We start from the raw sequence: 72,089 nt of genomic DNA on the forward strand, positions 1-72,089 counted from the left end.
TTTGCTACAAAATAAGTCTATTTGATTAGTAAACACATACTACTGCTTTAATTGAAAGTTAAAAACCTTTTAGATTGATTTAAATTAACCTTCATAATGTTTGTAGAAAACATAGGGGTTGTTTTGCTTATGTGAAAATCCTAAAATCCAAACACTGTAAGTTAAATACAACGTTCAAATAAACCTTGAACGAAGTGAACTGTTTTTTTTTTTTTGTCTGTGTGTATCATAAGGGCCATTCTCAATTTTTACAATTCCTATGAAATTTCTTAACCATTGTTTCTGTAACCTTTAAATGTTGTGGAAGGAGCAACCTAAGCATAAAACCTGCCCTCTTCCCAACCATTTGGTTGTTCCTCTGGGACGTCCCCAACGAGTAAAGTATAGTTCCTCCAGCATGTTCTGGGTTTCCCTTCGGGTTTTGCCGCTCATAAGATCCTCATAGAGATGTGACATGGGTCAAACATTGGGTGACTGAAATGCTGGAAAGTAGTGGAGAATTGTGATGTAGGAAATAAGGAAGAAATGCAGGTTAATTACACTTCTGACATTGGAATTTAAACACCTATGTTGCTCATTTAAGTGTTAGATGTGCCAATTTAAGAGTCAAACTTATTGGCAGTAAGAGTTTCCCTGTTCATACCAAAATGTGAAAAAAGTGTCATTACTGCTGACATCTCAGTTAGAAAACCTGGAGGAATTGCCTCAAATTTTTAATGAAAATATTCATGAGAGCAGATAATGAAAATTAGAAATTAGGCAAAATGTGATGGTTTTTGATGTCTGCTAATAGAAAATTGTAATTTTGCTCCAGTGCTTTCCAAGACTAGTTAATTAGACAAAGCACCTCAAGCCTTACTACTTCAATTCCACCAAGCCCGTTGTCAGAGTAAGGAGACACACTCCCTTCTCCACCCGCAGGAGGGAGCTCACTGCTCATTCCTCCCCTGCTGTACTGGAGGACTGATAGGACTTGGATTGGGGATTAGGGTTACAGTTTACAATGTACAACAGCTGCTCTGTTTCTATTTGAAAGAGAATCCTACTTGTTCTGGATCTGGGAAAAATATGACTTTGAAGGGGTTTTCTTTTCTTCCAAAAGAAATACATTTTGTGTTCTAAAGTTGTAATTGCTTGGTGTTGATTTTTTTTTTTCCTTTTTTCAGTTCAAAGTGCTAAAGTTAGCTCAAAGGTAAAATAAAATTGTCTGAGCTTTTTCAAGCAGCCTGATTTGGAACAGGTAGCCTATGATTTCAGATCAATGGGTTTGAATATACATTTTTCAAGGTATGTTTTTATGTTTACTTCTGTCAGACTCAGTCTTGTAGCATTATAGTGTCTTTATTTGAAATGTTGCTTTTCTTCAGGGTTTTTTTTGTTTGTTTTGTTTTTTTATTGAAACTTAAAGATTTAACCTAGCTTATCAGTGTCAGTCTCCAGACTTTCTCCTGGTTATAAAGTTTACATATATATCCCACACAGGGTCACAAAATACCACCAAGATCTCTGTGATTACAGGTACCAAAATATTATAAAATATATATATAAGATTCTAAATCCACACATTGTACTGCTTACTGAATTTATTTACTGCTGCAATAACAGAAATAATGAAAACACACATTTTTGGCAGATAATGTTACAATCTCCTCAGAGTATTCTCAGTGGCACCTGTACCACAGTTTGAAAACTGTGAAGCTACAGAAAATGTAATTCTTTCCATCAATCTGGAGATATGACCGTTTTAGACCCAGTGCCTATGGCAGGGGAAATATGAAGAAGTGTTATATGAAGAAACTGGGTTGATGGAAAAAACCCTGAAGTCAGACAGTTCAAAAACTTTAACGACTCAACAAGTGCTAACAGCACCTGTGCAAACACCTTTTACTTTCATAGTTTCCTGGATTATAATAATGACATCACCTGTTATATAATAAAAGCATAGTTTTTAAACCACAAATTTGAAAGTGGTAATGTTTCATTTATAAATCTTGAAGGATAAAAAGTGCCTGTTTGAGGTGATCTTGCAATCATTGGTCAAAAGAAGAGAGAACAACAAATGAACATTAATCTAGTTTGTCAAAATACTGCTCCTTGCATAACAGTTTGGTCAGAGTTCACATGAGAACACGTATTAATGTGGATCATTTGAAACTAATCCATTAATTGCTTTTGTTGCATAGACAGACTTTTGCATTCATTGTCAAAGCTTCAAAGGCTTATCAAACCTGATCTGTTGTCCTTAAGCATTAGCCTAGTTAGTCATATTCTGGTTGGTAGCAAAGGGCAAGAAAGAACAAGTGTGAAAGGAGAAAGGGCCCTTATAAGTGCAAGTCAAAGTACCAAAAAAACAGAAATAGCAAATGTTAAAGATCAATTATAAGTGTAAAAGAAAAAGAAGTCTAAAAGACAGATTTGATGCTGAAAAAGTTTTACTTTTCTTTTACAGCATCTTGTATTATTGCTAATTTTGAATTTTTTCATACCCACATTTTTGAAAACAAAATGGCAATGCTTCCTTGTTGAAGTGATGACTGCATTTTTTTTATAACATATCCTGAAGAAAAACCCAGACATATCTCTCATCGGCGATACCGAGTAGTTCATTTTGGGTGATTCTAAGACTTTCCCATAATTCCCTCCATAATCCTTCTAGCATGTTCTGTGTTTGCTTTAGGGTCTCCTCCAAATGGGGAGACACACCATGTGTTACACAGATTTCAGTAGTGAACAGCCATTACATCACCAAAGAAAAACCAGACAGAGAGGAGATGTGTGCTGACAAATTCAGTGAAAGCCGACATATGTGGTATTCTGTCTGACTGAACTGATCCAATATGCAGAAGACACCACTCTATTGGTATGTGAATCATGTTTTCCAGTATCAGTGAGGGATGGGTGCTGTCGATGACTTAAGAAGCAAAACATTTGAATAGCATGTTAAAAAGAAGTGTGACGTGTATGTCAGGCTTTGCATCGCTTACATAATTTCAGACATTATTTCAGATGTCTGAAATTAGGGGTTATGTCCACTGTTCAATTGATCTTCCCAAAATGGAGAGTCAGACCTAAAAAAATCAAGCTGTAGACATGATATTAGCTCTACAATCCAAAAAAACCATGTCTTCATGGAGAGTGGGCCAGGAATAACTTATTAGTGAAGAAAAATGGCAGTGGGTTCAGTTCATAGTTTGTCACCAGTACTGCAAAGAACATATGCTTGAAAATGTCCATAAAGTGACATTTCACTGCTACCATTCAGACAAACTTGCATTTTCATTTGTTAACTTTTTGGAAGCTTCCTCACATTTCACCATAAGGAAGTATACATATTAATATGTAGAAAACCTGTTAAGACCTGTGTAGTAGTACAACCCAGCCTCAGGTATCGCTATGAACATGAGAGACAAGGAAATGCTGCATCAGTTACAACTTACACGTAGCTTGGTTTTCCGCCAAAAGCGGATAGAGGAGAGTACTGGGAAAAGTGAGCGGCAGGGATTTAAGTGCCTCCTGTAAAATGATACACTTAATGGATAAATTGGCTGATCACAAAGTGCAACTAAAAAATAAATAAAAATCAAGATGCTGGTTGAGACAGGTTGGTTGACTGCACCTTAACACAAATCTAGTTCTTTCAGCTAAAGGTTTGGCAGTGTTAGTGTGTATCCACCCTGTTTTGGATGCGAAAGAGCACGCAATTGTCATTTGCAGTTGAAATGCTGCAGGCTAAAGAAGAGTAAAGCTTGATCAAAGCATTCTTCTAACACATTGCACTCAATTAAACAATGCTAAAAGAAAAGTACTGGAGCAAGAATACTTTCACAAACTTTGATCACCTGTTGGAGCAGTATCTTCGCTGAGCTTTTTAAGTGGCATCACTTAAAAAGCTGATGCCACTTGATGATGCTGATGCATCATCAATACCAAACTCTTGGTTTTGATGATGCATTTTTAGACAAACTGATAGGAGAGAGGATGCAATTGACAGAAGGCAAATATGTCAGCACACCACATTTAATCCAGTACATAAATGGACTGGATTAAAATGTGAGAAAACTTTAGGTGGAGTTAATGGCTTGATAAGTCAAAACTGGTTTCCTCAACAAGAACCTGTTCAGGACAAGTTTTTCGTGATCTCTACAAAATGACGACAGCAAACCTTGCAAAAGGACTATGGTCGGTGTGTCCAAGGTAACCAACTCTGGCTCTGTTTTATGTTATTGTCCTACTGAAAGGCAAACTTGGGGTGGCTAAAAGCTTAGGTCTTGGTTCAGTCTAAGTGAACTCTGATGTGAATAGAATCCATACGTGGATGGAAGCAGATTGGAGGCCGCTCCAAATCTCAGACAGGTGCAGCTGCTCCAAACCTGCTGCTTGTGTTCTCTTTAAAACCAAGAAGATAGAGTACATCACCCTAGATCTCAAATTCACTGGTTCCCTGAAGCTCAGAGAATAGACTAAAATACGTTTGTTAGTTTAATAATGACTGAACAGCTTAGCACCAGAATACATAAAAGAGCTGGTCATTCTATCAACTCAAGTCTTCTCGTTCTAGTTTACTCTGCATCCTCAGAACCAGAATCACACAGGCAGAAGCAGTATTCAGTTTTAATGCTGCACAAATCTGGAGCAAACTTCCTGAACATTGCAAAACACCAATAACTCGGAGTTCCTTTAAATCAAGCCTTAAGCGTTATTGGGATGCACTTTTATTATGTAAAGCACTTCCTTGTTCCTGAAATCTGCGATACACACACTCTTGACTCGGTTTAGGTTCTGATCAAGTGTTTTCACTCTGACAATTTCCTTGTCCACTAATCTTCAATTTATCTTGCTGTTATTTGAACAGTTAATTTTATGTTTTCTCCCAGTTTTTTGCCACATTTGCTCTGTCTTTGAGTTCAGCTGTGATAAGTTTCCTGCATGAGGGGGAGGATGCCTAATAGTCTGTTACCAACAGCATTCCAGTGGGTTCAATTCAGTTCAGTAAGGATCATATGAAACTAAATGTCTAAAGTTTAAACAGGGCTAACTTCTTTTAAAACGCTGTGCAATGATTTTCTTTTCATGTGTAACCAACTGTGTAGCTATTTCAAGCAAACTGGAGGTATCACAATTAATCCTCTACAGAAATTACTTTTTAAAATGCATCTCCTTCAGATTTGTAATGTTTATGAACATTCTCTTTCTTCTGGTAAACGTCAGATATGCTTCATTTTGTGTATCTGCTCTGTCTTCTGAAATTCCCATTCAATTGTGGTAGATGGTCGCTTGAATGGCACCAGGTTCTTCTGGAGGCCTATTTCTTTTTTTCTCTCTACTGTTGCTACATAAATGCTCAGGATGAGGAATTTGTCCAAAGTATGAAACCCAGACAATGCTCGTAATTGTTCATCGACGTTCCACGCTTGCCCAGAAGCAGTGAGTGCTGCAAGTCCATGATTTGATCCAATCTGCTGGGTTTTCCTTAGAAATATTTTTGACTTATTTTTCTGTTTTTTGTTTTTATGATAGGTTACAACATAATTGTAGATTTAGAAGTCCAAGTGAAATTCTACTGCAGAGACAGCAAAACAAGTTGGAAAAAAAAAAAAAAATGATTACAAAGTCACAACTAACCAGTTCAGGACCACGTTGTGCTTTGCTTTGAACACATTCTTGCATGTTTACCTTTAGACCTATACAAAGTCAAATTTGACAGCTTATTTCAAATCAGGTTATCTAAATAGTGCCAATTCACAACACATGCTGTCTCTGGGTTCTTTACACAAAAAGAACCCCCATTTGGTTTGAAAACTGAGTTGAAAATATTTTGAACCGTTTTTTTTCCCCCCAAAACCATGTCGTCATCAAAGAAGGATCCCATAAAAGGAAAGTTCTCAGTATAAACTAATGGGCTGCCTTCACAGGGCCCATTAGACGGCCCTGTGAAGGCGGGACACAAAATCTGCAGTTGATTGGTGGAACTATAGCTTCAGGCAGGTGTGATGTCACACAGCACGCTCCTTTTTAATCCCAAAACTCAAAACACAGGCCCCAGACACAACAGAGACTGCCTGACTGCACTCTTGTCTTTATTTGTACTATTTCACTCACCTGAGAAACTACATGTTACTCTATAGTATGTGAGTATATCATTATATGCTAAAAAAAATGCAATCGCATTGTTGGGAAAATGCTTGTCTTTCCTTGCATGAATAGAATATGTTCTTACTTTATTTGTTTTTTCAGTTGCAGATCAAGCCATCTTAGCTCAAAGCCTTCTACCTTAAGAACAGAAAAAAATTGTGTAAATCTGCAGTGGGACAATGAGTAGCTTAAGGTAAGTTACTATTTTCAATTTCAGAGATCAGGCATAATATTAAGACCACCAGAAGTGAGAGTAATTTTGTCATAGTGGTATACAGACGTACATAAAAAAAAGTGACTATTTTGACTGACAGTTAATGAAGACAAATGTAGGACTTTGAGCAAGTTTTACTAAAAACAAATAGCGACTGCTGGGTAAATAGGTCAGGACATTGGCAAACTGTAACTGTTGTGGTGTGCTGCCAGGCTGCAGTGCACTGTATCTATCAAAAGGGGCCCAGGGAAAGAACAGCAGTGAACCTGCGATAGGGTCATGGCCAAGGCATGTTGATGGATGTGAAGTGAAAAATGTGATCAATCACATTTCCGCCTGCATTATGTTGATATCTGGGTGTGTATGCATGTGCTTGTGTCTTGCCTGGGGATAAATGGCACAAGAATTCGCTTTGGCAAGAAGGCAAGTGTGCAGAGGTTGTGAGGCGTTGAGTAAAGTTTCGCTGGGAAAATGTAGGTCCTGATATAACTGTGCATGCTACTTTGTAGTCTACCTAAATACCTACATGTTCATACCCCCTGTTTTCTTAAAGCAAAATATTCCACCTTGCAGCACAGCTAAATATTTTAAAGAGGATAATAATGAGCTTGAGGCGTTTACTTGGACCCCAAATTTTAATCCAGTCAAGTAATTGCTGTACTTACAATTTCACTTCATGAATCCCCCCATGCTAATTTCCTGCTAACATGTTGGTGGAACAGCACAACATCGGGGCTCTAGTGCTGCCCATGCCCTCTTGAGCTTCGGGATCAGCACATTATTAGACATTAATGTGGTCATGTAGTATGCCTGATCATGATTATTTTTGGTGGCATTCACACAAATATGATTATGTTGAATATCATACTTCCATATTTATAACAATGTTTTTTTTTAACCTTCTCAGAGTTCTTCACCCACATCCTGTGGCAAAACCAGACAAACTGTCAATGAACTTGGGTCAGCACCAGCCTCTTCATCAACCAACAATGATGGCTCCTCTGAAACTAACGCAGCGATTTTATCCACCAAACGACTATCCACGAAGAAACAGCCTTCGCTTTGCATATCTGTCCTCCTCTCCACCCTCGTCATATGTCCCTACAATGCACCGGAGCCGTTTCAGCAAGTACAGCTTCAGCACGCACAAGAAACGTGTGGTATTTGCAGATGAGGTGGGGCGGGCGCTGACTGTTGAGCATGTATTTACCCCCGATCCCCCATCCCCACCTCCTGCTCCAGCAACAAATCCCTGTTCACGCCATTTGGAAGGCCAACAAAATCCTGCAAACAGAAATGGATCACTTACGCCCAAGTTTGGCCTGGGTTTCCCTCAGCCTACAAAGGACTCTGACGCATTTATTGCTTGCCTGCAAGAGAAATGTGTACAAATGAAGAGCTGCAGCATTTCAGACAACACCTTGATAGGTGAAGTGTGTGTTTTCCATAGTTGCCCAAAAAACACCGTAAATATGAAAATGACTTTTGATTCATGGGTCACCAGCAAAGAGATTCCCTGTAAATTCCTTGAGCAGAGGCAAGTCAATGGCCTTGATGTGGATGTGTTTTTCTTTGAAGCATGCCTGCCCCAAATTACAGACAAAATAGAGCAGATTGAGTTCTGCTTCACATCCAGCCCAGGGCTCAGCTCTGTGCTTCACTGGGATGACAACATGGGACAGAATTACAAAGTACTGAGGGAAAAAGTTGAATCATGTCCAGGCAAAGACTATACAAAGCAGTTTTACCCCTCTCTTTCAAATTACCAGCTACCTGTTTATCCACAGTTTTCTTATTTCCAAAAGTGTGAGAATCTGACTTACCTCCACAGCCATCTGCTAACCAGTGGTTTTAGGTCTGCACACTGCAAACCACTGTGTTGGCTGGCATGAAACATCCAATATAGTGGTATGTTAGCACAAATATTACTCTGCACAGAGAATACCCTGCTGTAATGTGACTAATGTATTATTAAATTATTATTTTATTTTTTTTCAACTGAAAATGAATGTGTGTGTACAATCTTATTAACAAATACAGTAAAGAAATTAGTGTATGCTACCTACATTGGGTCAGATTCTTGCTGTGTATCCATTTGTGGACTAAGGCATGCCAGACAGAAACGGGTCAACGAAGCAAAAATAATCTTCTGGAAAAACAGTTTAGTTTGAAGAGTATGTCCCAGACGCTCCCTTGGCTTCAACATTCTTGGAATTGTTACATCTTGTTCTATAGATAACTGGTTTGACAAATTTGAGACGGTATGTACTTTCCTTTTGTATGGACTTGTGTTTTCGAGAAAGGGTGGAGTCATTACAAAGCATCTTAGCAACTGCAGTGAGAAAGTTCTTGTTTCTTCAGTTTCATTTCCACCCAGGTAACACTTTTTTTTTTCTTGACTTTCAATTCCTTCAGGCTATCGCTGTCCTGTTTCAACCTAAGTGAATGTTTTCAAGCTTGTGGTCTCAACTGGAATGTTGTATTAGATCTGCTTACAATTATCTGATCCTTTTCACATTTTGTCATTTCAAAGAAATGATGTATTGTCTTTCTATTTTTTCCTAATAAACATTTGAAAAGGGAGGCATGTCTTTTTTATTCAGCACAACTGAGACAATACTTCAAATACAGCAGCAAGGCTGTTGGTATGTTTCTCTCAGCTTTGCACATCTAAATAAAGTGCCTATTCTCATGCAAAATAGCTACAGCTCATATGTAACAGAGAGTGTGAACATCTTTTCCATAATCTTTTATAACATCTCAGTTTTTCTTCTGCAATTGCTCTGCTAAGCTTACGCCACCTTCCCATCAACTCTGACCAGCTTCACTGTTACTATAGAAAAACATGCATTCCCACACCATCATTTATCACCTCTAGGTGAGGACAATCCTCACACCTAAGGACAATTTAGAGAAACCAATTAACCTGTCAGTCACGTTTTTGGACAGTGGGAGGAAGCCAGAGTACCCAGAGAGAACCCTCACATGCACAGGGAGAGCATGAAACCTCCATACAGAAAGACTCCAGGCCAGGACTGAAACCCAAAGACAAATCTTGCTGTAAGGCAACAGTGCTACCAACCATGCCACTGTGCAGTTGGTAAGACTTCTGGCCAAACGTTTAGGCCAGAAGTTAGACAGCAGGTGCAGCTGATCCAGAACGCTGCAGCTTGCATTCTCACTAAAACCAGGAAGATGAAGCACATCACCTCAGTTCTAAATTTCTTCCTCTGACTCCCTGTATATCAGAAAATAGACTATTATAGACTAAGAACACCAGTTTATTCACTGAACTGCTTAGCACCATAATACATTAAAGATCTGCTGTTGTTGCATCAACCTTCCAGACCTCTCAGAACATAAAAGCAAGTAAAGAATTTTAAAAATCACATTATTTTCATTAACATTCCACGATGAGGTACTTATTTGAGTTATCTTTAACATACGAGTCTAATAAAATACATAGAATTTTGTGGATACAAATGAGACAAAAGGAGAAAAAGATCAAGGTTTATTGTATGGCATTCCACTTGCACCCTACCTAACCCAACCCTAATACTTTATTGCCAAAGGAGAATGTGTGAAATGCATTCCTGTAGCCATTCCCATGCAGTTGGTTTCATTTAACATTAAGGTTTCATAAAATGTGTATTTCAAAACAAATCCAAATAGAACAGGTTGGATATAGGTTGCTGGGTGTTATGAAAGGGAGTGTCCTCAGAAGTTATCTTTTTTTTTTTAAACAAATTAATTCAAGAAATAAGTTAAAGCCCATTTAAGAATCAGAAAACATTGCTATTACAAACTCTTACACGCAAACTGAAAACAAAAACAGATAAGGAAGAGAAACCTTCTGCACTGTCCCAAGGGAACCCCCAAGCAACAAATCCAGGAACATTAGCCAGCATCAGTGAACACAAGCACTCTGGAGTGTTTACTGTATTGCTGTCAAGCAATTTAAACTGGTGATTAATCACCACGATTTTTGTAGATAACCATGATTAATTGCAGATTTTGGTGCAAGCTGATTTATTTGGTAGACTCATTACATTTTACTCACATCAGTGATTTTTCAATTATGCTCCCTACAACTGCACATCAAAAATATTTCAAAAATATCAGAAAATAGTCCTCTGAATTTTTGTTGTGGTGTACAGTAAAGAGTAAATCTTGTGCAGATGCAAAATGGGAATTAGTACCTCTTGCCTTTGAGAGTAAAACATGAGATTGCATCCAGTGTAGGCGTCTGGCTACAAAGATATTCACTGCAACGAGTTGTGAAGCATTGAAACATACATGCACTCTCACATTTTATTTGTATCTATCAAGCTGGAACAAGCTTGATCTTTTATATCTATGAGCTCAATTAGGTCTGTTTAGTAGCATGTGGTATTGCTAATTGAATTCATGTGCTCAAACATCACAGTAGAGTGAAATTAAAATATCTAATCTGACATAGGTACAGCTGTAAGACCAGAAGTGTACGTGAGAAGTTGATGTTGATTTTAATCTGGGAATTTATATGGAATCTTGTTTAGGTATAAGCAAAAGGTGTCGGTGCTGACAGGTTCTAACCAAGGCCTCTGGGTGTTATATAACAACAATTAAGAGTGTTACAAAACAAAGAAAAATTACTAACATAACCAAACAGAAACTACACCAGTCATAAAATGTGTCTAAATTAAGCATATCGATTCACATACAAAGCTATTTTTTATTTTGTGGTTGTGTGGCGTTGTGCAAACACTGCTCTGCTGAAACTCTAACTTTTAGGGAGTGTAGATCATTAAATCCTTTTATAACAGAAAGCCAACTATACATGTCAAGGACTGAGGAAATGTAGAGTCAGAGGAAAAGCTAATTAGAGGAAAGTAAAAAGTGTTTCAATGTAAATTGTGAGGGAGTAGTCAAATATGATAAGCATGTGCTTCTCATTCAGCATGATGCAATTTAAATGGATGCACTAAACTGGAGTTGAGGCAATATTATCAGCCATAACATCTTGGAAATAGAAAATAGAATTAGATTTTTAATACTTGGAACTGAAACAGTAATACACAAGTAGATTGGATGAAAAGATACTGAAAAACAAGACCTTGATCAAGACACCTACTCAAAAAAAATTGTTCCTTAGCAGGCCTGTGGAGAGTTAGGTAACATGCTGAGGAGGAAGTTCAACCACTGGAATCAACTATATTGGAGCAAGAAAATTATCTTACTGGCTCTTGAATATCTGTGCTGGATGTTCTTGTTCAAAGTTTCTAAACTTGTTAGAATTTGTTGTCCTGTGATATCAATTTCAACTGCAGTCTCAAGTGTTGTGCTAATTGCTTTAATTCCTGGATTGTAATTTCCCCCTCCTTGCTGAAAAAGTCTATAGTCAGGACCCACAATGAGGATGGTGTGTAAAGGAGTTTTTGTTTGTTTGTTTGTTTTCTGCCACACTATGATACTTTGCATGCAGTCTAGAATAATGTACACAAAAGTAGACTCTAGTTTATACTTGACTGTGTAGGGAAACTTGTGTCAATGTATTTTATTTAGGGTATCAGAGTAAATAGAGCTAAAGAAATGCCAAATCTAGTTGGATTCTCATTTGTAAATTGTTTAAAAACTATATATCATTTTCCTTCTGCTTCACAATTTCACAAAACCCTGTGTTGGTCTGTCACCCAAACATTTGTGGTCTAAATGTGAAAAAATAAAATAAAAATAATCAATAAAGTGCAATAATTAGGAAGACAAATTGGTTACGAAGATATCCCAGCAGTATATTTGTATGCAGTGTCATCCATATTTGCCAGCATGCACCCATACACTGTGAACTGGGAGATAATCAACAGAAAATTTTGTAAACTCATGGAGTCTTTATAACAAAATATGTACATGCAATATGTTTCATATTTGTTAAAAAAACAAAACAAAACAAACTGGTTAGAATTTTTCATGAATTTTTCATAAATCAGTTTGGTTGTTGTACGGAAAAACTGATACCTATCAGCAGTACTGGCACTTTTAGTTACCATAACAGCAAAATATATACAAAGGGTGTAACTTGAGAAACTTTCAATAGTCTAGTATCACTTTTTGTCAGTGTGTCACTCCTCTCATTTTATCTTTCAGCCAGCAGCAGCCTCAGCTGGACCATGGCCAGAAGTCAGCTACCGGCTGCTGAGCATTGTCTGAAAAATGGGCTAAAGAGTGAGTCAGTGGGCTGCAGGCTCAGCAACGAATCACAACAAGCGAGCGGTGAGTTGTTAAAGTAGATGACACATTGCCAGGCTGAGAACATAACCAGGAATGAGGTAATTTTTGCCTGTTTGCCAAACAGGCTGGATGGTGACCAAAGTCTATGTGAATCTTCATTTCAGTTGCGGTTGTATAACCATCTTGTTTATGATTCAGATATTGACAGCCTAATTAAAATGAATGAAACTTCTAAAGTTTGTTGTCATTTTCAAAGATAAAGACCAAGCTGTTTTCAATTATGCAATAGGAATTTAATATTATTGCAAATATTTTGTAACTAAACTGCCAGCATGACATAATCATTGGAAAGCACCAGGATAGTTACATGAAGATTGGTTTAGATTAGTCACTTTCCTAAAGTAATGGCTAAAGCTATTTTTTGCCAAAAGTGATTTTTCTGTTGCCAAAATCAGTTTTGGCAAAAAAAAAAATTACTAAGGTCATTCTAACAATTTATAGACCACTTAAAAGTGAAAAATTTGAGGATTTAGGTATTGAAAAAAATATTTATTTTCCTCTGGGAAAAAAAAAGTCATTTATTATTTCTAAATATGTTACATAAAGTGAGAAGAACAACTGTTTTTGAGCAAGTCAATGCTTTTCTCTCATCTGACACACTAATGGGATAAATGAGAAACAGTGCCCTCTGCTGACTGTAAACTGCACCAAAAATTGCAATTACCATCACACTCAAATGAATGGTAAACATGATGATGACATATAGGGTGAGACATAGCAGCAAGTCCAACCAGAAACATCCAGGTGGAGAAAAGATGGATGCTTAGAAGGCCACATGTGAATCATATCATTAGTAAATGGTGCTGTAAGGTGCATTGACTAATGGACCTTACAGAATTTAGAATGTGACTTAGAATGACGCCTGATGAAGTAGGACAGAAGTTTGTAAATGGATGTGGCACAGATTCTTTGCTTGACGCAGCAGTTTGTGCAGGACTCTACTGACACTGGTCACTTGGCAGGTGCTCATGTTCGGGGTTCCACTCTGACCTGGCGAAACACTCTGCGGCTTTGCGGTCGCACTCACAGATGAACATCTCACATTCGTCGTTTTGGTCTAGAGAAGAGAAAGAAATTGTTCCAGTCAGTTTTCAAACTCTGACAGCCAGGTAGTACTGGTGAAAATAGTGCAATGACAGAGTTGTCCACTTCTGAGCAGAGCTTGACGTGAGAAGTGTATATGGATTGAGCCAGTAAAAAGTAGAATGAGTAAATCCACTGTGTACAAGTCAATGAGAGATTTGCATGCCTGCCTTCTCTGTTTTGAGTGAAAGTTACCACGTTGAAATGACGGGAAAAAAGCTACAATGTCATTATCGAAGAGTAAAAGTTCGCAACTCTAGAAAAATAATTTTTAAAAAGTCAACTCACTTGTACAAGAGAGCTTTCTGTTAGCTTCGTCACAGGTGTAGGAGTAAATCTCGGTATAAGGGTTATCCAGGATGGGCCAGCACTCCGGATGCTGCATGGCGTCACTGTAACACTGGTCATGAACCTGGCAGCACCTGTATGGCAAAACTAATTGTTAAGCACTGCAATTTTTAAAACAAACAAAAATATTGAAGATATTACAATAATGACCTATCCAAATCGTCAACGGGTGTGCCAGAGCCTCCGTATCCACAGTAACATCCATAGTCTGCATAGTCCAGAGCAGGCCAGCTGTCAGGCAACAAACACAGGATCATGCCCCTGAACTGATGGAGAGCCTTGTAGTCCAGTGAGTGGGCTGTACAAAAATAAAAGGACATGATAGTGACTTAAACATATTTAGAATTTTTAAAATTGTTTTATATTTTGACATATCATCACTGGAAACTTGGTGACACAGGTCAAATAAACTTGATATGAAAAAAACTTGCATCTGTAGTTGAAAAAGGAACAGCAACAATGAAATGTAGCAATTACACTAAATGCAAGTGCATTATGTTTAGCTATCGCATAGGAACCCAGTAAAATACATGAAGGTTTTGTATTTTAAGAAAACTGAATATTTTAGGGAGTATAAATACTTTTACAGTCGGGCAACTTCTGTGAAGATGTACTCACCTACAGAGAGACCAACAGCCAAGAGAAAGACGGTCCGAAAGGCATTCATTCTGTGAGTGAGAGGCTTCAGTCGGAAAGTGACTTTCACTCAAAAAGTTCCTTTATATACACGTCATGTGTGGGTCCTTGGATGTCAGCTGTCCATACAGTTATCAGTTCACACGCATTCACACTCACAAAACAAGCCAGCATGTGTAAAGGTTAAAGATTTCTCACACCTTGTAAGCTTGGATCTCCTATGGCCAAGCTCCCTGCCATAAAGTCACAGAATGTCATTGCTGATTCATCAGTATGGCAAAAATAATGCTTCCTTACACATGCTGAATTAAATTAAACAAGAAAATTCTTCATGTTTTTTGTAGTAATAAAAAGGTTATGACTGATGCACTCTCATCATATCTATGCTTTTAGCTGTCCAGTTATTCAATATTTAAGGGAAAACACATTTAGAGTAAGTTTTTTTTTTTGCTTCCTCCCCCCAAGATGTCAAACTCTTGTTGAAGCATATTGTTGCAATGACTCATAAAATCTACCAATGTACCAAGAGTATCAGAACTGAAACTGATGCACACAGTTTCACAATAATCTTTCAACAAAATCTTCAATGATACATAAACAGAAATTATTCAAGCATCTGGTAAATTTAAAGTTATTTTTAACTAACCAAGAATGGGATTATAGAAAAAAGAATTTTGATTTTGATTTAAAAGTGGAAAGTCCATAGAAACCGTGACTCTGGTTGGACCACTACAAAACTTAACTGTACCTTCCAGTCAGAAAAAAAAAAAATGTTGGTCAAATTAAAAGATTACATCAAATCTGGGGTGGAAATGATTTTAGGATGAACTTAAAGCAATATTGTCTGAGTCAATAAAAGACTTGTTAAAAATAAAAAAAAACGGAAAAATTATTTCCTTTTCATTTATAAAGCTCAGATTCACAAAAGGTGCAGGCAGCAGAAACTGGTACTTTCCAGATCACAGAACCTCCACCAGAGGGCAGATTTCAAAAATAGAATTTGTTACATCAAGTTTTGAGGAAACTACAGAGATAAGAAATGTACAGCTGGGCATGCAGCTCTTCCCTTGTAATCATTTGCTGGTGCACTTGTTTTGTGAGGCTTAGAGTTATATAATTTACCTGTTTTTGCCCATCATTACTTGAGAAATAATTAATTAATTTTCTGGTACAGATCAGAAAGAAATATACAACTCATCACCATATTATTTTTTAAATTGAACTTTGAATAATCAATATTCCACACTCTGATTAACAAAACAGAGCTCAACAGTTGGAGGTGATCTTAATTTAATCTTCATCAAGCAGAAAAATATGACAGCGGTATCTTCCGATACATTGTCATGTTAGTGCACAAATTCAACATCAAATCAATAGTTAAAACTTTTGAGTGAAATGGTTTTTACCATACAAGGCAATCAACACAATAAAAACAATCTGGATCAACAGAATGAACTACAGCAACCAAAATATAAATAATAGAATCTCTAATAGCTCTAGAAAATATATAATCTTTGTCTTGTGTGCTCAGCACTGTGTACATTTCCCCATCAATATAAACAGCAGAAGAGAACACGCAGATAACTGCCTCGGAGCATATGTTCAGTCTGTAACCTGAAGGTTCACATTCTTGATTGGTGACGTCTTGTCTCAACCATGGGAAAGACAGCAGCAGCCTTATTTACACATATTTCTATCAGCATGATTGACGATTACAACTTTGTATATGTTTCGATTTAAAACGCTTCAGTGTCCTACCAAATCATAATTGCTTTCATATGTATTCTACAGAGGAAACATATTCCTGCAAATTAATGTACAAGGAAAGGCATATTAAATAGGAATGTAATAACTGACACATTTACAACCTTAGGTGGATGTTTACAATAATTAGATATGCGCAGTATAAATCACTATAAGTGTGTTTTCTGCTTGAAAATCAAACGACTTTTAACTTTATCTTCACTTATGAAAAAATTGCAATAATCTTTTCTTTGTTGCCTCAAACAAGGTAAATGTTATTCTTACTCTATCATCTTTTTTGTTGTATTTTTCTCCCCAATCAGTCTGCTGACTTTTTAATGCAAATTATAACAAACTTAAAAAAAAAAAAATGCAAAAAAAGCAAAGCAATATTCTCTTTTCACGACACTGACTTTTCTTCTTCGTATTGCTCACTGTGTTGCTTCGGGCATTCGACACACACACACACTGCATCATCTCCGAAGGCACTGGATTGTTACTTTTGAGGGGGCTGGAAGCAAGTTTGTTAGCAACGGCTGATTACCCACAATTCTTCACTCAGTGGAGGATGAAACTGATGCAGACAGCAACCATGTCTGAGGCTTTAGTCTAATAAGATTCAACAACTCTCAGTTTGAGGTTCTAAGTAATCTCCTTTGGCGACCAGATAAGACTCTGATACTCCTTCATTCTGCTAATCTGCACCTGTCTCTCTTCCCATAGTCAAGTTTTGATTAAAGTCTGAGGATTACGCCTTAAAAGTAAAAAAAAAAAAAAAAAAGTCATTCTGGCCATTACTGTTAAAAAAAATGACTTCAAATACATTTTCAAGCACCACTGCAACAGTTTCGTCTGTAACAACAAAAAGGTAAAACATTTAACTAACGCATTTCAATGCTTATGTTAGAAGTTCAAAAAGCTAAATGTCATGTCATCAAAATTTGCATGAATATCCTCTCAAAGGATATTCGTACAAAATATTTGAAATGTTTTGTATGTTTGAAAATGTCTCTGAAATGCCTTTCAACTTGTATAATTTAATATAACAAATCATCTCTCACTGTAAAGAATTACAATTTTGTAATTATGTTTAAATAAAAAATAAAAATAAAATCACACCATTATAGAGTCCTTCATTCAGTAGTCAACTTGGATTGACGTGAACAGGTGAGGGATTTTTAACAGGTTTCATCCAATTTTTCTATTTCATGGAAGAAATTCAAAAACAAATGGAAGAAATATTCTGCACACTTGGTGTATAGTTCACGCACAGACTACTGGAATGAAACATGGCCATTAGATGGGTTTATACAATAAAGTGGTGACATATTTCTTCTTATACCGATGTGTCGCACTAAGCACCATCACTCCATCCTGTGACAAAATAAACACAAGACAGAGAAAAGATTAATGTAAAAGCATTTCACTTCCATAACTTGAGGTCATCAGAAGTATAATAATGGCCTTTTTACATTTTCCCATGGTATATCCAATAATTACAATGCATTTTGCATGAATTTTATGTGGCAAACACTCATCTAGTACTGCATTGTGGAAAAGTAGAGAATACAATTTTCAATCTTTTTGTACAAATAAAAATCTAAAAACTGTAATGTCCTTTTGTGTTTAGTTGCCCTGATTGAACTCCTGAGTGAAATCCTTATGATTTCAGTAAATGTAGACAATAACATTTGACCTGTCACAGTCAAAAACATGCTACACAATAAATTGTATCACCAGTTATTGCAAGTTTATGTTGTCGTAATGTTGTTTTGAGACCATTTTCAATTCACATATTGACAACGCTATAATGTTGTAAGTCGGACCTTTTAAAGACCAATAAACTTTATTTTTTTTATAGAACACTTAACACTGAAAGTTGTTAAGTGTTTTAAATATCCAAATGAAAAACAACAACCAAAAACAATTAAATGGATTGAAGATGTCCTGGAAACAAAATTTCTATTGAAAAAAATAATCAGAATGGAAATTATCTAGCTCATGTTATGGTGCTTTCAATTGCCTTAAATTGAGTAAAAAAATGACACAAAGCAAATACCTTAACTCAACATTATGTTGGAAAGAGTCAAAAACTTATCAACCACACTCTTCCTTAAATGGAAAATCTCATTTAGCTTCTCCCATGTGAACTCAGATCGTTTGTTTTTTCCCTCATTAAGTCTCAAACTACTGTCTCTATTTATATGTTTGCATGCACTTTCTGGTTGTTTTTCTTAAGAGTGGTGCAGCAGGGGAAATGATCTGCCCTTCAGTTTGTCCTGCAATCCTTGTGCCAGCATCTTATCACTGCTGGCATTCCACAGATACGATCCGCTCTGCAGGCTGAGCACATACGCCCTCTATCCATGGTAGCGGTCAACATTTTCTGGGAAAATACCCATAAAAGCTGGCAATTTCTCACAAAGATTCCCACACCAGCATTCATACAGTAAGCATACACTGACAACAGGGAATATGTACCGTATGTGGTTTTTGTAGTTCAGTAGTTCAGACAAGTATGTACCCTACCTTAATTGAAAGCGCGTAAAGGTGATTGAGCATGACGTGGTTCGGTTCTGGAAGTAACGCAGGGTCACACTGAAGATAAGAAAATGGAAAAAAAAAAGACAATCAATAACAACCAACCAGGGCAATCCTATAATCCTATTAAAATCTGACCCACTTACAGATATTCCAGTGTCTTTGTTGAGGATGACTTGGAGGAGGTGTGGAGGGAGGATAGGTGGGGACTTAAACTTTTCATCCTGTTTGGGAACATAAGCATCCTGGTGATATGGGCCAGGCGGAGAGCTGGACAGGTCTAACAAAAAAAAAAAAAAAAAAAGAATGGTTGGATTAATACAAAGCTTCAGATTTCAATAAATCTGAATAATATCAGGCAACCAAAATGTTTTGCAAAAGTATTCACATCCGTTATATTTTTAACATTTTATCATGGTGCAACAAAGGCAACAGTTTGGCCTGTAGAATCCAGTAATTACTTAAATGGACCGTGTCTGATATAATGAAGAAAAAAATATTGAAAAAGCAACACATTCCGTCTGAAAAAAAATCAGATGAAAACGTTACAGAACTTTAGAAAGTCATTTTAATCAGTGAAGTTTATTTATATCGCACATTTCAGCAACAAGGCAGTTCAAAGAGCTTCACATCATAAAAACAAAGTCAAAGAACACAATCAGCAACTGAAACATTACATTTTGCATTTTACATTTTGTTGTAAAAAAACATTTTTTACATGTTTCATTTATTATGCTTCAAAAGCAAAGCTGAACAGGTTGGTTTTTAGTCCAGACTTAAAGGACCTAATTTCATTTCTGAGTCATGCAGCTGCAGACAGACAGTGAGTGCTACTATCTGAAAATGGGGAAAACGTGGAACTGTGGTGAACGTTCACAATGGTTTGTGACCTTCAGTTGTTCAAACATTACGTTCTCTGCACATTATAAGAGAACTTGTAATCTACAGAAAAATAATCATTTGTAGCACACCTTCAAGGCCACGTCTGAATCGCTCAATCAACACAAAATTAAGCTTTCCGAGTGGCCTAGTCAAAGTCCAGGGTTAATGTAGAGACATAGTGTGGCGCGACGTTAAAAAAGCCATTCATGCTTGCAAACAAATATCAATTTAGCTGAATTAAAACACTTCTGCTTCAATCTGCACACTACTCTGAAAATATTGTGCTAAAACCTGCTGTATTATGTGAGGATATTTGCATTTTTCTAGGTCATTAATGTCACATTATACTAATGCAAAAAGATACACTTACTGCATTTCTAAAAAAAAAAAGTAATAAAAAATCTTTAGCAGGCCTTCCATACTATCCGTTTCTGTGTCTTTTACCTGAGGCTATATTTTGTATTCCCTAAATTGAACTTGCTGCAGTGCATGATTAATCAATTTATGTAGCAATAACACAAAAATAAAAATGGTATTAAATTTATGCTTTTAGAAACTTGAATCTGCTTCTGTGATTTTTTTGTGATCAGTTGTTAGCTCTCACCTGACACGTCAGAGGATTTTTGTGAGTCCACCATGAGAGCATCAAACACCTCAAAGTCAGTTTTCTTCACCTGGATGATATTATTAACGGTGCCCAGCTGGCTGGTCACAACAGGCTGTGAAAAGTCATGACATCGTCAAATAAACAGACTTCACAGACAACCCAAAAAGAAATCCACTAGTTAAGGCAATACCACATTCCTTGTAATCTGAAGGCCAAGTTCATTATTTGATCCAATAAGGCCCTCCCATTGTACATCTAAAAGTGCTTTTAATTATAGGAGCTACCAGAAATAACTAGAGAATTTCCACTTAGTGCAAATATAGAGTGAAAACTATAACCTGAGGGGATCTGCACTAATTAGCTAAGAAGTGTGTTAGAAGTGAAGCAGAATACTTACAAGGTGTAAAAAATGTGGAAGCAGCAGCGAGTTAAAAGCAAAGATTCGTTATAAACATCTTTGAAAACTTGACTTCACTTTTTTATTAGGATCAGTTGAGAAGTGGGACACATTTTCTGAGACGCACTTGAGTATTTGCGAAAGTTATGGACCACACAACCACCCAGATTGCTAGAATCCGCAAATACCCGAGGACCTTTCTAAAATTTTGTTCCTAGAAAATCTAAAACTTGGTTCTTCGTCAACAGCTTTAGGAGAAAAAAGTGATCCAGTTCAAAAATAAAACAAAAAAAAAAATAGGGAAAATATCAAAACACTAACATGTGATAATGACTGAACTTCTTATACTTTGAAAGGTGTAAATGAAAGCAATTAGCCTTCAAGAAGCACAAGCTAATTTAATGAATTTAAAGACTAAATATTTTTACCAGAAAAAAATGACTAAATATTTCATAAAGTTTAGACATTATAAACAGCAGACGTCTTAGACGTCAAAGAGCTAAATACTCAAATTTAAATGCTTAAAATATGTAATAGAAAAAGCCTGAACAGATGTAACAGCTTACTTCAGTTGGGTCATGGGTCCACTGGCCATCTACATAAAACTTGTACTGATGTTCCCCCTCAGGTAGATCTACAATTGCCACAAATGTGTTGACTTACAACTGTAAGTACGTTAAACATTACTTAAGATACACTGTACATATTATTAAACATACTATGGAGGTAAACTGAGTTTAGGACATTGCCCCCACCTTCTTATTAAGGGAATCTTATTGGCCCAGTTGTTGAAAGACCCAGAGAGGTAGACCTCTTTTCCGTCCCCTGTCCAGCGAAAAACGGTTGGTCGGTCAACAGCCAGGCCTTTATCATCTGCTTCCAGGTCCTGCTGCCAGGCAAGGAACTCCTCCTTCCCTAGAGGGGCCTAAAACACACATCATAGAGATATGATATGCTGTTTTACCTTTAATATGACAAGAGTTGGATTTCAAACCATCAACATAAAAGGAAATGTGCCTGTGAATAAACATGAATGGATACCTTCATGTCTTCTCCGTGGAAAATATCAGCATCCTCTGGGCTATCCATGAGAATTTTGGGTCTCTCTCCCTCTTTGATGCCCCGGCTGTCTCTCCGCTGAGCCTTCTCCCCATGACCCATTCCAGCCCGCTCACTGCTTGTGTTCCCCATTGTTTTGTCTTCTTGTTGGCCGTCACAAGGTCACTGTGAGTGGAGTTAAGTTGTGTACAGCCATCAGAAACTCTGATAGTTTTCTGTTAAATAATTTAAGTAATCATTGACAGCTGCTGTGGGAATAAGGTCTACATGAGTTATTTATTTCAGTTCACATTTTCATTTGTCTTTTGAACAATAAAATCCATGAAGGAATTTTACAGGTATAGCATTTTATGAGCTATTTGAACAAAGTAACCAGCATGTTATTTTAGATTCAACGTGATCCTCGCATAACATTTCTCCCAGCGTGAATTCTTATCTCTGTGAAGGACCTCAGGGTTTGTGTGGAGAACCTGTTAGTTTCTTTGTAGCTAACCAACCTGTTAAAAGTATTTATTATCACCTAAAATAAGTCTACAAATAAAATTATCTAAGATTCATTAACCTGACCATCTTTCATGCAGGTGTAAAAGTGCCGAGTCACCACCATGTGGGTCAGGTAGTTTGAAGTCTAGGCTTTGACTGAACTATTCTTTTGTTTTGTGTGTGTGTGTTCAGTCATTCTTGTTGTAAATTTGATGCTGTGTTTTGGATCACTGTCCTGCTGACGACCCAGCGTGGGCCATTCAGCTGTCGGAGGATCCCACAATCGACTCACTGACTGAACTGTGATCAGGTTCTAAGGCTGCAAAAAAATAAATCAATAAATCCTTAGGGCTCTATCTTGATGAATGATATTGGCGGTTGTGCTGATATGCTGTGTTTAATTTTCCAGAGAGACGGGGCGAAGCATTATGAGCCAGTATTGATCAGTTCATCAATCTGACTAGATAAGCAGCAAGTGGAGAATACTTCTACTCTTAAATATTAATTAGATATTGGGTTAAATTAATTGACCAGGTTTGTGAGATCAGTGTGGAGATTTCTAAGGTCATTTCTGTACAATACTGCTAATGTTCCAGTGTTGTGTTCAACCATTTAGTTCACAAAAAAAGAACAAGTTTGTTCAGTAAAGATAATACTTTATCTATTACTGGCTCAGGCCAGTCTTCATATTTGACCAAACTGGTCTAACAGTAAGCACAGATAGACTCTACAAGCTATTTTCATAACTTGCACTTGAGTTTTAAGATTATATTGTTTTTAAGCTTTGTTGTCTTAACATGTTTAATATAACATATGCAATTTAAAGTGTTATGCACCAAGATTGAATCTTGTTCTCCAAATTCAATTACTTGTCAATGACAGTAGTAATATTACATTGTCTTTGTTTTCAATTTAGTCACAACTGACAATAATGAACCTGAAACAAACCAAAATAAAGAAATCATTTTTTGCACATGTATGTGAATGCTTTTGTTCATAATGCTGCATGTTTTACAAGCTTGATTATGATTAATCAAGCCTTCCCTAAATATAAATCAATTTGTTATCCTATTTTAATGTAATAAAAACGTCTCAAGTCGAATGAGACTGCAGCATGTATTGTTTTCAGCTATAAATTTGTTACAATTCCAGCATCATGTTGTGTAGCAATCCAAATAACAATTATTGTTGTTTTTGTTCAACTCTAAGGCAGGTTTAGTACTAGACTTTAGTGATTATATGTCATTCTTTTAGCTTAACAACGACAGCTTAATAATCCGTTTTACTGTGTAAAAATCAAAGAAAAAGCAGAAAACATCCGTGGGTTGACGCAGAGCTGGATCAGTTCATATCTGAGTTAAGAGTGGATTAGCAAAAATAATCTAAACGTAGTTGATTTTCTAAGAGAATCAGCAACATTGCGCAGCTTCTGCACATAATTTAGGAACGGCAGGGTTAAAGCTGAATATAAACTCCGGCGTTAATCATCTCCATCACTGCTCCTTTCCGAGAAAACCCACAGAGGGTCAAAGCTAACATGTTGGACTGAAGCTAACAGGGCTCCATCAGTACGTTGGCGTTCGCTTGCTAAGAGGCTGTTTCAAGACTACAGCTAATGAACTCGTTACGAAAACAGCTGTTACAGATGCAGGTGAACGTGTAAAGTTTTTTTTACCTCAGGAACGTTTACCGTCGAAGATGCCGGTGTCTCATAGGCTCCATTTCGATGGATTCTGATACAAAACGCTACAGGGTCCAGCTAAACAAGTCCGCCCCCCATCTGCGCACGCGCACACGAGCTAAATGAAATACATAGTAACTGAGAAAAACTGACACATGTCCAATATTTAGTCAACTCTTGTTAACTAATATAAAAAGGATTCCCTAATTCTGACCAAATGCGTTTATTTTAGGTTATGTGAAGGAATTCGCATCTTTGAAGTAAATGATGTAATTTCGTTTATCTAACACTAGATGGCAGTGTGGCGCAAGTGCAAAATATGCTGATATTCAAACAAAACTTCAATACCACCGTCACCGTGCCTTACAAACGTTTTTACAAACCTTGGGCTATATTTTATTACATTTCAACAACCTAGTTGTTTTATTTAGACTTTATTTGATAGTCTAAAAAAAAGTTGTACAGTTTTGTGAAGTAGAAAAAATACAAGTGATTTTCTTATTTGTTTAATAGGTTCCTCAGAATGCTGCTGTGCTTTGCATTGGTCAGCCTGCATCTATGCATCTGTAGGTTTAAATTTTATCTTATTCTGCTCCGCAAAACTTCTGAAACTCAGCCAATTTTTTCAGACATCAATTGTGAATACTAACTTTTAAATCTTGCCACTGATTTTTTTGAAATTATATCCTAGAAATGGTTTCTAGAGCATTTTTTATGCAAATATTGATTGTTGAAAGTCCACAGTTTATCTTGGACGATCTTCTGAGTGAGGTTACTATAACTTGAAATTATTATTAAAAGTCCATTTCTCATAAAACAGCTCAAATGCAGGTGGAGCTCTAGTTAGAGTCAGAGTCTGTTTTCCCTCGCTGCAGGGTAAAAAAAAAAAAATAAATAAAATAGCTAACCATAACTACTTCCAACAGGCCATAATAGCAGGTCCTGCAAGGTAAAGTACACACCTGTATTGACAATAATGTCAATACCTATCAGAGTAAACTCTTGTTTGTTTGGATCTTTCAGTCTTTTAAATCCACAGGAATTGTTCTTTCAGACCATCTTTCTACTTTTAGCAGGGTTAAGCTTTCAGGCAAAGCACTTGGCAGTGTGGCTCAAGTAAAAAAAAAAACTGTTTTTTTATCTCCTACACAATTTTATAACGGCATCACTTTTGTTTTCCACCAAATGTTCACCTATAAACAACACCCTAGCACAGTGAGATTCTGGACACAAGCGGCTGTAGAGACTGGAGGCTTTGGCACATAATGAGGAGCTGTTTTTTTTTTTTTTTTTTTAAAGGAAGCCTTCGAGCAGAATGTCTGATAGAAGTTTCATTGGACTGATTTTATTTTTTACTGGAGAAAAAGAAAAGTCTCCCACAGGGCTGATACTAAGACTTTCAGAATGGACACAAGCCTAATTATTGGCATGGACATAGTTCACTGTCGTGCACAGATGTCTATTCACTGTAGGTGTTTATTTCTAGAAATCCAGTTCACTTCTGAACTGCTTTTATGCCTAATTTTACAAGTTGGGAGTGTTTACTTCTTGTATACACGCCTGTGTATCCCACTGTCTATTTGCATATTATGTAGACAGAGCAGAAGGAAGATGCATGCCCCTTCTTAATGACGTCTCCTGCTTTCATCAAATGTCATTAAATTAACTTGGTCTGAAAATACCCACAATGGATCTCTGGAAGCGTGCTGCTGTAATTGTCTTGTGTCAGCTGTAGAGTCCAAGGGGGTTCCAAAGAAAAACTCACAAGAGAAGATTTGGATGCTTTCTTTATTTTTGCTAGAATATTAGGGATATTTTCTCATGTTAAAAATAAATAAATAAACAATTAATAAAAAAATAAATATAAAAATCTTTTTTTTTTTTATTTAATGTGTATTTTTGTGATGGGCATAAAGTGGTATCGCAATTCTAATGGCAATTGGAAAATGAGGGCACTGTTTTAAAAATTTTGTATTCATTCCCCTTTACACCTTTTCCCCTTCAATAAAATAATGAGCAACCACACCACTTGCTTTCAGAAGTCTGCAAGCCTAACGTATACATGCAAGTGGCTCACTAGTAATAGGTTGCAGTTTTTTTATGCATTAGCTTTTTTGTCTCACTTCAATCTTTTATGTTATTCAATAGTTTTTCAGCTCGTTGTATATCTCAGAGCACTGTTCAATCCATCATCTGTTGACAACCTCTAATGTCCAAGCTGAGTGTTAAAAGTAGAATTCCTCCACTCAGCAAATTTCCCTGCTTAAAGGGAGTAGGAAATTTGGGTTTTATTTTGGCCTCATCCATCTGTTCTGTCAACACACTGCTTTTTTGTTTGGTTTGAAAGCAAACATTCATCCTCAGCCTGTTCCCAGACATATCTTAAGTCCTGAATTCTGGAGTCAAACAGCAGTTGTTCAAATCAGACAAAAAGCCAGTAGTATCTTGCTCTGGCGTTGTTGCTCAGTGTGCCAAAGTGCTCTGTTCGTATTAAAGTAAAATTTGCATTTCATTTGGAATTTAAGCTCCCAAAGCTGTGATAAAGACTGCAAAATATATAACATGTAAAATGCTGAACTGGAATAATTGGGATTCTGCTCTGTGTTCGCCTCTAATCTTTCAATTTCAGCAAATACGTTCTTTATGTAAAGACTTTGCAGGAAGAAAACGCACAATGAAAAACTGAGATATACGTTTTACTTTTGGTTACTTTTCTGGATAAACATTTTTCATTATTTGGAAAAAAAGATACAAGAATCATAAAATGCAAATACAAAATCACATATGACCAAACTCATTCACATTTGACCAAGCATTCTGTGCATCAATTAGCATGGTCAAGAGGCTAGCAATTGAATCTGTTATGAAACAATTACATAATATGCCCATCAAAACCATTTTTCTCCCACACTTTTTGTATGCTTAGTTCACTATCTCAACAGTCTGACTTCCACGTTAATATTTGAAGTAACGTAACTGCAAGATTGAACTCCAATCATTGTTTGCACACAGTGAAAATGTAGCAAATGTTTAAAAACTATCTGGCTGCAAATTAAAGTTTTTATTATCCTTTTTACTGCTTGTTCTTTTTCACCAACCAGATAACTTTACATTATAATGTGACTGTCCAACTCCAGCCCTCATGGCTGGTGTTCTTCCGGTTTTCGACGTCGCTGCTCCAACACGTGATTCAAAAGGTCCAAGCACTTCATTAGTAAGACAAAGTTCTGCACAGGCCTGCTGATGAGCCATCAATTCATTCAGGTGTGTTGAATGAGGGGAATAAGTAAAACCTTTGGGACAACGGTCCTTGAGGAATGATTTTGGAGACCAATGTACAATAGCATTTGATGAAAACAAATATTTCATGTACTCCATCTGTCGCCTGGAACGTTAGCTGGAGATAGGCACCAGCACCTCACAACTCCACTAGGGACAAGGGTGTAAGAAAATGAATGGATGAAACTATTTCATGTGCTTGATGTGTGAAGTCCACTCAGCAAGAAGAAGGTAGCCTCATGGCAGACACTTCCTTCCCCATGACCTTTGGCCTTTTTAAGGCTGGGAGTTTTTAACACTCAAATCTCAATCTCCAGTTTTAAGACTGAATCAGTTTTAAGGTGATTTCAAACAAAAGCCAGTTCATGGTTTTGAGGTGGATTATTCTGTGTATCTTTGTTTCTTCATTTCATCAGTCTTGTTTCTGTTTTCAGTCCTTCTTTGTGTTTCTAGTTCTGTTTATTTTGTGTCCTTACTTATTCCTTGTTACTCTGGTTTAATAATATTTCCTAGGTGTAGTTATTATTTAGTGTTAGATTCATTTTCTAATCCATGGGGTAGTCTCTCTTGCACCCTGTGCAATTTTTTGTCTCTCTCTCTTCCATCACACCTGTAAACTGTTAGCACATCTGCCCAGGTCTTTTGTTCCAGCTTTCACCCTCACTGTATTTAAACCCTTCTCCTGCTTATACTTCTTGCTGATTTGTCCTGTTATATCCCCTGTTAGTTATGGTTAGTCTCAGTAAAATATGTATTATTTTCAGCTTTGAAAATCTACCTGAAATTCAAGAGTTTGTAATAAAAAAAAAAAGAAAAAAAAAACCTCTCTGCCTGTCTCTGGCCAGCTCTGAGGAGAGTATAGCACCAGGTTGGTGGCAGCTGGTGCCACCAACCAAGTCTTGAGCTCAAATGTGATCTCATATGATGAAGAAGAGAAAGCCAGGTTTTTCTCTTGATTCTGCCTAAGGGTAGGGCTCTGCCATGGATGACAAGGTTAAATCTATAAACAAAGGTGGCAGAGGTGACACACTGCTGAACCAATTGGAAAATATTGACTGATATTTTTCCTTTTTGAATTCTTTGAAAGGTGTCATAAGACACCTGTATTTATTCTCATGTAAAAAAACAAAACACACATTTTCTCACTTGGGGAAAATCTGGATCTGGATGTCCTGTGGGACTCTTTGCCTTGCATTGTTTGTTTCTTCACTTGAATCCAAAACTCTGCATAAGTTTTGGTTTATTAGCAAAATAAAATATTTAAATTTGAAGAATCTGAGTTTTGTGAGCAAATGTAAATTCAAGCTTGCGATACAATTCTGTGAACTAAGAAAATGTACGTTTTGTTTACTAATTTCAAAATACATTCATACGTCAATATTACTGAAACAATGAATAGTTGCAACATTAGTCCGAAATTGAGACTACGGTAAATTCAGAAAGCTTCGAGACATAAATAGCTGTTTCAGTTTTTATGGTGGCAATTTGCATCGCTTGCAATCCAGTTTGCTGTGAAGAGTGATGAGATCGAATTCCATAATTAAATAAATGGAAGTTAATAATAAATCATGAAAATCTCATTTACCCCGGCCAAAAACTGACATGCTTGCATGTTAGGTATGCCCCTACCTAACGTCCTACAGTTAGGTAGGGGTGAAGCATTGATGAGCACAAGACGTCTGTCATTCTGATTGAATTAGAAGAGCAGAGTAGTTGCTGCACAAGGGATTGGGGTTTGATGGCATTCTTGTTTTGATCAGTCGTGGTTGCCTCCCAGGAAAAGACCTTCCCTTTCTCACACAACCTGCATTATTGTCTGACAACTGTCAAATAAAGGTCACTAAAGCCATTACAACCTTTAACTTAAAAAGAAGTATAACTTAAAGTAGGCTTCAGTTACTGTTATTTGACCAGATTTTCCAGAAGTACAAATACGTTTACTAGAGATTTTGTGCTAATAGTCTCATCAAGTGCTTGTACTCTTACCTTATAGCCATAAGGTCCTGACTTCAAGTTCTACCCAGAGGTCTTTCTTGTTGGAGATTGCATGTTCCCTTCATACATGTGTGGATTCTCATCACAATGATGCATCCTCTAGCATCATTGTGACTGTTAGGTGAGTTTCTCTCTACCTTACCACCAGACAACACGTCACTCTCTACAACGCATTGATACATGACATTATGAAAACAACACAGGACACAAGCTAATGTGTAAATTCCAAGTGTTTATTACAACACTGTGACATATTTCTTTAACCAACAAGTTTAATTTTATTTCAACACTTTATTCATTAAAAGAACAAGGCATACATATTTCATAATCACTACACAATGTACCCCAGTGGTTTAAAGGGAAATCTCATTTACACTCTTTCAGTCCATCTTTTCCTGGCAACCTTTTTTTCTCAATAGCTACGCCTATTAGAAAATAAACTCCATTTCTCCGTCACATCTCACTTTCTTTCAGTAATTCATTACAGCGTTTATGTCAGACAATGATTAAATTTTATATCATTCTCACGGTGCAAATATTGTGGTTAGAACAAAATAAGCGATTGTTTTTACTTTGTCATAGTGCAGCTCGGAGAGCACAACAAAAGCAGTAGGACTATATGGCAGTATATATACATATACATACATGTCACTTAGGAGGTTATCTTTCATTAATGTTCACGTCCTTTTCACAGTTAGTTTTTCAGAAGAACACAGATTCTTGGATGAAACTGGGATAAACAGAGGATACATCTAAAGATACAGGGATAAATACAGCATGAATGAATAATAATTTATATTAGTATGTGTAGCAGTTGGATTTTATTGTATGAAGATAGCTTTGATCCATCAGGGGCTCTGATTGTGAACTGAAAAACCAATATAATGTCATGTGTGTATCATTAGCACATGGTGAAGCTTGAAGTGACAAATACTTGAACAGAGTTAACAGCTTGTCACACAAATGAACCCACTCAGAAATATGTGTTATTTACCTTATGTCACTTTTAGCATCGTGGCTTCTTATGTGTTAATAGAGACACCCAAAGTTTCAGAAATTTCACAAAGCGGCTTATCATGAAGAGGGTGGCTGTCCTTCTCATCGTATCTCTTACACGTTTTGGAAACTGTTTGGAGTTTGGAACTATAACAGCTGCTTCCACTTGGGGTGTCTGTGTATCGAACACATTCATGTTGCCTGTGTTGTTGTGCTGAAGTGACTCTGGAGAGGAGAGTTTCTGTTGATTGCTTCATTCGCTACTACCTCTTGGTGCTTCAATCGGTTTCCTCAGTTTCACTCGTCATGACATCATGTCGGCATGTTCATCTCTTCCCCCTGTTCATCCATAGACTACATCACTCTTCCTCTCTCTGCAGGTCGCACTGGAGGAACCTGGACTATAGAGGCATCCGGATGTGCATGGCAGAGCTATTAGGCCGAGCTGCCAAAATGTAGATGGCACTCTCCCTTAAAAAGTCTGCCCAGGTCAATGGCCTATTGCATGTAAGAAAACAAATAGTTACTTACACATGCTGTGAAATTAAATTATGGATTCAATTTGTTACATCGGGAAACTTGTTTTCTATTTGTCTTTAACATAGAACATTGAATAGAGAGAGAACTAAACTCTTGTTAATACATATTAGTAGTAAGGAAAGTAAAATACCGGAGAAAATAGACTGCTAAGATAACCACCAGAATAAAACTCAATGGTTTCAATGCATGTTCAAAGGAGAAAACCAAAATGCACAACCCCAGAAATCACCAGCTCAGCTTTATTGTAGGAGGATTTGGAGATAAGGAGGAGGGAACATCATGTGGTGGAGGTGTATCTGCATCAGAGGTGATTACTTTAATGGTGATATAATTTTTGCACACTGCAGCCATAGAGGATTGTGACGTCCAGGATTTCTTAACCATAGTTTTTGTTGATTATTCCAGGTTGAGACTCTGTAATCCCAGCTTCCAAACTCAACTGCAATGCAGTATGAGCAATGACTGTCTTGAGAAGCAAAAATGTCTTGGCGATTGACCATAATTTTATGTTTTAAAAAACATACTATTAGTAGTAATCATTTGAAAAATAATAATTTTCTAGTTCATAAATAAGATATAAAACATGTCAGTGTATAAAGAGGGACTATCTTACAAAGCATTAAACTACCATCAATCCAGGTAATACTGTTAAGAAGGGCATCAGGTCTCTGTCTTATGGTAATATGCTGCTTTGAAAATTAGGTTATAAAAAATTAACCACATTTTGTTAATTAGTGCTCTGCCTAATACAACTCCCAATGTGCAATTAGGAATCCCCGGAGTAAGCCACAGCAGAAGCTGTAATTATTGCTGAATCATGTCTGGCATAAAAAAGTCCCAAACATCGTGTTATTCCAAAGAGCCAGTATCTTCATGCTTTATATATAAGTCAAAAGTAAGTTTGATGCCATTTATTTAGCTTGAATTGGGCCATCACTGACCTTGCGAACACTTCTGGGCTGCATTGTTTTGCTACAAATAATGATGCTGCCCAGGAACAGTCTAAAGTCACAGTTGCATCAGCTAATTACGACAGAGTGTAGAAGACGTTTCAGAGCATGTAGTTTTCTGTCAAATATGAATTTTTTCATATTTTTTTTCATAATACAAACCTGTTTTCATCGGTCTTGCTCCTTTCGCTTCCAGAGCTGGCTGGACTGCTCTCACAGATGGGTCCAACATGACTTATGCTAAATAATAAAACAGTAAAGTATGACAGTGCATTAGGAGATGGCAGCCTCATAAAAAAATAACAATAATAAAACAAATTCACTGGCATAAATGGAACATAAAACATAAATATTTTCAAAACTAGAAATGTTTTCAAAATATTCTAATTTCTTTTCAATTATATTTTATAACTGTGTCTTGCAAAGATTCTTGATTTTCACAATTGGTCAGAATAAAACCATAAGCTGTAGTGTGTTTTATTGGGATTTTAAGGGACTGAGAAGATGGAAGAAGTTTATAGAAAGAGTCATAATCACAATCTAAATCCAATGGACAGTCTGCATTGGATGAAAAATGAGTTGAGAAGAATGGATGAAATTCATTCAGTCTCTAGATTAGCTGTACAGAAATAACCCCAAAGGCCTACATATATTCTTGGAGGTAAATTGGGTTATAGAAAGATATTTATTTGTAATTATTTTTTATCAAATGTATTGGTTCCTTCCTTATTTATGCATTGCTTTTTGTTGGTCTCGTACATCCCAAAAAGAAAATAGATGTTGTGCATTTCAAACAAGCAGAATCCACTGCTTGTTAGTAGGAAACATTTTGTTATAGCTTGTTGTCTCATCACATCAAGCTAAAAGTATTCATGATCTTTTCCTGCACACCATTGGAAGCTGATCAATCAAAGTTAGCTGAAGTTTTGGTGGGGCTCCTTTATTAAAAACATTTTTATTGGAGGAATAGTAGAGTAGAGGTTATTTGTGTCGTCCTGGATCATACTGTGAAATGTCATCTCTGAGAAAGACTGGGCAATATTCAATTTTAAGTCAAGGTTTAACTAATGTCCTCATGTCTTTCTAGACTTGTGAATGTAATCAAACCAAAAAATTTATATTTAACATGAATTGAGCAAGACACAGACTGTGTTAGTGTTAGATTAAAGTTTTCCTGTTGTCTGTTAAGCATAGCTTTTAAAAAAAAAGCTCAGCTGAAGAGAACAAAAGGCTTTTTTCCCCTAATCCTTGTAATTACAGGCCATCTTATTGTTGAGCCATGCCTTGTGCAGCATGACCCAAGGGCATAAAGAGCCTGCACTCTGCTCATCAAACTTTATTGACCCTTAAGTACACCTCTTTGAATGATTTATGTTCAGAAAGAGTATCAGTTCAGAGCTAAGAGGAATCTCCCACTCTCTCTCCTCTCTAAATCTAAATCAAGAGTTTGTCTGAGAATACTTGAAGGACTACAAGGAGATGAGGGCTGTTAGAGTGAGAAAAAAGTGACAGGCCATGCAGTGCTGAGTCACACTCACCCACAAGTCATAGGAGAGCAGAATCCCATGAGTCTGTGGGGAATAGGTGAGAGGTACATGGAATGGTACAGCACAGGAGATGTGACAGCACCAGCACAAGAGGTTAAACAGTACACAAAGCACATGAACACACAGATCAATGCTGGTGAAGATGAAAAATATTTGAGATTTTAGTGTTTTGAGATATCGACAGTGCACTCTACGAAGGTTATATCAACTACCTGCCCTTCATGGAGATCTCTAATGATTTTGACTAAACTGCTTAGTGACTGTTGCTAGCAAGAGATCTGTTTTGAATTAATACCGTAAATGTGAAATGCTGCAAAGTGAAATATGAATGAAAATAATCATATCCACGTGGTGATTATTGCTACCAACCAACTTATTTTTAGGTATGAGTTTTATTGTTTAGCCAATTTTACTAGAAAATCTAGTTTAAAAAACCTGCTTTTTAAAAGTAAATAACATTTTTAATGTAATCCAGGCTGTTATGAAGACCCATAAACCAATGAAATAATGTTAAAAATCATAAGTTGTTAAAAAAAAAAAACAAGGAAAAAAAATTTACCATGTTACCACAGTGAAAATAATTGAAGAATGAAATTAAATAATGAAATGAAGTGTTTAAGATGAGGTGATAATCTGGGATAATCTGGCACAATTTAGTGCCACTCTTTACTGAAATGCACTGCTGGCTAAACTTTCAATATGCCAATTTCATTAGAATAGATAAACAATATAATTCTCAAATTGATAAGCTAAACTTCATTTTGTATTTTAGGCAACCCTCTGCTTTTTGCTAAGCAGAGAAATTGTGTCTGTGTGCTAAAAGCACTTTAGTGACAACAGACATTGTTTATAATTTATGACAGAGGAATGAAGCAGATTTACTGACTGCTTCTTTCTCTCCATCTCTGTTCCAGTACTTGAAGCAGTTCACCCCTTTTGTTCTTTTTTTTTTTTCCTGGCTTCTCCAGCTGCTGTCTGCATGCAGATGAGATCCTAACTCCTCAGACTGCTGTCTTTAGTAGCGAGGTGTTGAGCCCTCACCTCACATTGCAGGATTGAGGATCTTTGAGCTTGTGGAACCAGGACTGCTGGGCCTGGCGGCATTCTGCTCTGGTGATCACGCCGTCTTTATCCATGACCAGTCCTTGAAAAACCGTTCTTGCCTTGTCTCTCTCCTTAGCGGTCAACAGACGCATCAGTGAGTTCTTAAGAAGAAATAAATAAAGAAAAGAAATTCACAACAGTGCAAGCAAACTGGACTCTATACACATGCTTAAAAACGTATTCAGACAATTTGATTAAATAATATCAATTCCTTTTAAATCACATAATTTCTAACACGTTATTTTGTGTAAAATGTTACAATCGGGGAGACTGGAATAAGAAGAGGCATTTCTCATATTTGGGATCACTACATCAAGGCAGTCCTAGTTTGGTTGAATATATTATAGTTTATACGTTTATATATTTCAGAATATTGTGCATCCCTTGTATTGTAACCGGTTTAATATAAATATTGCCATTATGGGATAATAGAGTATATTCTATTCTATTCCAAGTTTTTATGACAAAATGTATATGCTTTTTCACTATCCAAATACTATACCTCAGTCCTGAACTTCCTTAGAACAGCCAGAGACTCAAAGTAGAGAAAGTCTGACCATTCGATGTGACCCTTCTTCTCAGGATCCAGAGAAGTAAACTGGGCTAAGACCTCCTCCTCTTGCTCATCACTCAGGTCCTTATCAAACTGCTGCTTGGATACAAAGTGACGGTACTGCAGCAGCTCATCTGACACCAGGCATGACTCTACAACGGTAAGGAGCAATTCATCACATCACAGTAAATTAGTCACCCACTGGTCTTCCAGATATAATTAGTTTAGGATGACTCATGGTCAGAGAAGACAGGACCACCTATACTCGTCATCCTGCCGAGTTTTAGGATTACAAGAAAAAAACTGAGATCTGAGAAAAATTAAAGAAAGATTAAGGGGAGACATCATTTAAATTAACTTGACACAGGATGACATTTCCATACTTATTTTAGTTAATTATGATGTTATTGTCAGAATTTAATATGGTAGATTAGTCTTGACAATTTATACACATCACCAAAATTTAGCAGATATGGCTCCTTTCACAATATGCATATCCTTTTTCATATTTTGGAAACTTAAATATATCTTAGTGGGATTTATGTGATGAAGCAATACAAATAAGAAAAATTAAATAGAAGTGGAATGAAAAGGACACAAAGTATTTTTTCCAATATAAAATTACAAAGTTCTGCAAAATAACTCAACATCTTTAGAACCACACAGCCATATTCTTGGAGTGATTATAGCTAATGACATATAGGCCATTTGACTTCTAATCTAATTAATGTTTTCCATGACCACAAGTCTGAAAGTCTGACTAAATTCAATGATAGGCTACAACAGTGTTGGCTATCCAGTGACCATCAGACACTTAAAATCAAACTTAATACTGGTAGCAAAAAATAAATAAAAAGTCAAACATCCAGCGTATTTACTGACTCACCTGGGATAATCTTACACTGCTTGAATGTCTCCATTAAACTGTACATCTCCTCCTCTGTCAGAAGAAGATTCACATTGTCCTGCAGGGTACAAGGCAATAAAAATAATTACAAAATGTACAGAAAGTCTCATCTTAGTTTCTAGAGCCTTAAATTTAACATTCATTAATTAGGTTGCCACAAACTTACACACTCAACCAAAACTTGTAAGATGGTATGTAAACTAAAAGATGAAAAATGTCCTACATGTCCTCATGTAGGAGAACATGCAGCAAGAAGATTTCCTTGCAGAAGTATCCATACCTCTTTTTTAACATAAGTCTCATAACCTCAGTGCTTTTATATTAGGAGTGGATGTAGCAGACTTACACCAATTTATGTGAATGTGTGATCTTCAATATTTCCAAGTAAATCTGAAAAGTGTGGTGTCCCTTTGTATTCAACTCCTTTTACCTGATCCCCATCCATTAACTTAAGTGTATCCAATTGGCTTCAATAGTTATCCAATTTGTAAAAATAACCTGCCTGCGTAGTTTCAAATCTGTATAAATAAAGCTATTTTATGAAGGCTGCAGAGGTTTGTCAGTGAACATTAGTGTGTTAATAATAATAATAAAGGTGTGGAGAAATGAAAAGCAAGTATGGTAGCCATTCTGGTGTTAGTAAAAATTTCACTCTGATAAAGAAAGACAATCTTCACAAAGCTTTGAGGAAGGTTTTTGGGGATAAATAGTTGGTGAGAAAAATGCCTGAATTCCCCCTGGTCACACATTAAGTTGAGCCCAAAAGAGGAAGTTGTGATCTCATTATGTCAACCAGCAGAAGCTGACCAACAGATTGCCTGATAATGCCCCGTATTTTTTTATTTTTTCAGCTGTTATATAGAGCACAGTAACTGCCAAACACCCTGTTATTATACGATAGCTAACATTCATATTTATTAATGATGCTTTAAGCTTTCACCAGTTACATCTGAGTGCTGAAAAATAGTGTTTTTGGTAAATATGGAAATATAATTCTCAGGAGAAAACTTACTAAAATCTTTCCTGTTTTATGTCTTTAGCTATTTATTGATGCCAGGTAACACAACAATGTGTCTGGCTTTGAAGGCCATTCCAAGGGTGATGAAATTTTAAAATGAAATACTGAGTCACAGTAATTGCATCCGTTGCAGGCAGGTGCAATTATTGTGATTCAACGAAAGAACAATTCTCATCCAAGCATGTATTTTCAAAATTAGAACACTCGAGTAATGTTCCTCATCCTTTGCACACACAAGTTCAACACGATACTCTCATTAAGTATAGCACTTTATAATTCTGAAAAAAATAAATAAATAAAAAATGACTGTGGCCATATTGTAATTATTTTATGACATAGTATTTTTCTAAAAACTAATTTTAAGGATTTGTAAGCATTTTCAATAGGTCTTCAGAGTCTTTACCAAAATGTTGTGTCCTCAAACGTAAGTCCATGTTTCACTTTTTTCAATATTTTGAGTTATTTAACTCAATTTCACCCAAATGTTTTACTTATTTATTTAGAACTACAACATTTTGTCCAAAAATAACTATTATTATTTTCAAGATGTAGCAATACATATAAATGTTCCTCTGCCGAAAATACTACTTCCAATGAAGTACAGTACTATTGAGCCTAATGCTTAATAAAGTTCCTCAACCTCAAGAACTTATTTATGTTTTTTTTTTTTTTTTTTTTACTCAGGTAGCACTTCTAAACATAACAGACCTCCACCTACACACTCTTTTCCATGTACATGTTATAGTATTCAATATTAAAAGTGTTTACAAAAGTTTCTTATTCCCATGTCAAGTTTGAGACCTAATGAACAAAGTATTTCCTCCCGATGGAAACTAATATTTATTAATATTTATTCTAGTACAAATAGATCCCCATCCTTTATGAACTAGCTCCAAATTTTACTGTTTAGAAGGATGTAGAACTAATTATCTGCAATACTTTTTTGATATGTAGAAATACCATCAAACAGTATTCCTTATCTGGCTACCATATTCAAGTAGCTGACACAGACAGTGAAGCAATCAATATGCTCAACTATTAGAATATAATAGAAGAAGAGAAGTAAACTTTATTACCCCTCAGTGGGGAAATTCAGGTGTTCCTGCAAAAAAGTGACAGGAAGTCGAAGCAAATAGATTTGCATAAAACATTTGGATACTAAGCAGAAACAAAATCATTGACTATTGACAAAAACATTAAAAAAACATATGTCATTCTAAAACACCAATGTTTTACACCACATTCTTTTGCTCTCATCCTCCATTGATTGCTTGCTGCCACAATCATCACAGTCGTCTTTTATAAACTAAATTTTATAGTATTTTGAGAAGGAAAGAAAGTCAAGAAAATGAATTCTGAGTTAAAACAGCAATTTGTTATTCCCACGTTTGAAGCCAATTTAGTTGTTTATCAATCTTAAAAAACATCAGCATCAGCCAAAAAAGTTACCTTCATTAGCACCAAATAAGTTCATCCAACGGTGACAGAGTAAAATCAAGAGTGTTGTGATTTGAAACCTCAGACTGATAGCATGTCTTATAAAGAGCTCAGTTAAATAAAGTGCTTTTATGAAATTGCTGCATCCGCACTAATCCATTTCAATTTGGTGGTGTAAAAAATAATATGTTCTCTTGCACACAAACGACTCCTGTGGGAATGCAGGATATAAATAATATCATTGTTTAATCTTTGGCTTACAGATTGTATAAATAGATCTTTGATAATGTCAGTGATGTGTTCAGTAGTACATAGGTATTTATAACATAAATGGCTTCCTCTAAGCTCAGCCTGTCAGTGTTTTTTTTTTTCTCCATCAATATACAAATCAGTAGTTTCCTTTTTTATGCAGAATAAGAAGGTAGCTTTTGTTCAACAAAACTCACATAAACCACATTGTTTCAAGGAACAGGAATTAAGATTTTAAATCATATCTCCAGGTGTCCTTTCATATAAACAACACGTGTTAGACTTACTATATAGATCCATTTGCCAGGTTTATGAGTGGCTTCAAAGGATTTACATTTTTTCATGCATTTCTCCCATGTTTTTTGGCAGCCAATCATTATATTTTTAAGCTATTTCAATTCTAAGAGACAGAATTCAAAATCAAAACGTTTTCCCCCACTCTCATTCTAAGCACAGCTAGGAAAGCGGCTGCAGACAGAAGAACTGCCTTTCCAGCGGAGTGGAAAACATTTCCCTACAGAAAAGCTTTTGCAAAGGGAATTTGTTTCTCAGGGACAGCAGAAGAAAGTGAAGCCCCTACTTCACTTTGAAGAGTCTTCTAACAAAGGCCGTGCAGCTGTTTGTGCTTCACAACAACCGATTACATCATCTGTTTGCTGGAGAGTTGTGCATTTTTTGAACTTGCTCTAAATTCATGATGAGAATCTGTTGTGTTGGAACTCAGATGCTGTGTTGGACTCAGCTGCACCACAATAACAGCATGTTCCAGGCTTTTCTAATGAGTCACATTGGCCTATCACTTTGATGTAATGTTGCATCAAAGGTCGTTGAAGATCGGAGTCACAGATTTGGACAGTGAAGATTGTCTCATTATTATCCCATGGTAATCGGCGAAAACAGTAGGTTTTTCCTTCACCATATATCACAATGTTGTATGACAAGTCATTATACTCCAAATTTTATATATATATATAGATATATATATATATATATATATATATATATATATATATATATATATATATATATTTTTTTTTTCTCCCTCAATGGGGTTTTTGTGGGCTTTAGTGTCCCTTATATGAAAGTAGGCTGACAGGAAAGGGATAAGAGGGATTATAAATTACTTATTGTTTTAAATATGCATTTGTAAAATATTTGTAACTGTTGCTGGGTGATTTTATTTTAAAATGATATGACAAGTCAATATGGATGATGAAGTCTATGATTTGCTGTTTTGCCTGTAAATCCATAATTATCCTATAGCTTTGTTTACATGTTTCCCTCATTATACCATCAACATATTCCAGGGTTCCTATTTCTTATATGTGAAAATGCACATGTAGTCACATTTTCTGCATGTCTAAGATTTATGTAAAGTTCATATTTGAATAAATTTTACAGCTGGACCTTTGAGCATCAAAACAAAAGTGAGTCCAATGAGCATGAACTCACTAGACTATAAAGTGAGTTCATGCTGGATGCCCATTATGACGACTTTGCTGACTCACACAATAGTAGCAGCTCCAGCCAGTCACAGTGTGGGCCGTGTCTCTCATCTCCTGTAAGGCCTCGGCACGCAGATAGCCCAGCTCCCTTAGACAGCCGTCATGGAAAACACGCGTGCAGATCCTGCAGGGGTAGAGGTCGTCCGCCGTCCACACCTCACAGACGTCACACATCTCATCGCTCGGCGGCTAGTGGAGAAAGCAGAAAGCGTAACTCGGGAATTTGCTGAATGATTCAGTCATTTGAGTGAAAACAGTGGCATTAAAAGCTCACTGACTTTAATTTCTATTATGTTAAACAACACCAGAATGCGTTTCAGGTAGCAGAAGCCTTTTATGTCTCTTTGTCTCGCTGCTTCACAAATGATAATTTCTGAATAAGCTGGCAGGCAGGAGTGTTTAGAGCTCTCCCAAATAGCCTTGCTCAAAGGGGAAGTTAAAAGCTGGGTGTCACAAGGAGGGCAGCGATGGAATATATTTTGAATATGGCAGAAACCACTCTTTCTATTAGACAGACTGCCCTGGAGGGAAGTCTGAGTGCTGGACTCTACACATGAAAAGAGAGATTTTTCATAAAGATGCCTTCACATTTTAATATTTTATCTATGTGCTTCAGTAGATAAATAGATAAAAGGAACTACTTAGTAAAAAAAAACCAAAAAAAACAACAAAAAAACCCATCCATTACGTGTACTGAAAAATTGCTAATAGAAACCATTACATAAAGACACCAAGAGAGTAATCTAATGTTTGGAAGTCAATAACTTTTGGGGAAACCTTTACCAGAGAGGCTCAGTAATACAATCAGTACCTGCTCTTTGTTTTCCAGGTCCACCTCAACAGGCTGGTCATCATCAGGTTCCCTTTTTGGTCGTACAAAAGCAGGAGGCGTGAGTTGATGGCTCTTGTCGAGGTCTTCAGGCTCCACACCTTTCCCGTCCCTTAACCTCGACCACGCTTCCTGGTTAACTTTACATTCATCTCTAACTGGAGCTGAGGCCTGTTGGGAGGTTGACGGACCTGCATTATTTTCTGTTTCCTCTGGTTTCACTTCCTCTATGTTTTTGTCATTGGGACCGGCTGAAGTTTTGGCATCTTCTTCACCTTCCCCCACTTCCACATCTGTCTGCTTGACTGGGCGATCCTTAATGCCCGCCTGGAAGGCCGAGACCACCGCACTGCATTTCTGCACCTTCTCCACCTGCTGCTTCTTTGACATAAGCACTCCCATGTCTACAGAGAAATGGAAAGAAGCATATTTTTTTTTTATAAATATATAGAATTCTATAAATTTTCACATCTCTGATTTCCATTGTGAAATTTGACTTAGGGAGACAAGAAAGCACCTTATATCAGTGTTTAGCTCAAATGCAGATAAAGTTTGATAAATTTAAGATGTTTCTCCATTTGCCTGTATTCATTAAGGACGCTTGACCCCTCAAAATCAAATGTCCACCATTCCTAAACCATTTGTACAACACATAAACATAACATGCACCACTTGCGGAACAAGCCAGCGTCGGGCCGGGCCCTGTACCAAAATAATAAAGCTCATGAATAATTTAACTTTACAACGTAGATATGCTTGCAACAGTGGATCTTCCAAGTTTCACCACCACAGAGAGCGACTATGTCATTCTGACATCCATCTGACATGAAGTACAACAAACTAAGAGAACAGAAACATCAGGCTCCTGGTTACTAATGATGAAACAACACAAATTCAGATCAGTTCAGAACCACGGATGGGTTCGGATCATTTTAACACTTTATCAAGTTCAACTCAGAGCTTGAAGCCGTTTATTGTTGACGCATTGAACCGAGCATGCAGCAGCGCGCAATAAAGCGAGTACGCATAGGCACACACCGCATGCGCAGTGTGTCGCAGCACCGCATGCACCTCTAGATGTTTGTAACTCGGTGCAGATCGCACAAACTGGACAAGCTGGAAGATGCTCTTCCAGGCGGCAAACTATGCATCCAGTTTTTTGCTTTTCCTTGCTCTCTTTTCTCCATCCTTTTCACTTTGTTTCACTCATGTTAGAATAAATTAGTCTGTAGAAATGCTCTAGCTAGTTTGTCATCTGTTGCCCAGTGACTGATGATGGCGTTGGTAGATGGTTGGTGACAAGCTTTACCCAGAATCCACTTGGAGACAATATGGACGACCCACTTGTAATTTTGTGTCTTAAAGTTAAATGTAAGAGTGAAAATAAAGCCAGTCATGAAGAACAACATTTTAGTCAATATTTTACACTGACTGTGTCACTTAAATTAGTTGGTCTTGCAAAATTTTTAGCAACCATGAATCAACAATAATAGGAGCAGCTGACCCTATAGTACATACTTTTATATTCACCATACTTAATAGGAAAAGGCCCGCTTTCTTCAGCTCTCATTGACATGAGAAAGGGTTGGATCTGGGCCACCTGCAGGCCCATCACCTCTGACATGTTCTCAATTTTTGAACTTGCATTTTTGAAAATGGTTTTCAAACAGTTTCCTGTCACAACCCAAGCCTTCTCTTTCATATCCTTTCACTTTCACTCAGACTTCTCTTTTCTGCCACACAACACTTCCAAACTAGGTGTGAGATATTTTCCTCCTGCACTGGTACCAAGACATGTGAATTGACCAAAAGCCAAATAGGAAGTAGAGCTAATCCTCCACCATAACACCTCCAAGTCAGTCATGCAAGAAGTTACACAGTTGAGTACACTTTAATATACTTAACATCTATATTTGTAAAACTTTTAAAACTTGTGTTGTAGAACTCTGTCTTAACCAACCATATTTATTTTTAGAACTGCAGTTCAGGTTGCCTTTTGCACTCGGGTCAAAGCAAAAGCAGCAAAGTTTAAGTTGAACTGCCTTAGTGATTCTGAAACTTGCTGACAAAGAAAGTAAAGGCTGTGCTAGCTTCTTATTCAGTTTAATACCCAATACAAGGAATAGTACAGTTCAAATTCTTCAACTTTTTCACATTACAACTGAAAACTGCACACAACATTGGGATTGTAGTTTTGTGTTTGCGGAATCTATATCTGCAATAACTGGCGAAGTTCAGCTATGAAAGGGAATGACAAAGCAGCGACACTGAACATAGTAAAACGATGTATTATGAAATTTCATAGTAGCACAAATATGCTGAATGTTATTGCTCAAATGGGATTTGGATGAGCACTCTAGATAATTGGGTTTTCAACTAGTCAGCATATGTTGCATATTTTTGTAAGTCTGTGGAGAAGAGAATACTTTTCTCTGCAGCTATCTGCTATGACAGCAGCATGAGAACCAGAAAAAAAGTATATCTTAATGAGTAAAAGAAGGCTGCCTCTGTGGTAGTGCAAAGAAGCAACTTTCAATATAATGGAAAAAAGCAGCATGATATTTGCAATGAATACTGATAAACTAATATAAAACGTCTTCGGCTCTTCTGCACAAAGTACAGGAGTAATTCGTGGCTATAGTTTTTATTTTTCCATGCATAGTTTTCATTTTCCCTGCATATCACATCAGAGATAATCTACCTGCTTTTAATTTTGCATTAGTTAAATGTAATAGAAATTAGAATCATTAATGAAAATTAATGAATTAAAGTAGAAATGTTCCGCCTCATCTCAACATGAGCAATTGCTTCTGTGCATATCAATGACAGCGTCCAAACCTTGTGTTAATGAGTGTTTGGCGCTCTGCAGCTCATATCCCGGATTACGCCTGAACAGACATGGACAAATGCTTATCAGGAATGATTAACAGTGAGATTTTTCACCTCGTTAGAATTTCAGTTGTCTCTCTGGTTCTCGCATCCTCAACATTTTCATATCTCTACGAACAGAAGAGCTGAGAGTTGAGCTCAGAATCCCAACTCATGCACATAAAAGCCTGTCAGTTTCATCCAACCACCAGCTGACTATCAGAGCTACAATGAATTCACGCAAATATTCACCCACTCTCCTGGCATCTAACAATCAATAGTACTGTTTTTTTTTCGCCATGTTTTGTTTTCTCTTAACTCATTTCAATGCTGATGAGTCAAATTCTTTATCTTATTCTAAGAAATAACTGGAAGGAGAAAATATGAGTCATGTGCCTTTGCAAAACCAATGATCCAGTTATTATTGGAAGCTCTATAAACATAAGAATGTTTTCAGTGGCTACAATACCTTGGTAAATTTCACATTTTATCACATTAAAACCAAAAACATTGATCTACTCTGGAAGGATGTCATGTGACAGAGCAACACACAACGTACATATTTGTGAAGTAAAAGGATACATGCAGCTGTTTTGAAAAAAAATATTGAACCTTTTTAATCTGATACTTGTAAATGATAAAAGAAAAAAGCAGTGGAACCAACTGCATTCAGAAATCACCCACTTAGTCCGCCTGTAAAGCAGCGAGGAGGTCTTTGGTAATTACAGAGGAACTGTAGAGTCACAGTTCAAATTGCAGAATTTGCAGGATGACTATCAAGACTAACATTCAAAAAACTAAAATAAAGCCACAACTGAACTGTACATAACATGTAAAATGCTACAAATAAATAAAAATTGAGAAAAAAAAAGCTTCTAAAGACAAGTGTTGCTTGCAAAAAACAACATCCACTGGGTGTACATTACTTATCCTTGTCAAGGTCCAGCAGTCATTGAGCAAGACACATGTTTCATCCTATATAGGTCAATCACATTGCAACACACCCAACAAACAATGAGACATGCACCAACTCACAGATACTTAGAGAAAGGAATTAAGATGGCCTGTTTTGGACTGTGGGATGAAGTTGGAGGACAGGGTAATGATGCAGTGTTCCCTTAGCAGTTACATTTTTGTGAATTTTATGGCATCTAAGAGTTGCAACAATCATGCCATGGAATTTCTAAGTCAAAAAAAAAAAAAGAAAAGAAATATGTGGCAAGCTCTCTTAGTGGTGATCAATTTTTGCATGCTACAGTGCTGCGTGTGTGGGAAGGTGATGCTGGAGCATTATTTACTTAAAGCTGTGTTTCTTCAAATACAATTAAAACACAAAGGAAACAAGCAATGTTATAATAGAATTATCAAACAGATCATCAGAGGAGTTTTTATGTGAAGAATAAACCTTTTATGTTTAATTTGGGGTAAAAAGTCTAGAGTAATGCCACTTGTAGTCTAAGATCTTTACAAGGTTTTACAATGAAATGTGCCAAAAACCATTGTCTTAAACTTATAGTTCGTTGAATTCATTAAAAATTCCCATACTTTCCCCTATCTACATAACTTAAAACATATACATATATATATTTATTTCACAGAACTGCATTTTTCCCTCTTAAAAAAAAAGCACACAAACACATGGACACAGATTGAGAAGTGTTAATGTTTGTGTTATGTAAGACTGTAACTACTGACAGGTGGTCCACAAAGTTACTGTACTTTAAGTAGAAAAAAATGTAAGGATTTGAGTAAGTTTGAGAAGGGGTAACTTTTAAGGCTAACTTGACTGGATCAGAGCATTTCTAGACCTCCAAACCAAAATAGTAATTGTATGAAAAAGTTTCCAGTAGAAGAATGTTGGTGAAATGGCAAGAGTCACTGGCAGCCTGTGCAGTCAGATCCAACAATTATGCTGCTCAAATTGCATAATAAGTTCAAGCAGGTTGGGACAGACAGATGTCAAAACGCACACTGCTTTGAAAATTTTTTTGTTTGAAACGTAACAAGCTGAGGTCCAGGATGATATAAAGTTTAATCAAATATAGATCTTTATCCAATAACCTCAAACTAATTTAATATATTGTCTGGGGTATACTTGTGTGAAATTTCAATGAAAGCTCATTTCTTTTATCTCATTACATACTGTCCAATTAAAATTCTAAATTATGTGAGGTGGTTTTTATGACAAATCTATGGAGGTTTACTCTTTAATGACTTTACACATTCAGTATATTGAGAGCATTTGATATGATGAATCTAAACCTCTATGAAAAAGAAAATATTATTGTTAAGCTCTACTTTACTGACACTTATAGGAAATTACCTTAGTTTTATATAAAATTTTAGAGGTTATTGGAGTAGGATTTACCTGCTACATACTAACTCACCTTGCAAAAGCACCTTTTTGGTATTTATCATTTTCAATTCGATTTGCAAGACCTACATAAAGCAGTAAATTATCATAAGTAGTAAAAAAAACAAAAAACAGATATACATACATATATGTATATGTGTTTTTCAATTTTCTTTTAAAAGCTTCAAAATGTGGAGTTCATCTGCATTTCATACCATTTTGTGGCGGCTGGTGATACTACAGCGGCCATTCTTTTTAAGATTTCTGTTCACCACATTTGCACATCGAGTAAAATAAATCTTTGCCCATTCTTCCTCCAAATAGCTCGAGCTCAGCCAGACGGATGAAGCATGTGTGAATAACAATTTTCAAGTCTTGCAAAAGAACCTCAAGATGTTTACTGTACTGTGGTCTGTGAATGGATAATTCAAACAGATGACTACACTTTGATTCATATCTTTATATCCTAGATTTGGCTCTAAGCTTTGGAGTTTTATCCTGCAAGAAGTTGAAACTGACCCAGACCCATGTCATCTTGTGGCCTCTATCATACAGTCAACCAGGGTTGTCTTAAATTTATATCTTTCCTCCAGTCAACTCTGACGTAACTTCCCTTTCCTGCTGAAGTAAGAAATGGAGAACCCGACGACGTTCCCATTTCCACCAAAGCGAGATGCAATTGGATTGTGGAGAAAAGCAGCATCGTGTATTCAGCCTGATTATGTTACTCAAGGGATATGCGTCTTTGCTCTGAAATGCAATCCTATCCATCCATGCTCTGCATGAGTGCTTCTTTGAAACCTAATCACATTTATCTAAAGAGAAATGCGAGTCGTTCCCTCTCTTCCTTCCAAGTCAAGAAGTCTAAAAGGCTCTTAGGGCATATGCCATCAGGCCCTGAGTAGCCTTCATAGACTTTATGGAGCTCAAAAACGATTTGACTCACAGTCTTCAACAAAGTTAAATTTGATGCTGGATGGTTAAGTTAGTTGAGAATGTGCACTATATGCAGCAGTAGCAATCTTCAACATGCTAGTTTGGGGTTTGACTCCTAGATTTGGACCATTTTCTCCATGCAGAAAATGGTCCAACTATGTAAACCAGAGTTAATCAATGCTTAACTCTTGTTCTTGCAAATAAGTGCAAAAGACGATACAAAAATAAACTCTAATAAACCTTTTTTTAATACTGAAATCAGTAAAATCTGTTGATTTAGCCTCATATTTTGGGGATGTTATCCTGTTGAAGAAACATTAATAGTTCATTTTCTTTGAATGGATCTCAGTTTTTCATTTTAAAGTCCGGTTGTTTTAAATATATCGCAATTCCATTCAACAGAGTTTCTTGTAAGAAAAATAAATCTTAGTCTGATCAGAGTAAAGTGAACCATTGAGAAAGTCCCAAGTGTGTGATATCTAAACAGAAAAAGCTTTTTTACCAGTGTGTAGATAGTGTCAAATTGTTGCTATGACGATGTTAGATCCAAGTTAAAATCAACACAATTTTGCTTTACTAAAATTACATGTTCCATATTTTGAATTTCGCATGTCATTAATTTCAGCGGTGACCTATCAACTCATACACCTCCATGTAAACTCTGTGGCACTAATTGCCTTCAGAGGTCAACTAATTAGTAGAGTTCAGCTGTGTGTTATCTTAGTATTAACAGCTGTTCTCTGCAGGCATAAGTGAACAAACCCCATCACGAAGATATTGCAACACACCAAAGAGATCAAAGATAAAGTTTTAGAGAAGTCCTGGTAAACCACATACACTGATAGCTCGGTTATTTCTCTGAGAGCATGACTCCAAGATGAAGCCAAGAATCATGGTCACAGTCATCAAGTAGAAGAAGGCTCTCTGGTCAGATGAGTTCAAAATTAAACTTTTATGTTCATATATAAAATCCTACTCAGCAGAAAACTAACACAGATTCATGATTTCTTCCAGTTCCAGCAGGAGAATGACCCTAAACATTTAATCTGTGCTGAATGGTTCATATCGATGTTTTAATAGACCAGCCAGTGTCAGGAATGGGAAATTATGGCAAGTTCTGAGTTATTTTCTAATAAAGAAATATGCAGTGTTTAGATGAGTAAAGCTGGTAGAGACATACGCCACAAGAAGAAAAAGACATATGGAATGCTTTGTTTTGTGGTTCTACTGTGATGCAATGAAAAGGTTCAAGGAGTATCAGTGCTTTTGTAAGAATGTGTATAAATAAACTCAAAGGTGTAACATTGCATTTAAAAGATTGTAAAAATATACAATTTTAACACTTAAAATGTGTTCCTGGGAAAGTTGCAATATATTTTGGGACCCAAGCAGTTTGAATCAAAAGCCCTGAGCTATGAGTGGGTCTTATGTGTGATGAGAGTAAACAATGATGACTCATAAAGAGGTTTCAGTATAAATGATTATTTCAAGCCACTTTAGAATTTTATTTTCCTTTCGAAGCAATGTCTACCGTCACATTTCCACACAGTTCTTTATCACAAACAATCCTCAATAGGACAATCAATAGGTAGACACAAATTAACACATCGACACATAACGACTTCAGAGATATTGAAAATTAGAGCTAGATTTTCAGATATTAAAGGTTCATATCTGAATTTGAAAAAGAGATGTTGCGGCATTCGCAGCACATAATGGCACAAGTGACTATTACAGGAACTTAATTATTCACTGACCTGGCCCTCGCACTTTAGTTCAGTGCAGTGCTCACGTAGGCATTGAACAGAGACAGTCATTAAACACCAGGGATAAAAAAAAAGGCAGGCTTTGAATTGTTGCTGTTACCGCCCAGTACCAGAACAACAAGCTTAAAAGTGGAGAGATGCTCGAGGGTGAGGCCTAAAACGAGCAAGCCAAAGCTGCTATATCACTCTAAAGCTGCTACCACAGCTGGATCCTCAGCTGGATCCTCTGTTATTGTTCAGTGCAGTTAATGGGCTGCTTCATTTTAAATGAGATAATAAACAGAAAACAAATTGTTCCTTAATAGCCAGCAAAGTCAATAGGCTCACACGTAGTGAGGGAGAATAAGGAACAATAATAATAAATCCAGGGCTATTATACCCCCTAAGGACCCAACATCAGAGCCAATAGAAAACAGAATCTGTTTGATCAGATTCATACAGTGCCATAAAGAAAATTTGCATACATCATCAACTTTTACACATTTATCACAATACAATCACAAAAACTGACATGCTATTAAACTTCTATGCAATTGACTAACGGAGTAGCAGATAATTATAACGTTTGACTACTAACGCTTGGCAAAAAAAAAAAAAAAAAAAAAAAAAAAAAAAATTGACTTCAAATAAAATGGATGGAAAATATCTTTGAACATCAAAGTCAGTAAAGGATTCCAATCAAGATTTGTGATTGGCCCTGAGCTAGGCTAATACATGGATATGCACCCAAATGGACAATACTGACTCAACTAACAAAAATCAACACTCGGGTTACTATAAAGTTATTTGATTATTTTATTTTGGGTAAAGATAGAACAGAATACATTAAGTATGGCACTTACTTAGCTGCATTTGAGTTTTTTCTTATGTTGTAAACATTTCTGTATGTTTCTATACAGTATTTGTATTTTCATCCTTTGTTTTATCTTTGTGTGATTATGCATGTTCTCATTTACCTTAATTTAGCTAAATGTTGCCACTGTGGGAGGATAAATATTTACGTTCTCTAGTATATTCTAATATTCCCCAACAAACCTCTTGCACCTTTATTTTGGACTCAATTTACTGGATGAACTGATTTTCATCTAATATATTCAAAGTAAAGGAGATATAAATATATATCCCACAATATTCATAGTTTAAAGGCAAAATGTTCTAAATCATGTGCAATTCTCCTCCCATTTTAAAAGTATTACCAACATTGTCTTTGACATAAAACCCCAATGTGACACAGAAATGTGTGGTTTTAAACTAACCAGTTCAAAGTGCAAAAGAAGGATTCTCAAGGAACATCAGGCTGTCCCTAAATATTGTCAAAAATTATTTTTAATGTTCATATCATTATTTTTAACAACAAAAATATTGATAGTTTAAAACTAAAAGCATGCAGATTAAAGAAGACAGGCTCCATTAAAAATCTGCTTCTGTATTTTTTTTTTTTACAGAGCGGTTATAAGATACCATGGGAAAAGAAAATATCGACCTCTGCACAGGAACTTGTCATTTTTAGTTATTTTTTTTGTTTGTTTGTTGGGTTTTTTTGGTTGCGCCTTACTGTCAACATTTGTGCAGCTCAGTACCTGCATGAAACATCTCCAGAAAGAAATGTGATGTTTTTTTTTTTTGTGTGTGTGTGTTTTTTTTCATCACTGACAGCTTGACATTGGGTTACTACACTGAAAAGCTTTTGAAGAATGAATAAATATAGATCTGGCTTCTTTTTTCTGTAAAAATACTCTAAAAATACATCTGAGATAAAAATTGAGTTGGGCATCAATGTAAAGTCAACATGACTTGTTTAGAGGAAAGCATTGATTTAATTCATTTGATTCTGAAAAAAATATGCTTCTTTTCTCTCCTTATAATTAGAATCTCAGTATTTATGGATGTTCTATGAAGAAGGCTTTAAAGGTGTTTCAGAGAAAACTACTGAAGAGACATCGCTGTAAACCAACAAACAACAAACTAGAGAAGCCAGGGTTTAAGTTATGGGATGTTCAAGGAAGGATTAGGTCTGTAACAAGAGGATGGAAATATGAATTAAACTTTCCTAATAAAAAAAACAAAACAAAAACACTCCTTTTTATCTCTTCAAGAAATACTGGTTCTGCATGTTGTAAAGATGATACCATCCTTTTTACAAATATTACATCAAGTTCAGACAAAAAAAATGGTTTCACAGAGGTAAGGCTGAAGCACAGTTTCTCTGGCAGAAATATTTAGATTTTGCTCATAGGGTAAAGAATGTAACTTGGTTTACAGTGTCTTAGGGGATCCAGTCTGAATGTCTGCTCCAGACTGATTAGGAGGCTGAGCATTCTCAGTTACGGACAAGCTCTCAGACAGCTTGAGCTTGAGTAACAGACATGTTCCTGTAATTTCTGTTTGGGAGAACATTTCTCAGTACATCCACTTCTCCAGGGAATATCGCTCATGTGCGTGACATTTCAAGTCAGACAATGAGAACAAGAGGTTACATGAACATGCTCATCAATGTCCCGCTGCCTGCATAAATTTCCTATAACTTTGAAAACCCTCTCTCTCAAAGCATTTTGAGCTTATGAAGATGTAATATCTCAGTATCATTCCATGCTTTTTTACCTCTGGGGATAAAAAAAAAATTGATCCGGCAAAATTTCTCAGCTTGTGTCTTTCGATGCTACTGGAAATATGAAGGTATGGAACTGCAGTAAGTGGTAAAAGACTTTCAGGAGCACTCTTAATGTAACAATGTCATGAAACATGAGTCGTGTTTTCAGGTTTTCATCTCTGTTAGTGTGTAATATATTTTCTGCTCTCAAAACAGTATTGACTTACAAAGTCGGCTTCCTTTTAGGATTTTATGTGATGTAGTAACACAAAATTTTGTAGTGATATGGAGAAGAGAGACATATATGTTTTTTTAATTGTTTGTGTGCGTGTGTGTGTTTGTGTGGGGTGTGGGTGTGTGTGTGTGGGTGTGTGTGTGTGTGTGTGTGTGATGTGTTTGCATTTAGACCCCACCAATGCAGTTCTACTTTCACATGTTGTCTTCCTGCTAGGTGGACCTCTGATTTTCCTAGCTTCATCCATCCTGTTTCTTTCAACTTCTCTGTCTCAGATTTCCTGTTTCATCATTATCCTTAGAGCAGATGCTTCCAGCACCTATCAAAGTGTAAATTATGTCTTCCTGGTTAGGTGCATTATTAGTTTTCATCCACAAACAGCAGTGTGCTTACAGATCAAAAAATTCACCTTTAGTCTCCTCTTACCAGACTTTTCTTCTGCATGTTTACTAGTCCTTATAGAAAACTTCAATAACACCTTTGTCTTTTTTTCATCTCACCTTTTTCTGCCATTCTGTCAGATTTGAGAAGTGGACAACAAATATCTGTTTTGTCAAATGACTTTTTCACATCAGCCATGGATTTCTGAAGTTCTTACAGTTACTACACCCCTGTTGTCAAATTTTCTGATCCATCCTTTCTTGTTAGTAACTATTCTTTGGTCTTCTTGGTGTTTCTTGGTTAATCTTCTATGTAAAAATGATGCAACTTGTTAGGCTAGCTGGTTGCACTGGATTTTATTTCGGGATATTAGTGTAAAAGGGGACACAATTTTCAAATAGATCAGTTTGTGATTGTCAAAATGCGGAAATATGTGAGAATATTATTAGAAAATAGAAATTAGAAAATATTACTCCTACTCAGCTAAGACAAAACTATCAAGCTTAGTTTCAAAGTCGGATTAGACTGAAACCAGACCATGTGCAAAGCCATGTGTTATTATTAATACAGCAGAATGAAGGAAAAAAAAAAGAAACTCAGAAAATATGAGTAACATTCTGTTCCCTTGTGGAAACTGTTTCCCAATTAAGCAATTTTTAATGGTGGTCAGCATTCTGTGTCACACTGCAGAACTGATCATTCTCCTGCCTCGAAGCACATTTTACTGAAATAATAAAATGACAAGCATCAAGTCCTGATTTGACCCACTCCTCTGGAAGCTTTCTGGTGAAGAAAGAGATGGGTTTAAAACCCTCAGTGGAGATGAAAATATGAAACAGACTATGAGAAGAAAAGAGCAATATCAAACCAGAGCAGTGTGAGAAATTGGTGAAGGCTGACAGGTTCAGATGTGCTGTAGTCGATCAAAGAAGTGAAAATAGAAAAGCTAATCCATAACTTGCAGCAGAACCTTTGGTTCTTTCTAACAAATTGCTAATTGAATTGCTTTTTTTTTTTTTTTTTAAATAGTGCCATCAATAACAATAATAACGGCCCCAGTGATGATATTCAATAAAGATTCAACTTATTAAAACCGTTACATCAAGGATTTCTGGCTCAGTATTCAGAATTGTATCTGTGTCCAATGCTTGAAATACAAGAAAATTAAATTAGGAATAACAAATAAACATTTATTAGAAAGATTTCTAGCTTCCCATGACTCCACCTAAAATTGCAGTTTTAGTAGCATTGCTTTTACAGCTTCTTGTTTATAGCCAATTTGTTTTCCAACTGCCAAAACTTGCTTTCCTATCACTAGTTTTGCAAAGATTGTCTATTTCTCCATTTCACTTTATGTAATACCTGTTTCAGAACGTATTCTAGCAGCTTCAGCAGTCTCTCTGATTTAGCTTCTGCATTACATCTGATGGGCGATGCGAGCAGAGAAGGAAGGGATAAAGATCCCCGAGGCACAGCGATCACCAGGCTCCTGCAGAAACAGCTGCCTTTGCCATCTTTGCTTTCCCTCCAAGACCAACGCGAATGATTTAAATGCCCCCAGATTAAAAAAATAAATAAAAAAAAGAAAAAGATCTGGATAAAGAGAGGGAAAACTGGGCCGCTGCTTGGGGCACAACCTGACATACATGGCCGAAGAAATATTTTTTTTCTACTGCTGACGTGCAATTCAGCTGAGTGTTCTGAAAATGTTGAGGGAAATCTACAGTTGACTTATTTTTCATAACCTGTTCAGCATGTTCTCATGCATTTTGAGATTTTTTTTTTCTTTTTCTTTTTTACCCTTTTCACTGAAACCTTATGTTTTTCTACAGGCGACACTGGCGGATTATTGAAGTTTTAGTCTATTAATGGTCCTGATTAAAATCAGCAGACGTCCGAGACTGTCTGCTGGGGCCTAAAAGCTGATGACTCTCAGGAGAGCATTTGTATAAATAGGAATAGTTTACGAAGTTGGATCCACAGCATTATTCTTCAAATCCCTGCGGTGCTTTTTGCGTTTTTGAATGCTTTCTTTTATATTCTGGTGACTTCATATTGCGTTTCATCAAAAATGATCTCAGAGAAGCACACATTCTCATGATGTGACAGTTAACAGCATGAACAGTGAATGGACTGAGGGTTCAATGACATTGAGGCTCTAATAATTTTGAATTCTACCTCAGGCTATTTTCGCAGAATGATATTGCTCTTTTTTTCTAAGTTAAGGACAAACAAGGCCACGCCAAAGTCTGCATTAGTATTCCCTCCTCTGCTGTCCTCTACGCATCACCTCGAAACATATTAACCCCACAGTGAATTATGGCAGTGGCACAATTATGCTGGGGAGATGCTTTTTTTTTTAAATTACAGACAGAGAAGCTGGAAGCAGGATAGAGCTAAACAAAGTTTTACTGCAGTTCGTTGGAGTTGAGTTTGGAGACTCTCCAAGGTTTCTTACTATCCCATTCTTTACTGGTATGTTCTCATGTGTTTTCAATTTTGAGGAATGATAAAGAGAAATGGATTTCTGTGTCAAGTCCTTTATAAAACCCAATAAAACCAAGGTAAACAGAAAAATCTGTGTCACTAAACAGAAGATCCAAGACAGTCATTGACGAACTCTTCGGGATATGGTACAACAGGCAACAGGCAAAATGCAGAATGAACAATCAAACTGAAATCCAAAATTGTAGAGTTTTGTATATTGGGATTCCTTCAACAATGTAGGTTTCTGTTTAATAACTATTCTGATCCTAAAGTAAAAAAGAGTCTGTACTGGTCACTGCAGAGTCCCATCTATCTAAAAGACGCAACACCATTATCCAGTGGTCAGCTCAGTCTCAGAGCAAAGACCCTCAGCATGAGATGTGTGTTAACTAAACAACAAAAAATATAAAGCTTTTTCTATTGAATTGCTGAAATTGATCATGTTTGGATAATTTTTTTGTTTCTTTTTTGCATGAAAAGACATGTTTAAAAACAAAAAAAAATTCTTTGAATTTGATGTCTGATTCTTTACTTTTTTACAGTGACATTAGGCTACTGCAATAAAGTACAGATTTACTTTTACTTTGTTTATTTGGGTACTGTATCTAAAACACTTTGATAAATTTTACAAAAGTACCATAAAGGCCCATTAAACTGTTGGCATTTAGAAAATTGGTTTGTTTTTCTCATTCGTAGGCCAGTTTTATATAAGCTTTGTATCTCTGTTTTTATTTCCAGTTCATAAATGCATAATGCATATATATATTTTCTTAGTTTTATCACTCCTTCATAATAACAACTGTTCTTTTGTTCACACATTACAGCTGGCTGCACTGAGAAAATATTGTGTTAGGAACTCAACAAATTAAATATATATTTTTTTCTACTCTAATTGCCTCATGTGAGAATTTCTTAAAGCTTGGGATGCTAAATATAAACAGAGCTATGTGTCTTAAATTTAAATTCCAGTAAAAGCATCTCTGTGTTCAAGCTACATTAGGCTGACATGTTTCTACATGCTGGTTCCCTTTTCATCAATTTTTCACTGTACAGAGGATGCTAAGCTGTACCTGGCTCTCTCTAACACTGTGGGGGAGGGAGTTTGTATGCATTCGTCTGACTGTATGATTCCGTTCCCAAAGCTGGCTTCTCACTGGTATGTGCTCATTTGAATCCTAACCAGTCCTCCTTTTCATTCCATGTCCTGGAGAAGGCGGGGAAGTTTTTAAATGAGCGGACTACTGTGCATGCTTTTTCGTGGGAATGAGTCCGCCTCTTGCTGAGGATCTCACTCAGAAACCAGGCAAGCAAAGAACTGAAACTAATTACTCTAACGAGTTCATCCAGATCTGAGCCAGCTACAATCATCAAATGCAAATACAGTTCCCAGCTGAGGTAATCATACCTCTTGAACTTTTTCACTTTTTGTCGCTTCAACCCCTCTGAGTCAATACTTTGCAGAACCACCTTTTACTGTAGTTGGAGATGTAAGTATGGAGAGATTATAATTTCTATATAACCATCAAAATACCTGAAACTCCATCAGTTTGACGGAGAGGATCTGTTAACATCGTTTACAGACTTAGTATGTTCTAGCAAATGAGCATTTCTTGATGTACAGTGAATGCCCAGTATTCGCAGGGTCTTCGGAGCACAAATAGCTAAAATCTATAAATACACGAGAAACACATTTCTGCCTATTTTGATAGTTCAAACACAAATAATGTACATTAATGGATACAGTGGAAATCGTCTTGATGCTATCACAGAAGCTAGCATCAACAGTCTTCCTTGTTTCCACTCTTGGGGGTACAGCCAATCAGCAGCAAGGAAAACAAAAGGAAATGACTGGCTATTTTGCAAATGGCAGCCAATCCAGGAGAAGGAATAGCATTGGTTTTCTGTCGCACATAAGTCAAGTATAGCACAATTCAGCCACAAGGCAGCACAAAGTGCTTTAGATCACATAAAAAAATTATACATTCATCAATTATGAAACAAGCAATAAGCATTACATTTTGTCAAATGCCATCATTAACATCATCAAGCAAAAATGCATTAAATATGTTGATCAAGGCTCCACTTACTACTAATTAAATGAAACTCTAAGCAGGTTAGTTAGCCACGGTTTACAGAAACTCAGAATTCCATCTGTTTTGCAGTTTTTGGAAGTTGATTACAGATTTGTGTTGCATAGTTACATAGTAGCAACATAAATTGTTGTACTTGAGTCAAAACGTTCTGGTAAAATCGACAATTTCCATTATGTTTATTCTGTCCTTAGATAGGAGAGAGTTTAAGCAAGATTTATTGTGGTTTTCTTTTAGCCATGGATTACTTCTTGAAACCCTTTCCATTGTGGAAAACATAATAAAGACATGTGATAAAACATCTGTCCGCTTGTATTATTTGATCAGCTATTGCTGAATTAAATTTAAACACAGCCTTGGTCTTCATGATGCTCTTTCTTTACTAATGTCCTCTACCAAACATCTGAGGCCTTCACTGAACACTTGTATTTATATTGTGCTTGCATTACACAGGTGGATTCTGCTTGATTTTAAGTTGAATTTTACAGAAAGTTGATTGTACTGGATTTGACTTAATTAGTAAAATCAGGTGAATACAAATACCTGCCACACTTTTTTGTGCTATTCATAAAAAAAGAAGAAAACTGTGGATGATGATGCTATAGTGTATCACATCAGAGTTTTTCTCAAATTTTTAACATAAAATTCCAATAAAATATTGGATTGTAATAGTAAATGACAAACATTGCATTCATGAAGAAATATTTAACATTAAGATTCAAATGGTTCAGTATGGGTTTCCTGCTTTTCCCTAAGTAAGACAGCCGGACTCCTGATTGAGTCCTAGAAAACATACTGATTTGCGTGAGAACCTTAAGAACTCTTCCCTTCCTGCATCTCACTGCCTCTTATCCCACCAATCCACAGTGACACTCTAAGGAAATGCTCATAGCTCAGCAAATGCATATGGGGGTTTTAAACTCAGCTTTTGTACAGAGCAAAAAAGAGAGAGAGAGAGAGGAAGAGAACAGGATGAATGGAGGAGGAATTTAAATCTCAATGCGTCGTTAAGCAGGAGACACCATGTTGGCATTCAGACACTGTGAGGCACAGAGCCTGTGCCAGTCAAAGGCGCTGAGAGAGTTTACAAAAAGCACGGAGCAGCGAGGCAGTCCCGGCTGCAGGGATCTGTCACAGGCTGAGAAGTAGGACTTGCTCCAAGGTTAACAACACATTCGGCTTGTTTGTGGACCTTTGAGGGGCCAGTGGACAAGACTGATGGAGAGCTTAATGGGGAGCAGCACTCTCCCGTGCAACAGTCATGGGAAAAGTAGACAAAGCAGCCTAAACTGGTGTCTGCAGCAGGGAAGATCATCCAAGCATGCCAGTAGTTGCAGAACCCCTGAATGGATTCTACATATTATCCAGAGTAATGGAAAACCTTAGGTGTTTTCATATTTGCTTCCTTTACTGGTAAATATATAGCCTACTCTTCTTTAAAAAAAAAAAAAAAAACATCAAGTTTGTGTCCATTGTTGTGCTACTACAGAGAAACACAAGCAGCTGCGAGGGGAATAGTAGTTTAACAGCAATCGCATTCATCCACACCCATAATGATGCTGACCTAAATATTCTTTGCCTGCACGCATATTTAATTAGGTTTCCCTGCAAATCCACCTATGCAAGAGCAGGCGACATAAACTGAGCGCGGACAACATTTTAGCTCTTTATTTACATCATGCAAAATCAGAAACACCACGTCGCCTGCACCGAGGCTGGCTTTAGTGACGGTAACTCACCGGAAACGGGATGTATCGCTCTTCACCGTGACTTATTGGAGACTTCAACCTTCCCTGTCTCAAACCCGGCCGCTCAGCATGGCAGAGACTTGACTCGAAGGAAGTATTTGCGCCTCTCCGTCGCCCGCCGCCCTTCGGCCCGCAGGCGGAGATGAACGAGCGCCGCGGTTTATGATCCCGAGTCGCGCAAACAGAGCGCACACGGTGGGGAGCGGAAAGAACAGTCCTGTCCAGGCCAGCCGTGAACAGCTCCGGTGCTGAAATCTTCTCCCCTTCCACTGCCGCCACCTCCTCTTCTCCTCTCCTCTCTTTTCTTCTCCGCCCTCCTTCCAGAGCTACTCCCTCACCGTCTAAGAGGAGACGCACAGCCGGCTGCCGTTTAGGTCAGGCATGAGGAGTGCTTAGTGCAGACTCGCAGTTAAATGCCAGATTTATGACCTTCATATTTACACTTCCTCCCGTTTCCACGGAGAGTTCCTGATGTGAATTAGTGGCTCTCATTCAGGTTAATAACTTGTGTGGGGGTTCGTCAGGTTTTGGGCCGGATATTCTTGATTGGTGGGAACCTCTGGGGGCATGACGTCGTCCCAGAGGTTGTCGGACCAGCCAATTATCACACACACACACACACACACGCACGCACACGGGAAGCTTAGTTCAGAGAGTCAGTTTAAGAATGAGCGTGCAGCTTAAAGGTTTGGATCTCATTTTAGTCACGTTTTATGCATAGATGGATCAGAGAGTGGGCTGCAGCGTTTTGGAACCCTGTGGAGATCATTCAGAACAGAGAGGCATCATGCACACAACTGATCAATCTTTTGTAACATTGCTGCTTTCACAAACAGAATGTTTTTTTTTTATTCTTTAGCGATTCTCTTTTGTGTCTCGTACATCAGAACAGCCCCATGTGTTGGCATAATGTCATGTTCACTCAAAATGTCAAATAAACAAAAATTCTCATGTGCAAAACCACATGTTACATCCTAAAATATCCTTAATCTTTTCCAGATTTTTACACTTGACATGCTTAAAAGGAATGCATTGTGTATTTTGCACACACTGTAGTGCCATTTTATAGCTAAATCAAGCAACTATGTCACCTTCAGTTACAAAAACAAATCCTGTGCATATCAAAAATGACAAAATAATTTTGACTTTGCAATTTGAATTGCTTTGTTCCTGAATATGTGCTATATAAATAACATTACCTTACCTCACTTAATGCGTTGAAATATGTCTGTCTTTTAAGAAGCTCCTTCTCTGCTTTCAGTAGCTCTTCACAACACTTAGAATAACTTTAAATTATTTTCTTAAACTTCTACAATGCATACAGACATAAAACACACATACTGTGGACAGGTTGGAAAGTTGAAAGCAGGGTCAGTGTCATTAGAGCCATTTAAAAAGCCTGTCTTCCTGCGCCAGTTCACAGAACAATATGTGGCTAATGTATGCACATTTGAATTCTCCATGCTGCACTTTGTTATTCCATATTCTCTTGCCTTAAATGGAGAAACATACATTATTAATAAAGCCTGGAGTGCAGACTCATCCATAGTTTTTTAGTGTAATTGGTCACTTTTCTTTTTGAAAAGGAAAAAAAAAGGAAAGAAAAGAAATGGTCAACTACAATATCGTCATGCAATGCAGGAAACGTGTTCAGATTCTGTTCCTTTGCTGTCGATATTTATTTAAAATTCTGATACCTCTACATTTACACTTTGTTTTCTAAGGCTTGCATTGCACAATATGCTGTCATAATTAGGAACAAAGAATGGACTGGCGCTCAGAAAAGACATGAAGGCTTGAACAAATCTTCACAGTGCTTAAAAAAGTTATTGTTCAAAATGGTCTTTGAAGTGATTTGTAGAACATGTAAAAGTACAGTCTGAGAGAGTCTTTGAAGATGGAAGAAATTAGAAATATATTAAAAATATTTTGAAGAGTACAGCTGGAGCTAAGCAAATAAGAGCCACATGATCCTACAGCCTTGCAAAACCTTCATAAACATTTACAGATGGGGACAAACGAGAAGACACAATAAGAACATGCAAAATAAATGTAAAGATGGACTGCGGGTCAGGGCAAATTTATATTTTATGTGACAAACTAAGACAAAATAGTGTATGCAGAATATGAGGTGGAGGAACAGGATGCAAGGTTTTCTAAATTGTCTGGAGAGAACGATCTGAAAACTGTGACATGCATTCAACTCTTCTGACTTGATCAATTCTCGCTTCTTCTTTCATTGAAACTTTTTGTCTTTGCAAAATAGCTCAAGTGCCACCAGATTTGCGAGAGTCAATGAACATCAGTTTCTGAGATGTGGCATGGACAGTTTAAAATGTGTATGTGTATGTGTTTGCCTATTTTATTCCAGCTGGAGGAAAGTATCCCCCAACATGACACAACTTGTATTATGTTTTATGATGGGCATTGCAATAGTTAGTCAAGAAGCAGAAGTATATACATGTGACATAACGGCTAAATGATAAACTTTTAGCTAAAAAGCTCAATTTTTTCTTTTAACAAATGGCTCTTTAATGATGACAAATGTCAGTGGTGGCGTCAGTCTTGGAACCTTTTTCTCCTGAATGGCAAAAGCTGGGAAACCAAACTATAATGGTCTCAGTTCCTCTGGCAGAAGTGCCATAGTAGTATCAGTTGGCCGGTCTGTCAGCATTAACAGTCCATTCACAGTGTAGCTGGAGCTTAATAGTATTCCAGTGGAGTTGCATTTGGAGTTGGAATTTTGAACGCTGCAATCAAAGTCTTTTCAGAGCAGAATTATTTTCTCTTCAGGAATAAGAAGAAACCTGATGGCATCTCATTTTGCAACTAAAGTGAGAGGAAATGTGTCTTTTTATGGCTAACCAGTCATTTTTTGCTTTTTATGAGGCATAGGGAACCAATCAGTTAATGCAATACAATATGATGTTATGAACTACTTCTGGAGACATGGACATACGGTGCATCCAGAAAGTATTTACAGCACTTCATGTTTCCACACTTTGCTGTTAAAGTCTTATTTCAAATTTTATTAAACTCTGCACACAAATATTACATTATTATGATGTGGAAATATAATTTTTGCATATTTGTTAAGAATAAAAAAAAAACCAAATCACATTTACATAAGTTAGTATTTAAGTGTGAAATTTGAGGAAAGAGATTCACCTAATAGAGGTTGGAATAAGGTTGAGACACAACCAAGTGTGGGAAAAGTGAAGTGCTGTGAATAATTTCTCAATATACTGCACATATGTTAGTAAAAATTTTAAAAGTGCATAACCTGATAGCATATATAAAAAGCTCCAAATCTCTTTGTAGAGATATTCCTGCAATTTTTAACTGAAAGAAATGGTAATCTCCTCATGTCATTAAGTTCTCAGAGAACTGTGTAATCATTGTTTTTTTAAAGACTACCAATCTCTTTGAGCTTATCCCACTGTCTTGGTTTTATTACATATTGAAATGAAGTAGTAATTGGATTTTAATCTCTGTGTCAAAATCCAATAGAGTGCTGCCAAATTCTAATATACTATCTACCAGCCCATCTCTGGAAAACTAATAAGGAAGACCACAGAGTCATCTGGCTGTAGGTCTGATACTTGAGCGCAGCTGCTTTTTGTCACACTATTGTGCTAATTCAGTGACATGTGACTTACTCTCTTACTTAGTTGGAGGGATTTTATCCAGATGCTCCTGGTAAATGATGTCCCCTCAGCTTTCTCAGCAAATCAATTATTTTATAGGAATTCTGTCCTTTCTTCTGCTACTTATCAGGGGAAATCTGGGGATTTGCTGTGACAGAGGATCATTGTTTACTTTTTTCTTCTTTTTTTTTTCGCTTTAAAAAATTACACCATCTCAGCTGTTTCTAAATTGAAAATATAGTACGCAAGCTCATGGTCACTTCATCAAATCCTGACGTTAGTTAAATATTTCTGTTTCTCAGACAATATGCCATCTTCTTCTTCTAGCGCAGCAGATTCATTATGAGTCTTGACAGTGGCCAATTATTCAGCATTGTTCCTCAGAGCTGACACAACTTGTTTGACGTCAAGCCATTATGAACCACAAGGATTCATTAGGACTACGAGAAGGGATGGCAAAACACAACAACCGACAGCTTGAGCTTTGAATCTAATTAAATGTGTCACAGGTTTCTGCCTATTTATGGCCTGGGAGAAGCAGTAGGGCCAGCCTGTGACTCTTGCCAGCACAGCAAGTAAATTTACTTAATTTAGTTCCCACTGTGCAGCAAACCCATTGGAAAAATTGAATGCTTGAAATGCAGAACTGAAGAGAGAATTTGTTTGCATAATAAGAAAAAATAGGGGCAGGATAAAATGCAAGTGTTCCAAGTGTATTGTGTACCAACAATATACTTGGAACTGAAGTTTCTCTGGGCTATATGTTTTCTTTGTAGGTGAAGGAAAAAAAGCTGATGGGAAATAATGATGCCGCTAAAATGGACTATTCAAAATCTCTACCCAAAATCAAAATGACCCTCTGTGGCTCAACTTTTAATATGCATCACAAATTTTTGGTGGCTGTGAACCACAAACTTCAAAACCTGCTCTGCGTATTTGAGTGAGAAGTCATGCAGCACCAAGCAGCAGAGACTGTGCTTTCCAATAAGTGTCTACAGCGAGCAGGTCCAGATTTATGAAAATGTTGGCTCCTGGACTAAAGCAAACCTTAGTGCTGCTTGGATACGCATTTCCTTTATGTGTGCAAGTTACCGAATTTTGATAGCTGGATGCACATAAACTTCAAGGTTTGCAGATATTACCCACAAAAGTAATTATTCTGAAACAATCTTAGTATTTTTATCAACACTTGACTAGAAAAGTCTTGCCAACACATCTGTCATTCAAACTGACTAAATTAAATTTAAAAATAAGATTCTTAGGGACTTATACTATTGGGAGCCAATATACTATTTTTCACTTCCCCTCACTAATCCTCACACCATGATGCTGCCACCCCCATGCTTCTCAATGGGTTCAATTTAATGTGCAATGTTAGTTTTCCTCTGCAGATAGTACTGTACTTTGCTGTCAGACCTGAAAGTTAAAATTGGGTTTCGTCTAATCAGAGCACATTCATTCACTAATGTTGGAGACATTTCGGGTGTCTCCAAAATGTAATGCAACTTTAAATAGGACTTTTTAAGATTTTCTTTTTTTTTTTTTTTTTACAGTAGCTTTCTTTTTGCTCCCCTTTGGTAGAAAAGAGATTTGTGTATATCTACAGAGTTACCTACAATCTCTGGGTTGCTTCTCTGATTAATGCCTCCTTTGTAGTATTGCATTTAGGGCATACTATTTTTATTTTCAGATGATGGAATGTGGCCTGTGAGAAAGCTTGGGGTATAATTTCACAACCTGCTTTAAGCATTTCTACACATTTTCCACTAACATATATTTATCTATATATAGGATAAAAGAGAAGAAAATGGTGAACAAGATGAAAGGGGAATACATTTCTTTTGTGTGTTTTCATCACCGCAAACGGGAGTGCTTTGAGATTTGCAGCCCCAACCAGATCTTGGGATCCCACCACTGAGGACTGTAAAAGACCAGACAGGGTTAATTAATAAGGCATGATGTGACAGAAACGGAACGTCTGCAGCCAGCAGTCAGGTGGAAATTCTCTTTTCTTTTCACTGCCAGAAACCAGAAGAATAGGCGTGTGGGAAAGGTTTAATCTGTATTTTTTGTCCCTTGTTTATGAAGACTCTTCATAATATGGCTGATTTCAGAGCCCTACAAGGAAGACAGCAATGAAAGGAAAAGCCATTAGCTGTGTGCATAAGAACCTCCTCCCTGTTTATTTCATGAGCAGATAATCAGTCTGAAATCAGACAGAGATAATGTTTGCAGTCCATATTTCCATGGCAGCTGCCCAACACAGCATTTCAGCATAATTTAATATTTGATGAGGCTCCTTTTGTAATGGAAACATCACACTTTGGATCCAAATGTTTGGAGAAGTTTGTAACTGGGCAGACTGGGCCCCTGCCATCTCATGGTGTCACACATTTCATAGAGTTTGAAGAAGACAAGAAGCAACGATGAACAGCAAAATCCAGCAATGTGGCATAAGTATTGATTTTTTCATCTTTATCCCAGAAGCTAATGAAAAACATCAAACTATTCAGAATCTCCATCTAAATTAAATTACTTATTGTTTTATATTATATGTACCCCAGTGAGAGGCAATTCCTATGAGTACTGAATAAAATTACTGTCAATACCTAATGATTGGAAATCATCCAGTGCTGAGTTAATTATCAATCACAAATAAATACATAATTGAACCTCTGAGCAGATGAACAGACAGTGGCATGACACACCCATTTAGAAGAAAGTAATGAAAACCAGACAGCTGGATGCAAAACACAATGTCTCAATGATCTAATTATTTTCTTACGCACATCCTCCACGATCACAGTACAGCTGCCTCCCCAAATCACTGCACATTAGCATGTACCGTAACTCATGTTGCAAATTTTACAACAATACAAAAAAGTGAACTCCCAAATATATATATATATTATATATATATATATATATATATATATATATATATATATATATATATATATATATATATATATATATATATATATATATATATATATATATATATATATATATATTATATATATATATATATATATATATATATATATATATACATGTTGTAGTCAAATGATAGTTAAAATTTTGTGGAGTAATTTTGCCTGAGAGTAAAAAGTTATTTCATCTATAAAACCTTGGTCATGATCCATTCAGCCCAGAACATCATTGCTTTAGCTCTTATACTCAAAAGTTTAACTTGCATGTACTTATCAACATTTGTTATTTAAATACTCAGTTAATTTATTATATGTCCTCATGTGTTATGCTTTAGTGGGTGAAATTTCTGAAAGAACTTCCTATGTGGCTTGTGCCTTTGTAGAGTTTTAACAAAGAAGTGTTAAAGAAGTTTGAACTGAAACTGTTTTTCACTATTTCGGTAATCAACATATCCCTAATTTTTAACAGTTAAGCCATAGAAATGGCAAACAGGCAAAATAAATCTGCCTTGCACAGTTAGCAACCAAACAGCTATGGTGGAGTCATATTTAGGAATCACATGAGAAGCCCAAAGGATATTAAAAGTCAGAGATCACGCTGGTGGCTGCTCGGTTCTGATGCTGTCATCTGCTCAGAAGCATCAGCTGACATTTCTCTTGACTTTGAAACACAGTTTTTCCTAAAGTCATGGGAATATTTGACTCATCATAGACATCCGGATGAATCTGACCTGGTTACATACAATACATTTTTGAATGCAATCCAAAAATATAGTTGGAGAAAATCACCCAAAAATTGAAGGGGTGGTAAATGTTTTGCAGTTCACAACACTGTGACACAGAGCTGCAATGAGCATGTGTCGAGTAGACACATGCTCGACACAAACTTATCATTAAAATATAAGTTTCCCCCACAGAGAAGCTTTTAAACATGTTGTCATTACTGATTAAACTCAAAGCTGCCAGGATGACTACAGTACCAATCAGAAGACACCTCGATAAAATCTTGGCTCCATATTATGGCAACGGGCCGCAGTACTTGTGTATGCTCGAGTAAGAAAAGCGCGCTTCGCCTGCATGCATAATTGATCAAGTCACCGGGTTAGATAAAAGACGGATATGCTTTTGTGCAAAGTGAGGAGGCAGATGAAAACACTTTCCTTTATACCACGTCTTAATGTGAAAGGAAATGGACACCCACTTATGGCAGTAACAGTGTGAAGGATGTTGTGTTGCTTTTTCTGTCGCCAAAATGGCTACGCAGTGGTGAAATGGTCAATAGGGTTTCTAAATGGAGCTCTCTACAAAACCTGACGTAGAAGATCTAAGCACTTATTTAATTAAGACTTGTTTACAACTGCAGATGCAGGAAGTTCTGAATCAGGGGGTTCCATGTTTTCAGAGCATCCTGCTGCATGTTGTGTGTTGTTGCACAATGATGCTATCATTCAATATCAAAACAAAAAATAAAAAAAAATTACTTGCAAAAGTTTGTACAACCACAAACATTGATATATTTTAGGTCTCTTATATTTGACACACTGAAGCAAAGTTGTACATTACTGAAGTACAAAGAAAAAGAAAAAAAAAATATTACATCATATAGGAAATTTAAGTGGAATGTCGGGGATAAAAGTGGTTGAATAATGGCTTAAGAAGTTTATTTTTCAACATTTGACATATTGTTGCAGGAAACCTAAAATAAAAAGAACAAAATTGGCAAGTCAATATTTTCTTCTTCATTTAAAAATAATTTGTAGATTACAGTAATCAGAGAAGAATAAATTAGATCAGAGTAATAAATGTGAGGAATAATATTTTTCTCTTGATAAATGGAGGATGTCTGCCTTTATTTTGTTGCTCGGGGTAGTTCAGCAGCTAATGGCATGCACTTTCCACTCATCATATTGTGATAAAAAGACACATTCACCAGTGTTGTGGCTTCTGGGCAAATGCAATTTGTCTGTGAACTCCTTCAGCTTTGCTATCTGTATGTGTGGTGAGGCCGTTCAATCAAATAAATTAAATAAAGCTGAAAATTTACATCATCAAAACCATCAATTTGTGTCTGGTTTGCGTTTGCTTTGGTTCTGCCTGGAAATATGAAACAGGTGAGGTAATGGAAACCATTATTGCTGACAAATTGTTTCTGACCTTGATGTGATAAATTTTCTGGATTTCAACCCGGAATATTGATGACGCATTTCACTTTAAGTGCTCAAGTACTAGAGTTATTCCATGAAAGGTTAGGTTCCTTTTTATTGCTCTACACTTTGCATAGTTTAGAGGTGACTTGTGTGATGGCTTTACTTTGGATTAATCACCACCAAAACTGTCATAAAATTTTCTGTCAAACTGATCCTAAATTAAGTAGAGGTTGCTCATTTCAAAAAGGCACACACAGTAGATGTGTATTAAACAGAATCAGAGCAGACATCAACCATCAATATGAATATGGGCCAAAATTTTGTACGGAGCGAAATACAAGCCTGCGTGACTCATAACAAAGTGCTTTTAATTCCCTGCACACCATGTCAGCTTGGTAGGTCTTAAAAGCACTTTTATGTGACAAATCTCCTTACTTCCAAAATTCTCATTGGAGAAAGTGCCAAATACATGTTTACTTAACTGAACTACATTTGAGTTCAGTTTTGGATTCTTGATTTTGGAATTGCAAAAAAGAAAAAAAGTTTGAATCCATTCACCAGGATTCAAACAGCCATGTATGTCGTCATTTAACACTTTGTTTCTCTTGTTCATGTCTAAAAGAGATTTTTGAGAGCTTTTGCAGTCTCTACGATAAGGTCCAATAAGAAAAAGTTTTGGCCTTGTGCTTTCCCTCAGAAACATAGCCTAAGCTCTACTGAGATAACAACTTGTATTTGGGTTATCATTTTCAGCTGAGCAGAAGCTACTCAGAGGCAAAGCCTTGCTGGTAGTGGGATATTTTCAGGTAAACAATTAGACACACTCTTCAAAATATTTTCTTGGAAAAATGTCACTTCCCTCCGAAACGAATTAACATGCCATCCACAGTGCTAAGAATATCCACACAAGCAGTTAGCCTGTAATATATAAATGTTGGATTCCACCAAAATGAGAGAAAAAAAGGGTTTTATCTGTGACCAGGCCACCAGAAATGTCTGTGACCTATTGAAGCAATGCCTGTGATTCCCTCAGGGAAGCCGTGGTACATTTCAGAGGCATCCAAGAAGCTTTTTGTTGCTCTCAACTGGGCTAAAAATATGTGCTCAGTTTATTTCCAATGGAAGCTGGGTGAAGCTCCACATTGTAGATGACTCACAGGAAGTCAGACAGATGATAGCCATATTGATTTCAGTCCATTTTGACATTTTCACACAAAACATAATGTAAAGACTTTTAAATATTAGTTCACTAGAACACCTAAATGACTGATGAGGTTAGAAATCAAACAAACAGAGGATGCTTATCAAAGGAACATTTTCTTAATTCTGAACTTGGGGAAACAACAAACTATGATGTATTACCAGGGGTTGTGAAATCATTCATTTCTATCATCTTTTTGTTTTACAAATTTCACCACATTACAAAATTACTATGCATAATTTTGAGGACATATGAGCACAAAAATGTATGGATGGTGGAAGGTGATGAGACAGGATGTTTAAGCCTTGATTGACAACCCTCACATAACCTTTAGAAATAAAGGAGACATTTCATAACAAGCCTCAGAAAAAACTCTGTTGTCCTTAAACAACTATACACTTTAAAATACCTTAATCATTTTAATCTTAACATCAACATTAAACAGCCAATTTTTAAAATGATAACTTAGTTGTTAATCAGAATTAATGCATCAACAGAAATCTCTTTCACTTTCTTAATTAGAAAGAAAATTCAATCTGTGTGAATAACCAAAAAATAATGAGTAATTTTCCTATCACACCTCATGGGGTTAGCTCTGCACATAAAGAAAGCCACACATTTTCTTCAGGTTGTGATCTCGGATCCTATAGATTTACTGACTGTTCTTTAGAAAAGCAACGGCAACATTTGCTTTCTTCCAAATTAGTGTTCTTTGTCAAATGTCACTCATTTTGGAGTATTTTAAAAAGGCACAGTTTTAACTCTCTCAATTTTTTTATTGTTTTAAAATGGTGCCCTACTTTTGTTCCATTGAATGGTCATTGATAATTTGTGGAAGTGAGGATGTGACATAAAAATAAAAAAGTTCAGTTTGTTTAAAGCATTTTTAAGGATTATTTATATATTGTTTAAAACAAATAAGCAAAAACAAAGTGAGAGGATGAATTGCAAGAGGTAAAAATGTCATATCAATGCCGTTACAGCAGAAAACCAGTTTTGCCTCACTCAACTGAATAATTTTATTCAGATAGTTGAGCCGACAACATGCTGTGCAACTAAAATGGTTCAGATGTAACATGAAGAACCATGAGGGATGGAGCTGAGCTGCTTCCCTGACACTTTCATTTTTTTACAGAGTGGAGGTGAAAAAGTATAAACATAGCATTCTGACTCGTGAAATCAATAGCACAGAATACAATTTCCTAGTGTCAAAGATAGAAAAAAAAACAGGACTGAAAGAAGAAACAGAGCAGATTTCTGTGTGATGGATCATTCCTCTCATTTTAATAAATCTCACTAACTTTATTGATCCTCTCTCTATGGAAACTAACTGGCTATGGTGAGAGATCCTCCTCTCTGCTGTTTTTCTCACAGAGCCGTGTGTGTTGCTGTTAGCTGCCAACCATTGCAGTGATAACATGAATGTGGCAGACAGCTCTGTAGCGTCCCCATTTCCCCAACGCTTGGACTTTGTTGTGATTATAGCTCCCCAAGGGCGTGTGATATTGGGATTGGCTATGTGAATGTCATGCTATGACTTTCAAGCAGCACTTACAGGAAGAAGGCGGAAATAAGTGACAGAGTCCATATGTTATTATTTTTTCAATAGACTTGTGTTTTACTGCCTGACAAAGAGAAAAATATCTGTTATGTGCCTTTGCTCCAGTAACATCTGACTCCTGAGAACAGTGACTGCATTAAGTGGTGTATAAAAGGTTATCATCTCTGACATTAACGCCCCACTGAGTAATAAAAGCTGGAATTAGAAAGAACTGAAGTCTGGTTTTTATCCAAAAAAAGGAAAGTAAACACTACCTTGTAGCTCTCCTAATCAATATTACATGCGACTGTGAAGCTTCAAAGGAACAGACATTGAAACTAGGCATTAAAAGGACCTTGCCAGGCTGCCAAGAAAGGAAATCCACTAGAATTCCTTGAGGAAAAAGACTTCAACAACAGAATTCCAGCACACGCCTCCAAATTGTGCATAGTTTATTTGCTGAGCCTGAATAATTTTTGAGTTATTCCGGCTAAAGTTTAGATGTCTCAATGATCTACCAAAGACAAATCCTGGCTTTGTGTTTAGCCATAAAGAGAACAATGACGGCAAGAGAATAAATGAGAGCATCTCTTAACAGGCTTTTTTGTTGTTGTTTTGCTTTTGTTTCCTGGAGAAAAATGTGCAGATTAAGAACCTTGGTGTGAAAAACAACCACATTCTGGGTTTCGTTTGACCGTATGTGCAAAGATTATGAGCAAAGTGCTCAGCATCGTCAAGTTAAAATTGTAGCACAGTGTGGCCCACTCAGCAATGTGCAGCAGTGTGGACAGACAACCTCATCAATTATTAGGTATTAATGTTGGTTAGGACTCAGTGTTAAGGAGTAGAAACCTTATGTATTAATAGGGAAATTCCACGTTACTTGTGCACACCTATGCCTGTGAAATGACATAGCAATTATGGTAAATAAAAGTACTGATGAGACATCAGCGCATAAACATGTTTTGATAAGTAAGGACAGGTCCGAGTGGTCAAAGTTCAATTTAAACTTATGTCATTGTTTTTTTTTTATCATAAAGTGTACTAAAATCTGACTTTTCTGTATTTTTCTGGCTTTGACATTTATCATTCAACTGGAGCCATAAAGCATTAATGAAGCTCTCATCATCAAAACTTCACAATGACGAAAACTGACACTAATGTTGATTTCTGTGCCTTCTGCCGGAAGCAAAATTTGGGTAAAACAAAATCTGGAAAATAACGCAACCAAAACCTTAATATTTAGTTAAAGCTTTTGAAATAAACAGTTTGTGCCACTGTTACTAAAGATGAAACCACTGCCTAAGCAGACAAAAGACAAATAAGTTATTAGAAATTCTTTACTAAACTTGGTTAAAGCTATTTGACAATATCTGTAATTGCTAATATCTATGGCATAACATAAACTTCCTCCAGATCAGGAGAGGATACTCTTCAAAGTTGCACCCATAAAAGCATCTCATATGGTGCATTCTCAAAGGAAGGACAGCAATTGTCCGGCTTGCCTTGGAAGGTAGGTGCATTAATGTGCAGAGGTTGGAAATGGAGTTTGGACACTGTGGGGGCTGACAACCAGTCCATTGACATCATCCATTAGCCTAATGTATTTTTTCCACTCAGTACCCAATCCTCTCAATGCTGCAAGATCTGCTTTATCCTGTGCTCGTCTCCCTTCACTTTCCTGTTTTGCTTACGGATATAAAATTAAAACAACAACAAACATTATATCGTAAAAGGGAGCTATGCCTCTTCAGTCAACAAAAGTTAATATTCATATGCTCCAGATGCTTTCTCAACTTTGCAATATCACACAGAAACTTGAAAGTATTTAAGTAGGGGCATTTGAGGTGGAGATATTATGCAAAAAAATAAATCTGTTCCAGATGCATAAAGCTGGTAGAAAAGTTAAATCTGAAATATTTTTACTTCAGTCTTAAGTCATGTGCCAATGTAAGTCCAAACTAAATTCAAAGTCAAAGTCGAATAAAGCCCAAGTCTTAAACTGTAAATTTTGAGAAAACAAGCTGTTTGACTAAAATTTAATCTGAACAAAGGATAATAAGTAATATTTCATAACATTTAAAAATTACTGTTATTATTATTATCTAGATTATGTTAACCAGCGACAATACAAACATACTTGTGACAATTAATGACTTTAACTTTAGCTGAAGAAATGCATCAG

General features: G+C 36.6%; 4 protein-coding genes across 6 annotated transcripts; 1 reads left to right on the forward strand and 3 right to left on the reverse strand.

Moving 5' to 3' along the window:
- Window positions 1-6,038: 6,038 nt before the first annotated feature.
- On the forward strand, window positions 6,039-8,407 carry ppp1r3c2a (protein phosphatase 1 regulatory subunit 3C2, duplicate a). Of its 2 annotated transcripts, none has more exons than XM_055040026.1 (3): window positions 6,039-6,128; window positions 6,235-6,325; window positions 7,254-8,407. In XM_055040026.1, exons 2-3 carry the CDS (start codon window positions 6,312-6,314, stop codon window positions 8,236-8,238), a joined length of 999 nt encoding a protein of 332 aa, XP_054896001.1. In that variant the 5' UTR covers window positions 6,039-6,128; window positions 6,235-6,311; the 3' UTR covers window positions 8,239-8,407. The 2 variants fall into 2 exon arrangements, with proteins under 2 accessions (XP_054896001.1, XP_054896002.1); XM_055040027.1 differs by having other exon boundaries at window positions 6,055-6,124.
- Window positions 8,408-12,824: 4,417 nt separating this feature from the next.
- On the reverse strand, window positions 12,825-14,751 carry LOC129366704 (phospholipase A2-like). Its single transcript, XM_055040693.1, has 4 exons — window positions 14,663-14,751; window positions 14,195-14,342; window positions 13,985-14,118; window positions 12,825-13,670 (listed from the first exon to the last, which is right to left on the reverse strand). Exons 1-4 carry the CDS (start codon window positions 14,709-14,711, stop codon window positions 13,552-13,554), a joined length of 450 nt encoding a protein of 149 aa, XP_054896668.1. The 5' UTR covers window positions 14,712-14,751; the 3' UTR covers window positions 12,825-13,551.
- Window positions 14,752-15,953: 1,202 nt separating this feature from the next.
- On the reverse strand, window positions 15,954-24,174 carry prkab1a (protein kinase, AMP-activated, beta 1 non-catalytic subunit, a). Its single transcript, XM_055040591.1, has 8 exons — window positions 24,068-24,174; window positions 21,892-22,074; window positions 21,595-21,775; window positions 21,417-21,508; window positions 20,451-20,565; window positions 19,111-19,244; window positions 18,953-19,021; window positions 15,954-17,797 (listed from the first exon to the last, which is right to left on the reverse strand). Exons 2-8 carry the CDS (start codon window positions 22,039-22,041, stop codon window positions 17,720-17,722), a joined length of 819 nt encoding a protein of 272 aa, XP_054896566.1. The 5' UTR covers window positions 22,042-22,074; window positions 24,068-24,174; the 3' UTR covers window positions 15,954-17,719.
- Window positions 24,175-29,559: 5,385 nt separating this feature from the next.
- phf24 (PHD finger protein 24) lies at window positions 29,560-58,901 on the reverse strand. 2 transcript variants are annotated; one of them, XM_055040545.1, is made up of 9 exons: window positions 58,428-58,901; window positions 40,965-41,386; window positions 40,157-40,342; window positions 35,924-36,002; window positions 34,987-35,189; window positions 34,422-34,585; window positions 33,372-33,404; window positions 31,996-32,073; window positions 29,560-30,841 (listed from the first exon to the last, which is right to left on the reverse strand). In XM_055040545.1, the coding sequence occupies exons 2-9, from the start codon at window positions 41,382-41,384 to the stop codon at window positions 30,745-30,747; spliced, it is 1,260 nt and encodes a 419-aa protein (XP_054896520.1). In that variant the 5' UTR covers window positions 41,385-41,386; window positions 58,428-58,901; the 3' UTR covers window positions 29,560-30,744. The 2 variants fall into 2 exon arrangements, with proteins under 2 accessions (XP_054896520.1, XP_054896521.1); XM_055040546.1 differs by lacking the exon at window positions 33,372-33,404.
- Window positions 58,902-72,089: the final 13,188 nt, after the last annotated feature.

The sequence above is a fragment of the Poeciliopsis prolifica genome, unplaced genomic scaffold (assembly GCF_027474105.1).
Source record: "Poeciliopsis prolifica strain line A6 unplaced genomic scaffold, Auburn_PproV2 SCAFFOLD015, whole genome shotgun sequence".
In the NCBI taxonomy this organism is placed as follows: Eukaryota; Metazoa; Chordata; class Actinopteri; order Cyprinodontiformes; family Poeciliidae; genus Poeciliopsis; species Poeciliopsis prolifica.

Excerpts from the sequence above, each read along its gene's own strand:
- phf24 (XM_055040545.1), bottom strand. The coding sequence starts at position 41,384 with ATGGGAGTGCTTATGTCAAAGAAGCAGCAGGTGGAGAAGGTGCAGAAA. Across the intron at positions 40,343-40,964 it reads ACCTGGAAAACAAAGAGCAG|CCGCCGAGCGATGAGATGTG; the intron begins GTACTGATTGTA and ends TTTCTCCACTAG. Across the intron at positions 34,586-34,986 it reads TAAGGAAGTTCAGGACTGAG|AACTCACTGATGCGTCTGTT; the intron begins GTATAGTATTTG and ends TTTCTTCTTAAG.
- LOC129366704 (XM_055040693.1), bottom strand. The coding sequence starts at position 14,711 with ATGAATGCCTTTCGGACCGTCTTTCTCTTGGCTGTTGGTCTCTCTGTA. Across the intron at positions 14,343-14,662 it reads GGCTGTTGGTCTCTCTGTAG|CCCACTCACTGGACTACAAG; the intron begins GTGAGTACATCT and ends ATTTTTGTACAG. Across the intron at positions 14,119-14,194 it reads CCCGTTGACGATTTGGATAG|GTGCTGCCAGGTTCATGACC; the intron begins GTCATTATTGTA and ends TTTGCCATACAG.
- prkab1a (XM_055040591.1), bottom strand. The coding sequence starts at position 22,041 with ATGGGGAACACAAGCAGTGAGCGGGCTGGAATGGGTCATGGGGAGAAG. Across the intron at positions 20,566-21,416 it reads GGACCCATGACCCAACTGAA|CCTGTTGTGACCAGCCAGCT; the intron begins GTAAGCTGTTAC and ends GACTTTTCACAG. Across the intron at positions 19,022-19,110 it reads ACAAAGACACTGGAATATCT|TGTGACCCTGCGTTACTTCC; the intron begins GTAAGTGGGTCA and ends TCTTATCTTCAG.